Source organism: Epargyreus clarus, unplaced genomic scaffold (assembly GCF_041222505.1).
Source record: "Epargyreus clarus isolate Ecla_fem2 unplaced genomic scaffold, WU_Ecla_fem_2.2 ptg000013l, whole genome shotgun sequence".
Lineage (NCBI taxonomy): Eukaryota > Metazoa > Arthropoda > Insecta > Lepidoptera > Hesperiidae > Epargyreus > Epargyreus clarus.
In genome coordinates this window covers 1,537,524-1,609,612 of record NW_027332221.1, presented here as the reverse complement: position 1 = coordinate 1,609,612, position 72,089 = coordinate 1,537,524, and the positions used below count along the sequence as shown (strand labels likewise).

The 72,089-nt window shown below is 41.4% G+C and overlaps 2 protein-coding genes across 2 annotated transcripts; one reads left to right on the top strand and one right to left on the bottom strand.

The window, feature by feature from the left end:
- Positions 1–49,420: 49,420 nt before the first annotated feature.
- On the bottom strand, positions 49,421–53,194 carry LOC140746650 (uncharacterized). Its single transcript, XM_073078767.1, has 3 exons — positions 52,585–53,194; positions 51,719–51,862; positions 49,421–49,550 (listed from the first exon to the last, which is right to left on the bottom strand). The coding sequence occupies exons 1-2, from the start codon at positions 53,172–53,174 to the stop codon at positions 51,739–51,741; spliced, it is 714 nt and encodes a 237-aa protein (XP_072934868.1). The 5' UTR covers positions 53,175–53,194; the 3' UTR covers positions 49,421–49,550; positions 51,719–51,738.
- A 12,826-nt stretch (positions 53,195–66,020) lies between these two features.
- Positions 66,021–69,660, top strand: LOC140746649 (uncharacterized). Its single transcript, XM_073078766.1, has 2 exons — positions 66,021–69,274; positions 69,535–69,660. The coding sequence occupies exon 1, from the start codon at positions 66,374–66,376 to the stop codon at positions 68,630–68,632; it is 2,259 nt and encodes a 752-aa protein (XP_072934867.1). The 5' UTR covers positions 66,021–66,373; the 3' UTR covers positions 68,633–69,274; positions 69,535–69,660.
- The last annotated feature ends 2,429 nt before the right edge of the window (positions 69,661–72,089 follow it).

Here is a 72,089-nt window from a genome sequence, read left to right as displayed (position 1 = left end):
AAATAAAAGTTTTGAATGACAAAAATAATGAATTTTGGTTATAGTATTACTAAGGGAGCAACTGGCTGCGAGTGACGAGAAATCAACAGAACAGCAACTTACAAACATTAATTTGAGCGACCTAATATTTTTCTAAGTGTAAACATTACGTCCTGCGTTTTATTCAATATTTAGCAAATGTTTTTTTTAATACTGAGCAGCATTTTATTTTAAATGAAGTGTTTCGAATACAAAAAGCACTTTGAAAAATACTATAATAAGTAGAATATTGTGTGCTCATGTCATTGATCATGAATAAAGGTAAGGTCTGAATTCATACAGATTGGGCCCACCCGCTCGCTGGGCGCTGTCGCGCCCTGCTCGCTTCGTTTTATATTGTCTTATATGTTCCAACCTAACCTAACGAATTCAATTACAAAAACTACTTAATACTAACTTACTACAAAAACTACCTAATCTATCTTAATACTAAAGTTGCCTGTCTATATTTCCAGTCGCTCACTTAGTAATGTAGTCGCACAAGTTATTAAAACAGTATGTCATTATCAGTCGCTAAGTTTTTTTTATTTGATTGTTTTATAATTTCCCACTGTAAACAAAAACTTAGATTAATCGGATATGTGGAGTTTTTGAAACTGCACTGCGTCAAAACATTTATAATATCCAACGAATATTATAAAGGCGAAAGTTTGTGAGTATGGATGGATGTTTGTGCCTTATATTAATCTGATTTGAATGAAACTTTACAGTATTACAGTCTATAAGTACACCAGTATAACCTGGAGAATACAATTCATAAAGATATGGCTATACTATACTTAGTTGTCAGAGCTATATTGATGTACCTACCATACGATGATACGTAAATTTTATATGAATGGATTAATAGTAATTAATTAGATACATTTTCGGTACGCATATTGTAAATACATTAACTTTTTCTTTGACACTAAATAAATCGGACGGATAGTTTAAATTAAGGTGGTAGAACCCTATGTGGTTCGACTCCGGCGGCACCACCGCCACACCTGGTTCTGCCTCATAACAGCAGCGCTGTGTTCTGGTTCGAAAAGTGTGGTAAGGGATACATGGTTTTTCGAGGCGTTCCAGCTTAGTCCAGTTTAGTCCAGGGGTAACGGCGCATCTGTGGCCGACCTCAAGTAGGAATATGTAATCCTCTCTGGGTTTGATTGCAGATGTCCATGGACAGCTGCAGCCACTTACTACAGGTGGACTGCATGCTCGTCTGCTACTCATATATTATTAAAAAAAAACTTATATGAGACGTTCCAGTTTAGTCCTCAGGGGAGCGGCGCTTCTGTGGCCGACCTCTGTTAATTACAGATGTCCATGGGCGGCAGTAGCCACTTACCATCATATGGACTGTATGCTCGTCGGCTACTCCTATATTATAAAACCAAGAAAAACTTGAAACAAAACGCTTTTAAAATACACCGGTGAAACCTCGGTGAAACGCTGCCACGTTAGCATTTTCATATTTTTGATTGACATAATTATGTCATAATTCATATTCAACATGACGTTTTCTTTTTATTCTGCCATTATTTAAACAAAAATAATCCAAGTCATACAGCCATCAATGTTACACTAAATTTAAATTTGATAAAAAAGTGTTTTTTTTTTTGTGTACAAAACCTTATTTCAATCGTGTTGGTCCAATCTAGACATGACCTTAAGTAACTATGTTAAGTTTCAAATTTATAAGCCCTGTAGTTTTTTCAAAAAAGGTATGGAAAGCTTGCAAGATTTTCGAATTATAGAGGACTCGCTTCGCTCGCCCTAATTATTATCTCTCTGCTATTTTTTCATTAATCAATGTTATTAAAAAAATTAACAATAATTATTTTGTGCTACAAAGACAGCCGTCCATGTTTGTCCCTTTATTTCGGTGTACCCTGAAAATCAGCGCCTTGGTTACACTACCATGGCATAGGCTGAGGGTAGTCCGTTTTACGGTTTATTATGTCGCAGCGCGGTACCCTCCTTATTTTTTAATATTGTAAGAACTCGTTTTTTTTTATGTTTATGTTTTGTTTTGATTCTTGTTTTTTTAGTCATGTGTGTGCTGCTATGTATTCCGTGAATAAAAATTTATTATTATTATTAAATATAATTGAGAATTACAATGTAGGTGTTTAGAGACAACTGCAACATTGGAACATGTAATTAAATTAAAGATTTATTACCATACATATATATTATTATATGGATTTAATTACATTGCTGAATATTTATTCGTTCTGCATCATATGCATGAGATGTTGTGAAATCCATAGAGCTTAGTGAGATTTATTCTCAATAATAAAAAAATATATGTATAAAAATACAATATGAAAATATGATATTAATAAGAATTTTTTCTCTTAATTTTTCTTTATCCATTAAGACAAGCATAATATGAGAATTGCTATTGCACTTAAGTCTTCATAATGTCTATGTTAGTTACACTAAAACTAAAATTGTTATCATTTCATAATGAACACACATGGCAGACATCTTGCCTGGAACAAAGAAAACTATATTATATATATAAATTATTATTATAATTATTATATATAGAAGATTTATCTACTTTCCTTTAAGAAAAGAATTAAGATGGAGAAAAATGTGGGTAATAACTTTATAATTTATCACTGTCAGAGCTGTAACTAGAACCAGTTGTGTTAGTAATCATTACAGGCTAAGTAAGCCAGAACCCCATGGAAGTTATAAAATATTTGACTTATTAAAACTGAATTAATCATGGGAATGCTCAGCATAAATACTTTTGAGTAAAGATAAGCTTTTCTGGTCTAGTCATGAATGGGGTTTGAAATAATCATATACATAAATACTGTTATGAAAACTGATATCAACTTATACATACACATAACTGATAGTTACACACATTTTTAGGAAAAGATGTTAGATCGAAAGTCAGATTGGATTTCAAAAGGAAACGCATCATAAGCTTTCTAACCAACCATATAGATATGTAACTTTACAGAGGGCATGCATAAGCATGGTACAGCAAAAAGTATAAGTAACTTTTGCAAATCCGATACATACCTACAAAAACAGGAAGTCATATAAAACTAAAATGTTTCATTGATCTAAGAATGATCATGTCCCTCTTGAACATGCACACTTATATAAAGAAACAAAGTAGGTATAACACCCAATATTATACCGGCTATACCTACAACATAAAATATAAATTTATCTCACATGGGGCATATGTCATCCCAAGATCAAATCAAATACCCAATCATAATTTGTCAATAAATAATGGTATTAATTCCTTAATATTCAACATGGGATGGCTTCCTATTTTAATAATATTGGAATACATACAATGTACCTACTGGTACATATAAGTATAGTATTATATAAAAGTACATTATTATATAATGCACATCACATATGAAACATATTTATACATATATTGCTATATAGCAAAGGAAATAGTATTATTTGTGTCAATAAAATTGACCAAGTAATTCATTTGTACACATAATTATGACATACTATGGAGGGTAGAAAACATATTTTCGACCTTGTATGTATTTATTTTTTGCAAGGTGCAAAAGCTTGAATTTAATAATCATTAATACTGACCAAATTACAATATTACTATTATTATTATTGTTGGCCAATTTTAGTAATAATATATTTAGAGAAAAATATTGCATTATTATTGCACTGAATATTATTTCATCTAATTCAGAGGGAATCTCACTTAGTACTATGTGTTTCAGAACATTTCATCCATATTATACAGTAAGAATAAATATTCAGTTAGCAATCCTAATAATTATGTATATTTTATAATTATACCTAATTAAGAGAAAAATTTCTTATTAATATCATATTTTCATATTGTATTTTTATACATATATTTTTTTATTATTGAGAATAAATCTCACTAAGCTCTATGGATTTCACAACATCTCATGCATATGATGCAGAACGAATAAATATTCAGCAATGTAATTAAATCCATATAATAATATATATGTATGGTAATAAATCTTTAATTTAATTACATGTTCCAATGTTGCAGTTGTCTCTAAACACCTACATTGTAATTCTCAATTATATTTAATAATAATAATAAATTTTTATTCACGGAATACATAGCAGCACACACATGACTAAAAAAACAAGAATCAAAACAAAACATAAACATAAAAAAAAACGAGTTCTTACAATATTAAAAAATAAGGAGGGTACCGCGCTGCGACATAATAAACCGTAAAACGGACTACCCTCAGCCTATGCCATGGTAGTGTAACCAAGGCGCTGATTTTCAGGGTACACCGAAATAAAGGGACAAACATGGACGGCTGTCTTTGTAGCACAAAATAATTATTGTTAATTTTTTTAATAACATTGATTAATGAAAAAATAGCAGAGAGATAATAATTAGGGCGAGCGAAGCGAGTCCTCTATAATTCGAAAATCTTGCAAGCTTTCCATCCCTTTTTTGAAAAAACTACAGGGCTTATAAATTTGAAACTTAACATAGTTACTTAAGGTCATGTCTAGATTGGACCAACACGATTGAAATAAGGTTTTGTACACAAAAAAAAAACACTTTTTTATCAAATTTAAATTTAGTGTAACATTGATGGCTGTATGACTTGGATTATTTTTGTTTAAATAATGGCAGAATAAAAAGAAAACGTCATGTTGAATATGAATTATGACATAATTATGTCAATCAAAAATATGAAAATGCTAACGTGGCAGCGTTTCACCGAGGTTTCACCGGTGTATTTTAAAAGCGTTTTGTTTCAAGTTTTTCTTGGTTTTATAATATAGGAGTAGCCGACGAGCATACAGTCCATATGATGGTAAGTGGCTACTGCCGCCCATGGACATCTGTAATTAACAGAGGTCGGCCACAGAAGCGCCGCTCCCCTGAGGACTAAACTGGAACGTCTCATATAAGTTTTTTTTTAATAATATATGAGTAGCAGACGAGCATGCAGTCCACCTGTAGTAAGTGGCTGCAGCTGTCCATGGACATCTGCAATCAAACCCAGAGAGGATTACATATTCCTACTTGAGGTCGGCCACAGATGCGCCGTTACCCCTGGACTAAACTGGACTAAGCTGGAACGCCTCGAAAAACCATGTATCCCTTACCACACTTTTCGAACCAGAACACAGCGCTGCTGTTATGAGGCAGAACCAGGTGTGGCGGTGGTGCCGCCGGAGTCGAACCACATAGGGTTCTACCACCTTAATTTAAACTATCCGTCCGATTTATTTAGTGTCAAAGAAAAAGTTAATGTATTTACAATATGCGTACCGAAAATGTATCTAATTAATTACTATTAATCCATTCATATAAAATTTACGTATCATCGTATGGTAGGTACATCAATATAGCTCTGACAACTAAGTATAGTATAGCCATATCTTTATGAATTGTATTCTCCAGGTTATACTGGTGTACTTATAGACTGTAATACTGTAAAGTTTCATTCAAATCAGATTAATATAAGGCACAAACATCCATCCATACTCACAAACTTTCGCCTTTATAATATTCGTTGGATATTATAAATGTTTTGACGCAGTGCAGTTTCAAAAACTCCACATATCCGATTAATCTAAGTTTTTGTTTACAGTGGGAAATTATAAAACAATCAAATAAAAAAAACTTAGCGACTGATAATGACATACTGTTTTAATAACTTGTGCGACTACATTACTAAGTGAGCGACTGGAAATATAGACAGGCAACTTTAGTATTAAGATAGATTAGGTAGTTTTTGTAGTAAGTTAGTATTAAGTAGTTTTTGTAATTGAATTCGTTAGGTTAGGTTGGAACATATAAGACAATATAAAACGAAGCGAGCAGGGCGCGACAGCGCCCAGCGAGCGGGTGGGCCCAATCTGTATGAATTCAGACCTTACCTTTATTCATGATCAATGACATGAGCACACAATATTCTACTTATTATAGTATTTTTCAAAGTGCTTTTTGTATTCGAAACACTTCATTTAAAATAAAATGCTGCTCAGTATTAAAAAAAACATTTGCTAAATATTGAATAAAACGCAGGACGTAATGTTTACACTTAGAAAAATATTAGGTCGCTCAAATTAATGTTTGTAAGTTGCTGTTCTGTTGATTTCTCGTCACTCGCAGCCAGTTGCTCCCTTAGTAATACTATAACCAAAATTCATTATTTTTGTCATTCAAAACTTTTATTTGCAGTCACTCGCTTAAATACTACCCGTTTAGAATCCATCCGCAAATTTCATTTCCATTGTCAAAAAATACTTTGTTTGTGACAAAAAGCCCAGTGACAAATTTACAATTTAGCGACTATCACATTGTGTTTTACGGAAATTCGTTCCTGTTTTGTATAGAATTGGTTATGTTAGGTAGAAATATAAAAGAAAATACAAAACTAATTGAGCAGGCCACACACATAATTCATTAATTTAATTCATAAATTTAATAGTTAATTTAACAATTGATAAAAATGTTATTTAATAGAACAGCTTTACGGAATGTATCCCTCGGGGCTTTAGTAAATTAAAGAAGTCGTGGTGAATTCAACATTCACTGATAAATGACCCAAATCGACATGAAGATATAGGTGAAAAACTGAAAGTGAAAAATGCGAAAACTAGGAATTGAATTATTTAACAAACTATTATTCGGAAAGAAACAAATGAGGTATCGTTGGAATGGTCTGAACGAGAGGAATCCGTAGACACCAAAAGTTCATAAAGGTCATTCACCATCTTGTTGATTGGTAACAGACCCCAGATTAGATTATAATGTACTGCGTTTCAGACATCCACAATAGCTTATACCTATATATACTTAAAAAATATTTTTTTGCAAATCAGACGCAATAATTTTATAAGTATGGCGGAGTTTAAATTCAAGAGTAAATAAAAAGATACCAAGGATAAATCGCAAAAAAAAAAATTACAATCCCAAAAAATGGATCTAATATAAGTTATCCACCACAAGCATTTAAAGTGGTTCTGGTTCTGGATCAAAGGTAGCTTTGCTCTTCATAGGTCTTCTGACGAAAGATAGATTTAATAATTTATTGTTAATTAATAAGTGACCACATCATCTTTGATATAGGATCTTAAACTGAATATACCATTCACGATACGCGAGCCCTTATAAAGCTGCGCTTTTTGCTAGTTATAATAAAAGGTAAGCATCGACTATAATAATATTTATAAAAAGTTTATAGTTTAATTGCACTAATTATTTATTAAATTAAGCTAAACGAATTATTATTTTTCTTTAAAGGTACCGACATTTTAAGGAAGGAACTAATTCATAAGGAATATAAGTGAAAAAAATTCACAGCACAGGTCTGCACAGTGCAAAATAAGTACGTAACGAAGAGAAGGAAAGGCAGAGAGAAAACTTAACAATACATGAATAAAATTTTATTATTTCAGATCACCATGAAATAAAATTGAAAATTAGACGAGCTTACCTGTAAGCGAGTCTGATTATAATTTTATGAATGGTGATCTGAAATATAATTACCCACCCTCCCAAAATCAAAACCCATACTGCAACAATAAGAACAAAAGAGTCTCCTAGATATAGACAGCATGCATATTATCAAGGAGACTAAGTTGGAAATGATAGACTCTAAATTAAGTGAGGAATCGGGAACTGTCACTGTCATACGCAGTGTCAGTGGTCTTTAAACTTTTTTGTTTTTAAAAGGCTAAACAATCGCGATGCCGACGAGTGGGAAGAAGGATACTACATTGTAATTCTCAATTATATTTCAGATCACCATTCATAAAATTATAATCAGACTTCGCTTACAGGTAAGCTCGTCTAATTTTCAATTCTACCATATTACATACTTATAACTATCCCTAATACCTATTATAAAATATGTTTTATTTTCAATTAAAACTCTTATTCTACATAACTTATTCTAACGGATTGAAGACGTCGCTAACATAAACACTACATTTATATTATGTAACATATTAGTCTCCATCATCATTACAACAACTAATTGCAATCTCATACTTTATTTATTTTTGTATAAAATATAATTAAACGCTAATTTAGAAGCAACTGTACTAGCTACCTATTGTATAAGCACTTACCAATTTGCATGTTGTGACTACCTGTAAATGGAAATATGTGTACTAAGCTATATTATTTAAGAAAATAACATTGTCAGTCATGTATAACATATAGTTCTGTTGGTAGTCCTTAAAATAAATAAATAAATAACTCAAGACTGAATAGTCCAAAATATAAAAATAGAAAAAGTGTTTAAAAGTGTCATAACTTATTAATAATCAGCGACTATGTGATCTACCCACGAAAAAGTGTAATATGACTGTAATACATACATGTTTAGCGCTGCTTTGTTTTGATTTGAAGTTACTATTATACGTGGTATTATCATATTCCTGATCTATGGCCGACCTTATGTCTATGTATATGTTATACATGGTGAATTTTTAAAACTGGCCTTCAGGGCCAAATCCGAAACTATAAGGATTAGCGAAAAATGCTGAAAGGAGTTACGAGGCCGATTTTGATAAAAACTAAAACTGCATCATTACTTTTTTAAAATAACTTTTTCCCTAACCGGGAATCGAACGAGTTCATTTTGAAAAAAAAATACACCCTCTATATTATTCCACTATCTGATAGTGTTGCTTATAAGGATCAAATTCTGGGAAGTAATGTTATGTGACAAATTAAAGGAAAAGGAAAATTTTGAAGAAAATACATATTTTTTCATACATTGACATACTAATCCTTAAGGATTATACATATCAAATGATTTATGTATAATTCTTTAGAAACATACATAAGTCACACCATTGAAGAATTTGTTGGTTAATCAACTAATTATTCGATGTTATGACCATGACTTACGGCTTAGTATGAGAAAGTAATAGTTTGGCAAATAAGTTACCGCCGTTTTTAGGATTATTTTTTTAATAGAAATAGATAACTGATTAAATAGTAAATTTTTATTGTGTGTTGTTTACAACTTCGTTTAAACGTTAAATATGATTTTCTTTATCTCTTTGTTTAGTAATCACTCGGATTTGACTAGAAAGTCATTTTTGCAAATAGTCAACTTTACGTCTGTATTAAACGAAACTCCGCCCATAGCAAGTTAAATCTATTATAATGGTCCTTAAAATAACCTTAACTAAGTCGGACATAAAAATATAAATTTTTGGAGAACAAAACGTCCGCTTTCGAATGATTTGAAACATTGAGCCAAAAAAATTGTTAATACACGAATTGTTTAAATTGATGAATGGCGGGAACTTAACTGCCAAATTAGTATGAAAAAATATGTATTTTCTTAAAATTGAGGCTTTTCCTTTAGTTTGTCTTATATCATTACTTCCCAGATTTTGATCCTTATAAGCAACACTATCAGATAGTGGAATAATATAGAGGGTGTATTTTTTTTCAAAATGAACTCGTTCGATTCCCGGTTAGGGAAAAAGTTATTTTAAAAAAGTAATGATGCATTTATAGTTTTTATCAAAATCGGCCTCGTAACTCCTTTCAGCATTTTTCGCTAATCCTTATAGTTTCGGATTTGGCCCTGAAGGCCCGTTTTAAAAATTCACCCTGTATATAAACATTTTTAAATGTTTTTAATTTTAAAATGTCTTTGATGCCTGTCTGTCTATCATGCCTGTAGAATCTAATTTAGCTAGAAAAGATTACTTAGAATCCAGTCTCGTTTAAGACGGAATGTAATATCCTGCGTCAAAGTGAAGTCTAGTTATCTTTAACTTATCAGGTAAATCTAGTAAAGATACTTTGCGAAAGGGCTCTATAATCTCCGAAGTTGAATCGGTGGGGAAATATCAAATTCGTATTCTTTACAAGTACAGTTACAGCTCTTTTCACTTATAATTACACTACTAAGTGTGACGCTATTTAGAATTGGATTCTTACATATGTAATAATTACACTTATAAGTGTGACGTTAGAATTATAAGTAAAATACTTACATATTTAATTGTGTACTTTTAGGGCGATGCCGAGACGTTTTATTATATTAAAACACGAATTTACATGTTTACTTGTATCTATATATCATTCAGTAAGGTTAGTGCCCCTAATGTTTAAGTTTGAGCATGACTTGACAGCCCCCGTGACGAAGGGGTCAACATACCAGTCTGACCCTTAGTGAGTTCTAGGGTCGATTGCAAGGCCAGACAAATATCTAAGAGATTAATTAAGAGTGGATCTTTGTGTACTCGTCTTTGGGTGTCTATGGTACAGGAAAAAGCTTAGCGTGGACTTATGAGTGTTTTTTTAATATCACATTAAGTACAAATGTCTTAAGGTAAAAATAGTTAATAAGTCGAGTACTGAATATAATGAAATTAATATCCTAAAACAGAATAGTAGCGTAGGTAAAATGTATGATGATGTCTTTTTATCCGTCCTTTCATTACCTCGTTACTTGTGACACGAAATATTATACTGGTATGAATAACAAAAGGAGCGCCTTGAGTCTAGACGTCTGATAACATGATGATATTACAATAAGCTGGTAACAGAACACCATGAAGAGTGCTGTTTTGTTCCTACGTCTCGAAAAGGCTATGATATCAATGTTGTTAATATTGTTTGTGCTGCTAGACATAATGGGCGATGCGTGTAATAAGAATATGTATAAGTAATAACATTGTTTATCAGCGATTCGTATTCGTTAAGACTTCATGGGATTTTTATTATATAAGACGTTAATTGAAGATAATTTTAATTAGCTCTTTTCCAGCAGTAAGGCACTTTTCAAAATATGAGGCTCATTATCTAAGGAAAATTTGCCATGTGTAACATAACTTCTAAATTGAAGTTTACCAAAAAACCTTACCTTACCTGTACCTATAGTTATTATAAGTTTAGTAACCACTGCCGCATATGGACATCTTAATCAAATCCAAATAAAATTGGAAGTTCTACATAGGCATATTTGCCAGACTACTACACAAAGTGCTTTTCCACCAGAGCAATTCGTTAAAACTTTCATTTGCAGTGTTTTAGCTTCACTTACTAAGTTTAGCTGAGCTTTGATAGCTAAGTTATATATTTTATATGAAGGGATACGAGCTAAGGATTGGGGCTACGGACGCAAGCTTAATATCGCAATCAGTAAATCTATCTATCTATCTAATACCTTTAAACGAGCAATTCTTGTATATATATTATATCAACGATTTCGGAAACGGCTCTTACGATTTTCTTAAAATTTTGTATTTAGGGGGTTTCGGGGGCGATAAATTGATTTAGCTAGGTTTTATTTTCAGAAAATTTATTTTAAAACAAAACAAACATACGGCGGAATTGAGAAACGTCCTCCTTTCTTGAAGTCAGTTAAAAACACCGAGAAAAGCTCGGTCATCCAGGTACTACATCTCACTCGCTTAACTTAGTTTCGCACATATATTATGGAAGTGATAGTTACTGGGTCCGAGATCACATGTTTTTACCTATTACTTTTCAAAGTTATGTGCGTATAAAAATTAACTATTACTCGCTATAACAGAAAACGAAAAATATCGTGAACAATTCAGAGATCCACTAATTCGTACTTAGCCAGCGCAGTGGACTGTGCTTTAACCCTTTTTCACACCAAAAGAAGACCCGTGGTCAGCAGTGGGATAATAATGGCTTTCCGACGTAAATATTATATTAGTCTGCCTGCCTGGGGGTCGAAGGCGACCCCCTTTTCGTATTAGACTGGTACATAGTATTTACTTAGTCTGATGGTCTGTGACATGCCTCTGTCTCTTGAATCGTAATAGATAGACACTTGAAATTTATACAGAGTTTGTATCAATGTAACAACAAATGCAGTATGCAGTACTCGTAGTATTAGTAAGCAGTAGTAGCCTAGTGATTGAAATTCGGCTTCTCGAACGAGGAGTCCTAGGTTCAAATCCCAGGCACGCAGCTCTGATTTTTATGTGCGTATTAGAAATTAAATACCACTTGATAAACGGTTAACGAAAACATCGTGAGGAAACCAGCATGCCTGAGAAATCTTAAAAAAAGTTTTCAATGATATGTGAAGTCTACCAATTCTCACTTGGCCAGCGGGATGTACTGTGGCCTAATCCTTCTCATTCTGAGAAAAGTTGCCCAGCAGTGGGACAGTAATGGGATGAAAAATAAACATAGCTTGAAAATAGATAGACAGGCAGTAATAGATACATACTCACGTTCAAAACGTATTAATCAAGGTTTTGACTAAACTACTGAAGCTACAATCATGAAATTTGAAATATAGCTTCATTTTATAATGTAGATGCGTACTAAGAACGGATTTTTTGATATTCCACCGTTAAAGGGGTTAAATGGGGGTTGAAAGTTAGTATGAAAGTCCGTCAGTTTTAAAGCAAACTGGATGAAAATTGGTATTTAGATTTCTGATTTAAAGTAATAAAAATTTAATTTAAGGGTTTTTCCAAAATCAACCCAAAAGGGGGTTAACTAGGGGTTGATATCTTATTTTAATTTTGTCATTTTGAAAGCCAGTACTATGAAAGTTAGACATTGCTTTACTGGTTAGATATAATAGAACTTTAGTTCTACCGTTTTTCGAAAAACAATCCCTTTGTGAGCTAAATAAGGGTTGTAAGTTTGTATGGAATTCCCCCAGTTTCGATGTAAACTTTATGAAAATCGGTATTTGAATTTTCGATTAAAAATAATTAAATACCTATTTCACCATTTTTGGAAAATCAACCCTTAAGTTGGTAAAATAAAGGTTGACAGCTTATTTTAAAATTTTGCCAATTTGAAAGCCAGCACTATGAAAGTTAGCCAATGCTCTACTGGTTAGATGTAGTGGAACTTTAATTCTACTGTTTATGGAAAATCAACCCTTATGTGGGTTAAATAAGGGTTGTAAGTTTGTATGAAAGTAACCCAGTTTTGATCTAATCTCTATGAAAATCTGTATTTAGCTTTTTGGTTCAAAATATTTAAACATGTATTTCATTGTTTTTGGAAAATCAACCCTTAAGTTGGTAAAATAGGGGTTGACAGCTTATTTTAAAATTTGCCAATTTGAAAGCCAGCACTACGAAAGTTAGTCATTGCCTTACTGATTAGATATAGTAGAAATTTAATTCTATGGTTTTTAGAAAATCAACCCTTATATGGGTTAAATAAGGGTTGTAAGTTTGTCTGAAAGTTCCCCAGTTTTGATGTAAACTCTATGAAAATCGGTATTTGGGTTTTCGACAGAAAATAATTAAACACCTTTTTCACCATTTTCCGAAAATCAACCCTTAAATTGGTAAAATAGGGGGTTGACAGCTTATTTTAAAATTTGCCAATTTGAAAGCCAGCACTACGAAAGTTAGTCATTGCCTTACTGATTAGATATAGTGGAACTTTAATTCTACCGTTTTTGGAAAATCAACCCTTATTTGGGTTAAATAAGGGTTGTAAGTTTGTATGAAAGTCCCCCAGTTTTAATGTAAACTGTACGAAAATCGGTATTTGGGTTTTCGATAGAAAATAATTAATCACCTTTTTCATTGTTTTTGGAAAATCATCCCTTAAGGTCGTAAAATGGGGGGTGGAATTTTATTTCAAACTCCGTTAAGTCGGAAGCAAGGACTATAAAAATTGGCATTTGGCTTTCCTGTTGGAAATAATAGAATTTTTTTAACACAATTTATGGAAAATCTACCCTTAAAAGGGTAAAATAGGGGTTGAAACTTCGTTTAGAAGTCCGCAGATTTTTAAGCAAAGTCTATGAAAATTGGTATTTTGCTTTCTGGTTGTAAATAATATATCACTTATTTTTCCATTTTCTGAAAATCAACCTTTAAGGTCATTAAATAGGGGCTTGAACTTTATTTTATAATTCGTTAATTTGATAGCAACCACTATGAAAAATTATCACTGGACTCAATGAAGCATCTGAGTCACTGTTTTTTTTCAGATCAACCCTTAAGACGGCTATAAAAGGGTGTATTCATTATGCCTTTCTGTTTACACATCTGTTTCAGCATTTTTAGTAACTAAACAATTAACCCCCATTAGAGTACTATAAGTAAAGAAAGTTTCTTTAAAAACCGTTTATTGATACTTCCTTTGGCGTGTCTGAAAAAAAAAACAGAGCGCAGAGAAGTTTAGTGTAACATATATTTTTAACATGGGATTGTATTGTGCGTGCTGAAGTGCAGAACAGCGGTTTTATGGGTTCCGTACCTAAAGGATAAAAACGGAACCCTATTACTAAGACTTCGCTGTCTGTCAGTCTGTCTGTGTATCATCTCTGGACCCGTAATAGATAGAAATTTGAAATTCTTACAGAGGATGCATAACGGGGGCCGCTGTAACAACAAATACTAAAAACAAAAAAAAGTTGAAAACAAAAAGGGGTCCCCATACAACAAACTGTAATTCGATATTTTTCCAACTAACTTTTGAACCGTTAGAGGTAGACAGTTCAAATTTTCACAATGTGTGTACTTTAATGGTTGCTGCAATATTAAATACTAGAAATTAAAAAAAAAAGAAAATTTTGGTTGTACGGAACCCTCCAGGTGCGGGTTTGACTTGCACTTGGCCAATTATTAGTAACGCGCAGACCCGCGGGCCACAAGGGAAAGTCGCGGGCCACACACCACCCGTGGGTGTCGGGTTGCCGACCGCTGGTGTTGAATGTTAGCTTTCAGAAATTTGCTGATAAAGTATTTATTGATGCATGTTCATAGGAATGTTTTTGAAATTCTACTAAGGAGGTAAGAGAAGTGTTATATGTATGTATACGGGAATCTTTTAGGTTCGAAGTTAGAAACGTGAAATTTTAGATAACGTCTATTCAGACAAATACACGACAACGTGGACGGGTGCAAATTTCATATATAATAATGCGTAAGTTTATTCAAACTGGCCTACATTTTGGTGTATTGATTAGGTACATCGCAACTACTTTGGACACACTGCGTGCCAACATTTTGTCCTGCCGTGGGGTATGGTTGTGGTTATGCATGGATTAGTGATGGTGATGTGGTAGACACATAGGCCTTGGAATAAAATTTTGGGCTAGAACAGGGCTACAGGATCCCCTGCCTGTCGTACGAGACTAAAGGGGGACTTCTGGAGTTGCGGGTGGCAAGAATGGGAGCTCTAACCGCCCAGCCAGAGACCCTGGAAAGAGCCACTGTATGTAAAGCCCCATATAACATGGACGGTTCCTATGGAATAGTGTAAATAATAATAATTGTATCCTGCATGAAACTTATATTTTAAAGAAAGTTTCATTACAGTCCACTAATTAGAGTTTTAGTGTATTTTTCTGAAGAAAGCTTGACCAATTTAGGTACACAGTGACGAAAAAGAAAAGCTTTTATTAATTAAATATTAATGCTACTTTATCGTTAAAATTGTTAAAGGTACAAATTTACGATTACAGTTATTTGTATGTACGAGTATAATCATCTGTGATACCGAACATAAGCAAGTACACCTGTTCAGACAGCGGGCCGCAGACAGGGGTTCCGGAAATCAATGCCATACGTAGTTATGATTTGTTGTGGCTTACGCCAATTCGTGATTTATTTAGAAAGTCTAGGGTTGTCGCATCTTTAGCCTTTTTATAAGCTTTTGATTTACTTTGTTACTTTATAGGCATGTGAGGTAAAATCTTTTAAGTGAATATTAAACTGTATTTGTAAAATATCTCATAACAAGTTAAGATTAAAACTACTTCGCAACAATCCGCTACATATATGTATGATGGTATATATTTTAAACCATGCAGTATGTACCACCCTCCCTCCCTAAACGGATGCGTGCAGATGCAAAATATTAAAATATACACCACCATACATACCACCACCTTAATAGCATGGATATCCGCAAAGTAACGCCTGATACAATAATAATAAGTTTAAGATCGGCTATAAAATAGCTTTAAAACGGAAAACAACAGAGTTTAATGTTGCTGTTATAACATTGGTATTTGGAATGAAGGTGTAGGATTTGGAAGGTTGTAGACCTATTAGATATGGTTTGACCAGGAAGTTACTATCGCCACACCTATGTAGCATGAAGTAGTTATTCTTAGTTGTTAGGAGTGACAAAGCATTTGTTGATTGACTACAAGTACCCCTGTTCTAAATGGAGTGTACAGATGTCCATTGGCTGCAGCCCATTGATTTAACATCAGGTGGACATACTCGTTTCTTACTTAAATAAAAAAAATGTAATAAAAATCTGATTACCAGAAATAATATGGACGTAAATATCTATAATCTTTAGCAGATTTATAAATATCTTTATCAAATTAGGAACCAAAGATCGAAAATTTTAAATTTCTAGTATGCATAATTATCAAATGACGTTTGGTAAGTAAAATACTGAGATTGATTATCGACAAAGGGCGTAACATACAGACCTACACTTCCCGTCGGCAACGAATAGACATACAACTGTGTATATCATTGTCTAGCCCTTCAACTCAATGGAGGGATTATGACGTCATCAATAACATTATAATTTAGTACTTTGTTGCTCGGCGGTACCTTATGTACATATGAAGATCAATGTCTTAGGGTGGCTTGTACCCCTTTAAAGTTTGCGTTAAAGTTAACTATAACAATAACTTTTACGCTAACTATGAATATAACAATCCTTTTTTATTTTAATTATTGAAGTAACAGACGAGCATGCAGTCCACCTGATGGTAAGTGGTTACTGCCGCCCATGGTCATCTGTAATCAACCCCAGATAGTATTAGATATTTCTACCTGAGGTCGACCCCACATGCGCCGCTACCCCAGAGAACTAAGCTTGAACGCCTCGTAGGAGTATGTCTTTCTTACCACACCCTTTTTTTTTTTGTTTACGAGGGGGAAACCTTCAAAAGGTACCCAGTGGCGTAGGAGCGACACGGGGTTATGTGGGATTCTTACCGCACTAAAACCCCCCCGGTGGCCGTCCTCGGCGTTGCCAAGAGGACTCCGGGATCTCCTACGGAACGCAACCGGAGTCCTCTGAACGCGTTGCCCCTTCGGGCTCCTCCTAGGTGAGCGTCAGGTCTCACCACACCGTCTGGTGTTTACGACGGTATGCGACCACTCATACCGCCGTCCTTCCCGGAGTTGCTTCCCGGAGCTCCCAATCTTGCCGCCCGCAACCCCGGAAGCCCCCTTTTAGTCGCCTCTTACGACAGGCAGGGGATACCGTAGCCCTATTCTAGTCCCGGGACTACAGGGACACCGCGCCAGGGGGCGCTATCTGCGCCTTCGGCGCCTCCTTCTCCGCGCGGGATCAGCGCGCTCCCTTGCCCGTTTGGCGTCCTCCTTGGCGACCATAACGCGCTCGCAGAATGAAACCACGCTATCCCACGCCTCGCCAGAACGGACCATTGCCGCGACGACAGCCTCCGGGGAGAGGTCTGGTCCTATCCGTTGCACCAGGATCCGCCGCTCGGACTGCCACGCTGGACAGTGCTCGAGCGTGTGCTGCGCGGACTCCTGGGCATGCCCGCAGTGGTGACACTACGCTGTCGCTTCCCTGCCTATTCTATGCAGATACTCACCGAAGCAGCCATGTCCGGTGAGTACCTGTGTCAGCCGATAAGTGACGCATTTCCTTCTTTTAAGCCATGCTCGAAAGTTGGGCAGTACTGCACAGACTACGCGTTGGCGTGCGCCCCGTGGCTCCTGCAGCCGTTCACGCCAGCGTCTTAGGGCGCGCCAGCTGGATCTCGTCCGAAGCATTTTGACCGTCTCAGGATCAGCCCTCCGGCGGAGACCGCGGATCTTAAAGAAGATCTCTGCGGTCATATCCGCCAGAATGTCCAGGGGTGGAAACCGCCCCAGGACTGTATCCGCCTCGTACGATATGGTACGGTACCCTCGCGCGACTCTGATCGCGATCAAACGCTGCGCGGCATTCAGTTTGGCCGCGCGGCGCCGGCAGCCCGACAGTCTATCAGACCATACGGGCGCACCGTAGAGCGCGACAGAGCGCTTGACACCTGCGTAGAGGCGACGGACTTCCTCCTTCGGCCCCCCGAGATTTGGCAGCAGTCTGTGCAAAGCACCCGCTACTTTATGAATCCGGGGAACGAGACGGCCAAAATGCTCGTCGAAATTCCAACGACTGTCCAACACCAGCCCGAGATACTTCAAGTATCTGCCCACTTCAATGACTGCGTCACCTACCCGCACTGACATGCAGGGTGGTCTCACGCTCGGCCTTCGGCCGTGGAACCACGGCGCCTCGGTCTTGTTCGACGCTATGCGAAGACCTAAGGCGTTTATTTCAGCGACAACGCGTGCCACTCCCTGTTCGGCTAACCTCGCCGTCCCTTCGTAAGACCCTCCCTCCGCCAGGACCAAGGTGTCGTCTGCGTAGCAAACGATGGTGACCCCTGCAGGAAGCGCTGTCCGCAGCACTTTATCGTATGCGAGGTTCCAAAGGAGTGGCCCTAAGACTGACCCCTGTGGAACCCCGCACATGACGCCCCTCTCATGGAATCTCCCGTATCGGCCCGGATAGATGATGTTTCTGTCCGACAGATAGGCCGACAAGACATTCCGCAGATAAGGAGGCACCCGATGAGGTAAGAGAGCCTCCCTTATCGCGTTCCAGGGCAGAGAGTTAAAGGCATTAACTATGTCCAGACTTATTGCCAAGACTACTCTGCCTCTGGAAAAGGCCCGCTCCGTGAGCGCCCGGACGCGGAGAATAGCGTCCATTGTCGAGCGCCCAACGCGAACACATATCGAGGCCATATCCACCTGGAGTCGCGCAGCTTGTCGCTCGAGGTCTGCATCTTCGACGGCGGTTCCACACCAGTCCACGACATGGGCAGCGGCGACGAGCATGTCTCTGTCGAGCCGCTTCAGAGCCCAACGTCGTGGAAAGCCTACGCCCTGACGGCCAGTGTGAACCGGGAGCCTCAGCGTCACGTCGAACAGGATGTAGCGGTGGTCGGACAATGTTACCATTTCCTCCGCCACTCTCCAGCCAGTTCCCAAACGCTCGGCAGAGGCAGTCGCCCATAAAAGGTCCACGATCGACTCCCCCTGCCAGCGCACACATGTGCTGACCGAGCCCCGGTTCAACAAGCGCAGGTCTAGTTCCGCCGCCCATTGGAGCACAGCCTCACCTCTAGCATTATCTCTGCCATTCCCCCAAGCCCTGGAGTGGGCGTTAAAATCACCTAGGATGAAAACGGGTCGCGGAAGGCAACCACGGACGCAGCTCGCCACTCGTCCCAGGTACGACTCGTACTCTGCCAGGGTACAGTTGGGAGAGATATAGCATCCCAACACGGACAGGGGACCCCACTCCACTGCAACCAAGCCCCGCTCTGCGTGGACTTTAGAGCATGGAGGGTCTCCTTCGCCGCCTGCCCAGTATATCGCGACAGAGCGCAAGTCGTCCCCGAACCATCGAGGATGATCAGGAACTGTATAGGGCTCCGCCACCACTGCCAAAGAAACCGAACACTCTGCAACGCATTGCCGGAACAAGTCCTGCGCCGCGCGGCAGTGATTTAGGTTCCCCTGCAGTATTTTAAGTGACGGAGACCTATACATTATGTGTCCATCACTTCCTCTGGCGGGCAATGGGACGAAGCGCTGTTATGCGCAGGCCCATTTACCCGTGTCGAGCTGGCAACCGTGGCCGCCTGTTCGATTCCACCATTGCCTCGTGTTTTCCTTTTTGGAGGCTTACAATTCCTGCTGCCGAGACGATGGTCAGCCGGACGACCCAGGTCTGCACACAGGGCACACCTCGGCGCCGGTGCCCCACATTGGCTCGCCTTGTGATTAGGCTCACCACATGCATAGCACAGGGCGCTCCTGTCTGTTGCGCTGGTGCATTGATGCCTGGCGTGTCCTGTCTCCAAGCAACGGAAACATTGCAGCTGCCTAGCAGGCAGCACCTCCACTCTGGCCGAGACCCAGTCCACGAGAACCCGCTTCGAAGAAGCCAGTTTGCGGACAGCCGTGAGCGGACAGCGCACCCATGCTGTCCCCAACGCAGAAGCCCTCCTGCGAATTTCGCCTACTTTAATGTCGCTTGCGACACAACCGCACATTACAGCGATGGCGCTAGCGACATCTTGTTGGGTGACGGAGTCGTCAAGATCCATCACCGTGGCCTCCCCTAGTTTGCTGGGTCTTGCCACTATGGCGCCCATTTCAGCCACTGCCTCCTGCAACTTCCTCGCAAGGGCATCGGCTTTTTCTGCACAACCCTCCCCAGCCACTTCAAGCAACAATCCACCGTTTAAGGCCCTCTTCTGCCTGACACCGGCAATGCCCAAGTCAGGCAAGTTTATCTGGCTCTTTGCCGTCAACTTCACCTGTGCATAGGTGGTGTTTGAGCCTTCGGGGACCGTCACCCTCACCGCTGCTGATTTTGGCAGCCTCGGAAGTCTTTCCCTCTTGGCTTTCTTTTTTATCCCAGATCGGGCTGGTTCAGGCGCTTTAGCAGGCAACGCTGCAGGTCGCCTTTGGGGAGCACTTTTTCCACGCCCGCGGCTCGGTGATTGCCTCCGAGTCGGCTCCATTTGAGGGGGACGGCGCATCTTCGCTCTGGCCTTACGCCCTACGACCTTAGACCAAGTCGCCTCAGGGTCACCTACCAACTCGGGCGAGGTCGATGCGACCGGGAGTCCCACCGGCGCTGTGGCCGTTGGATGATGTACAGGAGCAGCGCGCGAGGGCTTCTGCCCCAGGAGAGGTCTGACTGCTCTTCCCGGGAATAGCTCATCCCGGAAGGACGCTAGCTTTCTGTCTATGACAGACCCGATTTTGTGCATTAGAGCGTCCTCCTCGTTTCCTGTCCGATTTGTCTGAGATCGGGTCTGTGGTCCTCCTAGTCCGTTCCTTCGACGCAGCTCCTCAAGTTCCGCCGTAAGGGTCTCGACTTTCTCATTCAGGCCGGTGAGTTGAGAGCGCAATGTCTCGTTCTCCTTCTCTAGGTGTGCAGTGGCCGCCCGCTGCACTACCTCGGTCGCTGCCGCCTGAATCTGGCGCACGGCTAGGCGAATGGCCCGCACCATATCTGCCTTATTGCGCGACCTTCTCGATTGTCTCTAGGTTCTCGATTATGCGAGAACCTAAGTCATCAGTGAGCTGCTCATTCATCTCCCGGCGCAGCTCTTCGGCACTCGGGAGAGAAGCTTTTGCCCTGGTCTTGGCTACTGGAGTCAGGGGATCCAGGAAGCCGTCATCCTTGTTAGCTTGAGGCTTGACGGTCTTTTTCTTGGGCCGCTCGCCTTCACTATTATACGCCGGCAGAGCCCTTTTACGGGCGCTGACCGACGTGGCTGTGGACTGCACTGACACACCCGACATCAGGGAACAGTCCGACAGGACAGAACAGAACCGACAGGTCGTCTGCATCAGACGAGACGGTTGGCGTGGGGGGAGCTATTGCCCCACCCCTGCTCTGCCGTGTCTTCCTTCTCGTCGCTTCTACAGCGGGGATTTTTTCCTTCTCGCTAAGCAATTCGGAGTCCAGTATGGGTAAGCAAATATCCTGTTTACGGAGGTCAGCAGATTGTCGACCTACGAGGCAGTTGTTGCCCCCCCCAGAGTACGAGGGGCAGCCCTCCGCCGTGGCAGAGGGGTGGGATTCTCCCTTTCGGGTACCCACCTGGGGACTACTTTTGCAACTAGCCTTCTCCATTTTTTGCATCTTTTTTAAGGGGTGAGCTCCCCTGAGCCGCTCTTAGTCTGATCCTTCACCCTTCGCCTTCCGGTATGAGTAACTCTGCCGTATAGCCTCGGGGATCATTAGGACACTCAAGCCCCCCCACCACGACAAGGTGGCAGCCCGTTCGGGGGGGTTCTTACCACACCCTGCAAACCAGAACACAGCAGCGTGTTAAACACTGCTGTTATGAGGCAGAAATAGGTGTGGCGGTGGTGCCGCCGGATTCGAACCGTAAAGGGTTCTACCACCTTTACTCCACACCTAATCCTGTGTTACACGTAGTTATTTGCTACTAAGGTCATACCATTTGAGGATTAGCTTTACATATATGTAGATGTAGATTAAACTTATTTTGGAAATCTTTTTTATAACGAAACTTCTTGTAAAGTGAACGTAGATTATTGACGTTCAAATACAAAGTATTTTTAATTTTCAATGAACTCCTGCACGATTTTTACCTAATTTATTTGAGAACCGCCTGCCGAATTTACTTTTGAATACACCCATTATAGATATACCCATTAGATATCCGATTACAATCCTTCTAATTAGCGTTTTTAATCCGGATTAAAAAATCTTAAAAAAAACAAGTAGATTATTTTACAAACAACTGCTTTTAGAAATACCCTTGCTAATTAAAACACTGTATTTTTAAGATAAAATAAACAAGGCAATAAACAAGATGTTTGTGTTTGTTTCTTTTGAATAACTTAAATCCTTACAGAAAACTTCTTAGATTTGTCTAGTCTAGCATTAATAATTAAAACTAACGTTGAATTGAACTTATATTTTTCTCTAAATCTTGAACAATTTTCTTTAGACACGGTAAGTCATCGGATTATTATCACTTGAGAGAAGTCGTTAGACTTTGTCTGTGGATTCTTTGGAAATGTCTAACACTATTAACGATAAGATGTCGTGTATAGTCTGCGCCAAACTGCTAGTCTGCTCTGAAGCTGTTGCGAGTAGATGTACAATTTGCTAGGGCGGCGCGACTCATTTCTATATTCAGAGCAGACTAGCAGATTCGCGTGCACTTCGTTCCCATTTATGAACTAGATAACTGCATGTCTGTTTACTATTCTTAAAAAGATGTATATATTCTTTGGCAATAAAAATTAAGTCGTTAAATTGCGAAAATGTTGACATTCGTCCATATGCTGAATGTGCTTGTGGACGCCGGCTGACTTACATACGAGGCGACAATGATAGTCCCCAGGAGTAAAGTGCATCTGTGATCGATTTCAGGTAGATCCTGTTCTGTATGAGCTGCATCATTAATGTCTATGGGCGACAGTGGTCGTGGACAGTAAATACGTTACCTGCTTCAATTTAAAAAAAAAGTCCAGCGTTAAAAGAGAAATTTACATTACAATGTTCATGTTTTTCGAGCGAGATTACATTTTACATCATTCTCTTATTAAGAGGGTCGACGTAACGGTGTCTAGTGTGAGCAGACTAAACAACGCTCTCCGTACGTGTGTGGGGGGCTTAAGCACTAGGTTAAGGTTGTGCAAACATCACTTCGAATAAGATCCGAGTAATTGCAGTTATTAATTCCGCACACCGTAACATTCGTACAGTTTCACGATAAGCCCTAAAAGGCTCGGGGCCCTAATTGATTCGGACAGCGGAGTTGCAACCGAGATTATTTGGTATGATCAGGCACGTTCGATTTTAATACTTGTGTATGTAGGGGTGGCGTTCAATTGAATTATAACCCATACAGCCAGTGACTATATAAATGGGCACTTGTTATTATAATAACACAACATCAATAAATATAGCACATAATTAATTAAAATAATACTACAATTAAATAATTTGAATATATTGCTAACACAACATAATAAAATATTTAAGTACATATTTGAAATGCTCTACAAATATTTGTGCAACTCTTAACTTGCACAAATGTTTATAAAAATCCGTCTATCTCTCTTTTTACCCGACTGCCAAGGAAGGGTTATGTCTTTCGCGCGTATCTTGTATGTTTGTCTTTCTTTATTTGATCCGATCTAACAAACGGCTGGATGAATTTCAACAGTTAAGGTGTCATTATATTTTTTTCAATGACCCGAGTGTCCTTAGATAGGTGTTAGTAAAAAAAAATCAAAATGGCGGATTTTTGGCGCGAAATAGTAACACATTTAAAAAAAAAAGTTAACCGAACCTATCGAGTAGGGTATCAAATGAAAGGAAATTAAACGGAGATTATAAAAACATATTTGTATATATATAAAACAGCAAGGTGACTGACTGACTGACTAACTAAATGACTTTTTCATTTTTCAGAAATCAACGTACAGCTTAAACCAAGGACTTTACAGTTCTGAAATTTTGCACATAGGTTCTCTGTATAGCGTGAATAAGTACTAAGAAAGGCCTTTTGGAAATTCTACCCTTAAGAGGATATAATAGGGGAAAAAAGTTTTTTTGAAATCCTTTAATTTTGAAACAACTAGTATAAAATTTTGTATTTGGCTTTCTGAATAGGAACAAGGACGCACTTATTTATCCCCCTCCGAAAAATCAACCCCGTAGAGGGTAAAATAAGGGTTAAAAGTTCATTTGAACAATCGTCAATTTTGAAGCAAACACTATGAAATTTTGTATCAGGCTTGTTGGATAAAAATAATGAAATTCTACCTCTAAAGAGGTAAAATAACGACCGAAACTTTGAATTACTTAAGTTATATATTTTATAGACCGTAAATGGTGGATGTTTTCGCGAAATAGTAACACGTTTTAAAAAAAGTTAACCAAACCTATCGAGTAGGGTGTCAAAATAAAGGAATTTAAGAGGAGATTACACATATATTAAATAATATATCTTATATGTAAAATTCTCGTGTTAGTTACCGTACTCCTCCAAAACGGCTTCACCGTTTTTCACCAAATTTTATATACATATTCAGTAGGTCTGAGAATCGGCCACTATCAATATTTTTAACCCCTAAGTGATAAGAGTTGTTCACCCTTAACATTTTTTTTATTTATATGGCAATAAAACGTTTGCCGGGTCAGCTAGTACATATTTACTCGTATATACACATCAAGATGACTGTCTGACTAAATGAGTGAGTTGCTGTGCCAGAGATCAACGCAAAGGGAAACCGCTGAACTTAAGCGTGCTGGACTTTTATAAATAGGTTCTTTATATAGCGTAAATGAGCACTACGAGGATAAAATAGGATAATATTGTTTGAACGTCTTTTGTTTTTGAAGCAGACACTTACTATGAAACTTTGTATTTGGCTTTCTGGATAAAAATAATGAAATGCCTATTTACTGCTTTTGGAAATTCTATTTCAGCCTTTTTGGTGCAGTCGGGTTTTTGATTTTTTAAATTAATTACTTGTTAAAGATTGTAAAGTAGATAAAGTTAGCCTTGTCACTGGAAGCAATATTTTCCAGACTTTAATATATTCCAGTGAGCGGTAGAAGGGTAGTATAAGACGTAAGTTAATATGCAATTTGCTTTGTATCCCTTGAGAGTTTAGCGATAGAAATATTCTATACAATAGTCACAATATTAAAGTATTTATATAAGTATAGTATAGTACAATACAATATTAAAGTAGATATTGCTTAATGGTTTAAAATTTGACCTCCCAGCTAGGTGGTCCAAATTTTGAGGTCACTGATTATTATAACTTGTGTCTTTGTCAAGCTCATCGTAAACTTATTATAACCGCCCTACTGCCAGGCACGAGTGTCCTCTCAGAGTGAGAACTATTCCGTACCTACTTGGCTAGCATTTTGGATTATGACATTTATGTTTTGAGAGGAATTCCGTGTTAGATGGTAATGATCAAATATCTTTTATTCAAATCTGTTGTTGTTTTGGTTTTGGTGTGAAAATAAATAGTCCTAATAACAACTAATTAATTATATTATTTTTCCTTTTCCTGTATTGCTACAGCTCTTTAAAGGTTGCTACAGTAACTTTGTTATGACAACGGAAAAGGAAAGAGTATTCCAGAGTTTTTCCTTGAAAAAAGAAAGAAAATTCTGTTACAGGAAATTTTGTACAAAAATAAACGTTTTAAAGTATGAGTAAATTATGAAATCGATTTAAAGTTTGTTTTTATATGATGATGATGATGATGATGATGATAATGAAAGTAACTACTAGTTTTTAATTATATAGGAGTAGCAGAGGAGCACGCATTCGGTCTGATGGCAAATGGCTACTGCCGCCAATGGACATCTGTAATCAACCCCAGATCAGAATAGACTCCTACCTGATGTCGGCCACAGATACCGCTACCTCTGAGGACTAAGCTGGAATGCCTCGTGAAGTACACATTTGTGCTTATCCCTGCTGGTATTAGCCAGACATAGTTGTGGTGTTCCTACTAGTTTAACGCAATTACATTACATACACATTATAAGATATCCATGTTCTAGCGGCCGTCTCACCCCCAAGAAGGGGCGGTCCGCCCCGGGCCCCCGGTTCTGGGGGGCCTCCAAACAATTGCTAAAAAAGGTAGTCAGGACCAAACAATCTATGAAATGTGTATCACTCAGCGAAAAAATAGGTCACCGTATCACAGGCAAATAGTTCTATGATACATTTGTCATTTTGTAAAATGAAATAAACTTTTTACACATTGTTGTCATTGTCAAAACGAAGGGCTAATTATGAGTGCTTGGAGAGATTGTTTCGCTTTCAAAGCCTATTTCTGCGTAATAATAGCAGTGTTAATCGCTATTTTGTTCTTATTGACGGGTGTGGTAAGGGAGACTTTTCAAAGGCGTTTGAACTTAGTGTTCAGGAGTAACAATATACTTATGGCTTACCTTTTGGGGGCCTCCATTTAACTTTCCGCCTCGGGCCCCCGACCATCTTAGTCCGCCACTGTATCCATGAGAGTAGTAGACTCATCCAGGTAAACTCTATGCTCGTTTGCTACATAAAAGTATTTAAAAAAATTGAGACGTACCTATGTGGTTAAACTGTATTGGTTCTACCTTTCAACTCTATTTTTGTGTTTTAAATTGATGAACTTGAACCCGCTACAAGCCGAGAGTGCTGGCACAATACCACGAATTACATTACAAGATTTATTTAGAAGTACATTTAAACACGCCATTTTGCTTATCACAAAGCTGTCTGCCTCATAAATACAAGGGTCCTCACAGAATAGATTCGCTACACTCGCGGATAATACTCGAAGTTATTAACTTGTCAAAACGAAGGGCTAATTATGAGCGCATGGAGTGATTGTTTCGCTATTTCAAAACCTATTTCTGCGTTATTATAGCAGTGTTAAACAATGCTGTGTTCTCACTGACGGGTGTAGTAAAGGAGACATACTTTTCTCAGGCGTTTTAACTTAGTCTTCAGGAGTAACAATATGCTTATGGCTGACATCAAATAGGAATCTAATCATAACTAGAGTTGGTTACAGATGTCCATGAGAGGCAATTTTTACTTACTAGGGGGGCTATATTCTCGTTTCCAACTTCTTTATCACAAGGAGAAAGTTAGCGAGGCGGTGGTACCTGCTCGGTTGAACTATATTAGTTCTTTCAATGTAACAGTTATCTTTTAAAAATCTGATAAACTTACCTAATATCACGCGCCGCATTAATTTAGAAGTACGTTTGAACACGCCATTTTGTTTATCACAAAGCTGTCTGCCTCATAAATGAAGGGGTCCTCACAAAACAGATTCGCTAGACTCGCGGATAATACTCCAAGTTATTAAGTTGTCAAAATGAAGAGCTAATTAAGAGTGCATGAACAGATTAGTTCGCTACCCTCGAAGGGCGCCCGGAAGGGTTGAGGTGTAAAGACTTTTGGTTCGTTATTTGCCAGTCAATTTTGAGTCCGTTTACAAGGATTAAAATTGTTTACTAGGATTTTTTTAAACAATATTTTTGGTTTTTTAATTGTGCTTCAATACATTTGGGATGTTTTTTTATAAATTTTAATTTTACTCCTATATTTTAATAAAATAGCAATAACATATGCATGTGGGAGAATGCTTCTTTTTATATATAAATATTCCGTTTTTAAAATCACATGATATTAATTTCGAACTACCGCTCCGTATTAACAATTGGGTACTTGACAGTTATAACAATAAAATATGAAATATGTTGGATATGATAGCTTATAAGTAAACATAAATTATGCAGTATTTCGTTTATTTTTTAATACGTTCTAAGTATTTTAATTTTTAAAAAGAAATTTTCGATTTTTTATCTGTGGAATTTAAATCCCAAAACGGCGACAGTGCTGCCTCAAATGTCATGTGACGTCACTACATCGAAACCAAACAAGACAAATAATTATTAAATCGTTTGCGAGTTGGTTGAATTTATGTTGTGAACCGAAATGAAGCCATACTATATTAAAGCTGATAGCGTGAACCTGCTTAAAGAAGATCCATATATGCAGTGCAATAAATCAAAATGGATACAAAAACTTCCGTGAGATAACCTATGGAAATATCAAATAAACAACGTAAGTAAAACATTCTTTATATTTACATTTAATCATATCGGACAATTAAAACATTTCTTAACTGACTTCAGACAGAAGAAAGGTTGTCTTCAAGTGATTATTAAGATTTTTTTAAATATACTTATATTCTTATGTGAACTGTTTTAAGGTTATTAATTGGTTATATTTATATTTACAGATCTTCCCGACAATCGTATAGTGACGACGTTATAGAGTATGTGCAGTTTAAGAGGAAGGCAAGTTTGTGTTTCATGAAAAGTAAAAGTTGTCCTGAACACAAGGTACATCAATGAAAATGAAAATGTGATGACTGTCCTGCCTAGAAGAAGTGAGGAGCCAAAAGTTTCGAAAGTGGGCACCAGTCTGAAATACATAAAGTAAAGTACACAGGAAATAGTATTTCTTTACTTGCGTAACCTACCCAACAAGATGAAGGAAGAAAAGTGACCATACAGTTCCTATTATTGCATTGCAATTTAATTCTGAAAATGACAGTGATAAAAATATATATCCATTTGTTACGGAAAATAATTTATTAATGAAGAAAAGCAGACACGCAAGCAGCACAAAAATTTAGCTTAGGTGATCTGTAGTCATTATTGTAACTGTAACATATGATAAATATATACAAAAGTTCTACTGTGTGTACTCACTAATAGATTTATATGGAATAAACCAAATAAACAAAGAAATCGGTTAATAAAATACTAATATTAGCAAATCATGTATTTTTAATTATACAGTCCTGTAACTTAATCAGTGCACATGCACCATCAATAACACAGTCATGAAATATTTTAATTGTGTCCTATTAATTACAGAATGGGCCCTTAAAATAGAATTCTCATAGACGTCTTATAATTCTATTCTTATCATAGACATCTATATAATATATTAAATATATGAATACTTCCACTTGCTGTTTTGTTTTGATTACGTCCCGTTCCAATGATTTGGAATTGACGAATCACTCGAGAGTTACTAAATTTATTCCTTTTTTTCAATAATATTTTTCTTACATAGATAGTATAAAATGTCATTGCTTGCAAACAGAGGATTTAAACATATAAGAATCTGCAAGTTCTTTAACGTTTATGAGATTTGGGTTCAGGAACTTGTATAAGCAAATTTGTTAGGATATTTAGCGATCGTACTTGTACACATCGTCACTGCACACGTCTTATAACTTGTCATTTATTTAAATTTTAGTTATAATAGCTAAATAACTCTCAATTTTCTTCTAAGCGTTGTTTGTTTACAGTGTAATGACGTTCCGCCACAAAATGACACTTGACCGCCTGATTTAACGCGACGTTCCGTTCACCGTAAAGAAAGTTCGATTTTTATTAATGAATAGCCCTTTTTTCGAAAAAGTGATCAATGAAAGGCATATATAATACGTATACCAATTTATTAAAACACTTTCCCAAAAAGTGTCAAGTAGCCAATTGGCTACCTGTATCATGGTATAAAAAAGGGGCGCGCAACTGTCAACAGATCAGAAGTTGTCCAATAGTGGGCACGGCACGGTGGTGCTCTGAACTGTTTGGTGTTTTGCTTGGGTGTTATTGTTACTATGGTGGCATTAACGTTTATTCATTTAATTATTTTAACTATATTTTTATAAATATTGGTTAAATTAGTTGAATCGAAATACCATTGTAGATCTACCTACCGGCGCGCCCACATCAGAATCGGGATAGGATACGCCCTTTTATTACGTAATAGTTTTAAAGTAACGGTAACAGAAGATAATCAACCGCGTGTGTAGGAAGTGTTCAACTGAAGAATTTATCGTGGCTGTACTCCTGACGACAGTTTGGGACGCGCAATGGAGGCGATATTGACGAGGCCTTCGACATTGGAGGAGCTGTGTGTGAAACACACGATGAACCGGTTGCGTGAGTAACGTGTACGGTTTGTCTAAATGTTGTAATAATTGTATGTGCATTATTTTAGCTACCGCAAGCGTGTGAAGTAGCTTGGGTATGAAAATTGAGAAGGTGGAAGGTAGTCTGCATCATCCATGTTAACCGTCTACGTAATTAAGACTCATTGGCGCCGAGACTCATTGGCGAACGATTGGCGCTCCGGTATGATCAAACCAATGGTTTTTATATTTTCGATTGTTAAACTTGCTATTTTTTTTGCTTTTTGGAAGTTATTAAAGATTATAAGAATCACTAATATGAAAATATTTGGTTATGCGCGAAAAATTTATCAATCACACTCGTAGGTACCGACATATTTTTAGAAATGTTTTGGGTTTTTAAAATCTTCGAGTAATTTCAACTATGCTTTTCACAGTTTCGTTGCTTATATCAACTCTTTAAGAGTCGATGCTTGCTTATGCTAAATAAGTAAATGAATAACGATCATATTGTTTTAAATTATTGCGCTGCAAAAAATATTTTACGATTGTGAATACAAGTTCTGATATCTACCCTTTTGTATGTACCTATTCGTTGTAATGCATTTAACATTCTTAATAAACTTCCAGTCTTAAAATAAAACTAGTCACAATGAAGATTTGAAGTAAAAGGTTTGATAAATCAGGTAGCATACTTTTTGCCATCGCAATTCCATGGCCCGTGAATTTCGTAAGTTTCATTTCTAGTTTCACCTGGAACACCGTGATAGTGAGATATGTATTGTGCTCATTGAAAGGTGTACTCTCAACCAGCGCTTGTCATTTTTAGTAGGATGCTATCTAATAATATTTACCTAGCGCTTGTTCCCAGAATCTGTAACCAAAATGAAAGCTGCTTATTGGGGGTTTTGTAACACCACTTGACTTGTGATGGCCGTAGACGTGGACCAAAATTGAATGAAAATGTAACATTTAGATTCTGGTGGTGAGTCAGTAAGTTGTTTATCGGTAAGCAACTTTGTGCTCTTACAAATTTGTGTATTTAAAGTTATTGATAAGGGTTACAATTTGCGAAGGATACATTAAGGTAAAGCTGAAGAAAAGGAGTATGGTAACGTTCGCATCACCCCAAATGGTGTATTGGACTAGGCAAAAAAAAAGGTGAATTAACGTAAGTGATAACTTATTAATAAACATTTACTTCTTCTGTGTTTTTCACATTGTTTTGTAACATAATGTGTAACTATTACTTGCTATTCACTTTAAAAATTGCAGAAGTAAAGAGAATCGAAGCTTAGCTGACTTTAGAAAAAAAAAAAACAGTTACTATAATGGTGCAAAGCTGTTAGCATTTTGATCGGTCAAATGTGTTTAAAGGTTTAATTTAATAAAGACAATTCATCAGCCTCGCTCGGAGTCGATCAAGTATTTTTAATAATAACTTAAAGTTTGAACTTAAATTGTTATTGGATCTTCTTTCTTATTTTGTGTCATAGTAAATAATACCTTTCGAGATGACGTACATCACGATCCTAGACTTTACGTGTGAAAATATATTATGTTGGTACCTTTAGTGAATACTTTAACAGTGGTAAGTCAACTATACCATCATGTAACCTAGCTAACAATCTAAACGTTTTAATTATTCACTGACATAAGGAGTTTATTGTTATTTTATTTAGTTTTGTAACTGTGCAGATGACGACATTACGTGTAGATATACGGCTGTGGATATAACAAATTCGGAATATTCACGCACGCAATGTTTATATTATACGAAACAATTCGGCGTGTTTTTCTCCTATTCATAATTTTGTCGTCGTTACACTCGAGCAGATAAAGGTTATAAAGGTGGTAGAAACTTTTATGGTCCGGCAATACCAATACCATACAGCAGTGTTAGCCTCTGCTGTGTTGAAGATATTGATGGGCCTCCGTAGCCACTTACCATCAGGTGGACTGCATGCTTGTCTGCTACTTCTAAAATTTGTTTTAAAGTTTTTGTGTGTGAGCGAATATTATGTATAAATCAATCCGGGACGAAATAACGGTATTTGTAGGTATACTTATTATTGTTGCAAATGGTTAATTACAATAACTTTTGGAAGTTATTCACAATTTCTGGTGATAACAGATACTGTAACGTATGTGTTATATTAAATTGAAATAGGTAATTCTATTATTATCAGATATTGTATTGGAACTCGCGGTTCATACCAGAAAATATTCGTTATTATTTTGTGTTCATACTGTTTCGACCGCTGTTTGTTATTCTACGAATTAAAATGTATATCTTTGCAGATTTATAAGTCAAAGTCAGGTTCGGACGAGCAATTATATACCTACTGCAAGTTCTGATAGAATTCGAATAATCGAATACTGCAAAAAAAAAAACAAGAGAGACAAGAGTACATACACTACTGTCAAATTGGACTCTGCAATGTGTGATCATTATTGTGTGGTAAAGACTTTGTTTGCAGCAATGCCTATCGCACAAACGAAGGTAATTGTAATAATCAAGGTAAAAGTAAAATGATAAAAGGTAAATAATATAATGAAGGTAGGATGACTCCAATAACTTTTTACGTTTAATGACCTGGTTTTCGTTGTAATGTAACTGTGGACTTCAGAGTGTTATTTCGTTGGCATTTGACGTCATCACATGAACGGTACGAACTATAGCTCATGTTATGGTAAGGCAATAGTCTTTTAATTATTTTATTTAGAATAACGACCACGGAGTACTTGCTGCTCTGATATTTTCTTTACTGTATGTAAAGTTGACATTAAAACTGTTTTGAACGTGACAATTCACTTTATTATTATTTTCACACATTTGTGTTGTAGACATCAGGTTTTTCGGTTTGAAATTAACTTTTACTTTTTTTTATTTTTATGCTTGTTACAGCTTATTTGTTTACAGTTCTAAATAAGAAAAGCACTCGTACATGGTTTCGAGCAGGTCTCGAATAGTTTCGTATAAAATTCTGTCATAGTCAAATGAGTTGACTTAAAAGGCATTAATGATTTTCAAGAAATCCTGTCTGAGATAGTCAGGCACATTTACAACAAATTGTGAGTACGGCGTTTCATCATAAGATACCACATTGGCGGAGTCGAAGACGGAATACGAAGACTATTGCCACTATGTAGCGGTGATAGCTTAGTGGTTGAAACTCTGCCTCTCGATCGAGGGGTACGAGATTCAAATCACAGGCACGCACCTCTGACTTTAATTATCACCTGCTTATAGAGGTAAAGGAAGACATCGTGAAGAACTACACATCGGGGATCTTACAGGAAATATATTCTCAAGGGTATCTGGAGTCTACCCAGTGTACGCTTAGACGACGCAGAAGACTATGGCATAGATTTAAGCGAGCCAAACGATAAGATCTGTAGATTTTACTCTCAAACCATGCAACAAAACGCGGAGCTCTCCCGTTATTTCGTATATAATTATTGACTATACATATAATGAAATATGTTTTCAAACTACGAGAACACGTGCTATGAAAAGTAAACTATTTAAACATGTCAGATGACTGTGAACCCTGTGAAGCAATGACAGTATCGACGGACAAATATCTGGTAAAAACTTTGTGTTTCTCTTGAGTACCTGCGAACTTTGGAACGGTAAGTTCTATGTTATGGGGATTGTCTTGCATATCGATGATTGTCTGGCCAACAGTCACGTTTATGTTTGATAATAACCCGAGTGCCATGGGATTTGGCAATTATTTTCAGGACATAATCAATTAAGTGCGCTATGTGCCCTAACGAATGTTTTTGATGTCATGTGACTTGACATCAGCCATGTGATTTGGCAATTCTTTTCAGGAAATAATCAATTATGTACGTACGTTATGTGACTTAACGAATGTTTTTGATGTCATGTGACTTGACATCAGCCATGTGAATTGGCAATTCTTTTCAGGAAATAATCAATTATGTACGTACGTTATGTGACTTAACGAATGTTTTTGATGTCATGTGACTTGACATCAGCCATGTGATTTGGCAATTCTTTTCAGGAAATAATCAATTATGTACGTACGTTATGTGACTTAATGAATGTTTTTGATGTCATGTGACTTGACATCAGCCATGTGATTTGGCAATTCTTTTCAGGAAATAATCAATTATGTACGTACGTTATGTGACTTAACGAATGTTTTTGATGTCATGTGACTTGACATCAGCCATGTGATTTGGAAATTCTTTTCAGGAAATAATCAATTATGCACGTACGCTATGTGACTTAATGAATGTTTTTAATGTCATGTGACTTGACATCAGCCATGTGATTTGGCTGTTCTTTTCAGATAATAATCAATTATGTACGCAATGTGGCTTAGTGAATTTTTGATGTCATGTGACTTGACATCAGCCATATGATTTGGCAGTTCGGTTCATGTGACTTGACCATTTATTTACAGTATTAGACACCGGTTATGGGGTTAACCAATTAAAGTTACGTGTTTTGCAATTTGTGTACCATGAGATTTGGCTTCTGTGGTTAAAATTAAGACTGTATTATCCGCGAATCTAAAGTAGTTTATCCACTTCTTTAATATTATTGAATTGATTTTTTTAAACTTTTGTTGGCGAGCCGTAACGGCTGCTCGTCAGAATGGCCGTGTGGGAGAATGCTTCTTTTTATATATAAATATTCCGTTTTTAAAATCACATGATATTAATTTCGAACTACCGCTCCGTATTAACAATTGGCTACCTGTATCATGGTATAAAAAGGGGGCGCGCAACTGTCAACAGATCAGAAGTTGTCCAATAGTGGGCACGGCACGGTGGTGCTCTGAACTGTTTGGTGTTTTGCTTGGGTGTTATTGTTACTATGGTGGCATTAACGCTTATTCATTTAATTATTTTAACTATATTTTTATAAATATTGGTTAAATTAGTTGAATCGAAATACCATTGTAGATCTACCTACCGGCGCGCCCACATGCATATGTACCCATAGGTACATTTCTTAGGAGAGGGGTACCACCGCCACATCTATTTCTAGCGTGACATTTTTTCGTTTTGGTGAAAGGGTTGATGCCGGCTGCCTTAGATATTAGGCGAACACCTCAGTCCACGGGATTGGCGACGCATCTATAAATTATTGATAAAAGAACCCCTGTCCTATATGGAGTCGGTTACAGATTCATTCATTCATTCATGAGTGGCAGTGACCACTTACAGTTAGGTGGTCTCCAAGCTCGTTTGATACCGCAATCTTATAAAAGAAAATGCGCAGAAAGATATAGGTACTCCGTATAGACCACAAAACAAGTTTAGTATAAAATTAAATTATAATGATGATAATATATAATTCCTATATTCGATATTCTCTTATTTTTATCAGTTAGTTATTTTTAAACAGTCAGATGTTTAATTATAAATTTTTCGTTCACTTACGATTCATATCACAAAACTTTTAATTCATTTTCTTAAACGTCCACATTTTTTCCTATTAACAAGTATATTTATCTTGCGACAAGTCGCAAAATAAGCAGACATGGTATCATTTCTGAGATAAATTTTCACAGCGGGCCGCCGTGAGCAAATAAGTTATCATTATAGAATACAGGAACAGTAAATTGTATAATTGTAAAAAAAGCGTGGAGTGCTCTACTTATCAATTTTCGAAAAGCACCCCACACTTTTTCCACAATTATACAATTTACTGTTCCTTAATTGATTCCTAGATTGAAAATTATTTTCTACTTTTTAGTTGATTTTATCATAAAAGCGTGTTTTTTAGTTTTTTGAACTATATTTATTTTATTAATTTTTAGTATTTGTTGTTATAGCGACCATCATTATGCATGGTCTGTAAAAAAATCAAGTGTCTATCTATTACGGTTTAAGAGATAAAGCCCTGTGACTCACGAACAGACAGCGGAGGGCTTCGTTTTATCCTTTGAGTACGGAATCCTAAAAATCATTCTACAAGATGGCATTATAGATATGTTTCAGTACATTTGAGTTGTAGGGAAATAACATTATTATTTTCCAAAGCTAAAAATCAATCTAGTAGGGTAAGGTGGTGTAAGAGTGCGCATTTTAAGTTTGGGGCTCCATAAAAAGTAAAATATCATATTTAAAAAATCAACATTATTTATTTATAATCTCTACATATTTGGTAACAATTTTTAAATCAACAAAATAGATTAATATAATTGACTAAATCAGGAACTGAAAAAATGTAAAAAATTAAAATTGCGCACTCTTATACACCCGGGTGTACAAGAGTGCGCGTTGGGTCGTACAAGAGTGCGCGCATTACTTCTTAGAGCACTCGTCGCAAATATAGAGTCCTTTGCCTAAATAGGAAGTGCAGTTTTCGTGCCACCATTGTTGGCACACCGAACAACCAATCCAGTCTTCCGTGATGGGCTCTTTATATATTTTTTGACACCCACCGCATCTCCATATTTTCTTTTTTGGGGTAGTCTTTGGAATGTTGAACTCTTTAGACCGAGTATTCTTTGTATCCAGTTTTAGCTTTGGTTTTGTTTGAAGTGCCATTTGTTTTTCAATTTCTAATTTGTAGGGTGAGCTGCTTATGATTTCCGATTTCTTACGTTTTCTGTTAATAGTAGTCTGTCTATCGGACGCCTTGGGAATTGGAGAAATATTCTCCACTGCTTTTAAAATACTGGATTTCTCAGTAGTGTCTATAGGTCTGTTAACTTCAACTAAATGACTCGTAGATGGTTGTGGCTTATGTTCTGAAATCACAGCTGCAGTAGTTGGCAATTCTTTGTCCGTTACAGAACTTGCTAAAAAATCGGCTTCCGTAAAAACATCGGGATCGTAAGGCTCAATGCCAGTAACTTTGAAACTTTGTGCTGCACATGATAATGTGGCAGCTTTTAAGTACGCTGGCGTAAAGATTCCTACCATTTGGAACACCGTTATTGCTCTGCCGGGATGGTTACGCAACCATTTTTCGCATTCATTGGCATAGTACTTTTTAAGGATAGTATGAAAGCCACAGTCAAGGGGCTGCAGTTTATGACTTGCATGTGGCGGCAAAGTTAAAGCAATAATATGATTTTCGCGGTAGTAATTTATGGCACTGATAGTGCAATGGGACACATGATTATCTAGTATAAGGAGAACTGGATCTTCCTTTGATGGTTTCGTGTGATCCTTGAAATGTGTCAACCAATCTAGAAAAAGATCTGTATTAATAAAACTTGAATCTGACACCATTCCGATAGAGCCCATAGGGGCACCATCTAAAAGTTCCGCTTTCATTCTTTTCCTACCAAATATGAAGGCGGGTGGTACAAAAATGCCCGTCGGACTCATAGCATTTACAGTAGTCATATTAACTCCCCTTTCTGCACTTGATATTTTATTTACCGACCTTTTGCCTTTGGTGCTTAAAACTTTAGGGGGTTTATTGGGCACTGTGGTAATTCCCGTCTCATCCATATTAAATATTCTGTGTGGTGGAAAGTTATATTGGTCTTTCAGTGCTGTTAAATTAACATAAAATCTGTCCACTTGTGCCTGGTTGAACCCCATAGCTCTGGCCACACTAGTAGCAGTTGGTTGCCTTAACGATATGTCAGGATGTCTCTTCAGAAAACATCTTAACCATTCTTTTCCAGCCAATTTAGATTCCGCATTAAACCTGTTAGGTATATTGTACACTTTAGCATACTCAAAAGCTAGCCCACGTAAACCCTTTGCTGTTAAACCACATTCTTGATAACATGTACTTTATGTTATCAAGAATGTTCAAATGTTTCTTGAATTCTTTTTCAACCTCGCATGAAAATGTTGTTTCATACCGGCCTAATTTAGTTGGAGGGTCAGAATATTTCAATCTCTTCCTCAACGTAGACTCCGCCATCCCAAAATGTTCAGCGACAGAACGCTTCGACTGTCCTTTTTCTATTAATTTTCGAGCTTCATCAAGAACCTCTGACGAAACATTTTGCCGCTGAGTGGTTCGTTTTCTTCGAGACATTCTGTAAAGAGACGAAAAAAAAAACAAGTTTTTAAGTTAAGTTTGTACAATTTTATTTGAATTTAAGAAATACGACTTCGTTTTACACACTATAATATCGAAAAATAAATGTCGTGTAAGAGTACGCGCGCATTCTTATACGCATACACCGTGCGCACTCTTATACACTTCACACTTCCTAAACATATTTAACTACTGACGCCATCTATTGACATTTGTGCGAAGTTTTTCGAACGAATGGATTAGCCAAGTAGGTACATTATTCAGATAATAAATGAATAATCTTGTTAAACTAGTAGTTTACGAAACGAAATCTGTGCAAAACGCAAGAAAATTACATCAAAACGAGTAAAAAACAATTGACTTACGTGGTGTCTCCGTTTTATATCCAATTTCGATTTTTTTTCGGCAGCGTAACACTTGTCACTAATGAACCAAAACACAACTGAAGTTAGCCGCAGACCTCGCACAGAACCGATGTGACGTGCAATGCGCACTCTTATCAACCGCGCACTCTTACACCACCTTACCCTAACTTTGCCTGAACGCTTCATAAGGCGCTTTCTCTCGCCTCGAAAATCGTTAATCCTGAGGTTATTGATAAGGACAATGGTACAAAATTATTAAAATCGTGTATTGTCATCGGTTTTTGATAATTCTTCAAAATTTTGAATTAAACTGAAAGTTCAAAGTGGATAGAAATCGGGCTCAAAGATTCCGTTACTGTTACGTACATACATACATACATACAAACGTACAACCCAAGCTAATAAAAGCGTGTTAATATAACACGTTGCTGTGGGTCACAGATTTTTTGGGTATAAAACTGCAACACAAGAGGTGGTCTAAATTAGTTATTCGATTTACCTAAGATCGATTTTTATTAATAAATCGTTCCTATGATAGTCTCTCGTTATATTTGTAGCTAATATCCATTCGATTTGAATCGATTACAAAAGTGATATTTTCCCGTATTTTTATTGCGTAGAATATAATATATTTTTGAAATTATCTTTGAGCGTTGTAATATTAATATTTGTGGTTAAACCTCAGGCGGCCGTTAATCCGGCGGCTCCAAAATATCACTAACTTGTGTTTTAAAACAAAGAAAGTAGTTTGAAGGTTGATATACCGCTCTCGTGTCAAAAAGGAGTTTAGTGTGAAGCAATTATTTCGTATCAATTTTTATTATTGTATCAACCCTATCAAATGTCCGTTCCGTCACGCACACATGCAAATTGTATTCGAGTGTTGAGTCTGTAAGGCTTTGTGTCTGTCGTGCTTCATGTGGATCTCTCAGTAAATATTCGGCAGTGCGGTTGAGTTAATAAGCTCTTATATGTAATGTAATTTAATGTAATGCAACGTAATGTAATGTAATGTCGTCATCCACAACGCATTAATGTGCCACTGTCGGGAACTGGTTTCCTCTCAGAATGAGAAAGATTAGGCAATAGTCCACCGCGCTAGCCAAGTGCGTATTGGTAGACTTCATATACCTTTGAGATTTTTTTTATAAATCTCTCAGGTATGCAGGTTTCCTCACGATGTTTTCCTTTACCGTTTTAGCAAGTGATAATTAGTTTTTAATACGCACATAATTTCGAAAAATCAGAGGTGCGTGGGATTTGAACCTCGGACCCCTCGATCGAGAGGCCGAGTTACTTAATCACTAGGCTATCACTGCCTATGGCTATCACTGCCTACCAATACATACATACGTAACGTATATTATTAGATACATGCCAAGTAAATTAAAGATCACATAACAATCTCGTGAGACGTGGTGCGCTGTCGTGATCAAAGGATCTGTTTGATAGCTTTGATTTACAAATGCAGTGGCCCCTACAGCATTATTGAAGAGTATTAGGTATCAGGTTTAAATTAAGGTTGGAGTACGTGTATTACTGTGGAATGCATTTTACTGCGGTTCATAACTATTCTCTCATAGATAATTGCCAATAGAATGATTGTAACATTTGAAATATCGAGCACCCCACGCTTTTTACTCTGAATTGAATTATTATTTGAATAACTTAAATTTTATTATAATTTGATTTCGAGGCGATTCATTATGATCGATTATTCAAATTTCTACTACTGTAATATTAAACTCTTTGTCATTAAAATTATTTTCTAGTTTTTAGTTCGATTAGCAATAAAAGCGTGTTTTTTAGTTTTTTTTAGACTATTATTTATTTAAATGTCTGTCATAATATATTTTAACCTTTTTTAAAATATAGGAGTAGCAGACGAGCAAAAGTACAAAGTGGTCCTAGGCCCAAGGATATCTGTAATCCGGTGTCCGGGAAAGACAGCGGTTTGTGTGGTCGCATATCGCTGTAATCACCAGGGGATGTGAGAGGAGCGTATATTGCTCCTCCCAGGGCAGAGCCCGATAGAAGGGCATCGCGTTAGGAGGACCTCGGTTGTGTTCCGTTGAAGAACCCGGAGTTCTCCACCAAACGCTGAGAACGGCCACCGGGGGGGTTTTAGTGCGGTAAAAATCCTACATAAACCGGCGTCACTCCCATGGCGTCGGGTACTTTTGAAGGTTTCCCCCTCGTCAAAAAAAAAAAAGGCAGAAATAGGTGTGGCGGTGGTGCTACCGGAACCGAACCACAGATGGTTCAACCACCTCATTAAAATCGGTAGGCCATGATTATAAACTGTATTAATTATAATTTGGGCTTGAATACATCGCTGATACAACATCTAGGGTTTACAGGCTTTGTACTCGTATTAATAGGGGACATGTGAGGACCGTCACAGGCCATCACAATGATGCTTTGTTTGCCTTGATTGAACTCTGGGTGGTTGCAAATTAATTTGCATTGTAGTAATAATCAATGAAAAGTAATCAAACAGACTGCTAATGTGAAGCGTACATTTTTTGGTACTAAATTTATCAGTAATTTAAATATATTTAAATTCAGTAAGGAGTGATAGCATAATAGTGAAAACGCGGCGTCTGTACCAAGGTTCAATTCCCAGACCTCTGATTTTTTAAAGTCATGTGCATGTTATAAATTAATTATCACTTGGCACAAGTATTTCTCATTATTGAGAGGCTGAGTTTCAGCCACTACACTACCACCGCTCACTATCAGTATTAAAACATACTCGCGAAATACTAATATACTACGCAGTGGCTACTCCGTGTTCCAGGGGTTTTCATGTAGGTAAAAATCTGTTGACGACGATTTATTAGCAGTCTATCTAGTTACTTGATCTATGATCAAGCTGATCTCCTAAAATGATCATCACGGACGCTGCGCTTTAATAAAAAGCTTCATTGTCTGGTGATTGAAAGCTCGTTACGTTATCAATGCCCGTAGATAGATAATAATAGCGTTAATAGGAATATACAAACACTAGCAGAACCCGCGGCTTCGCCCGCGTAAAAAATATGATATGACATACAAATAACTGTAATCGTAAATTTGTACCTTTACCAATTTTAACGATAAAGTAGCATTAATATTTAATTAATAAAACGTTTTTTTTTTCGTCACTGTGTACCTAAATTGGTCAAGCTTTCTTCAGAAACATACACTAAAACTCTAATTAGTGGACTATAATGAAACATTCTTTAAAATATAAGTTTCATGTAGGATGCAATAATTATTATTTACACTATTCCATAGGAACCGTCCATGTTATATGGGGCCTTACATACAGTGGTTCTTTCCAGGGTTCTGGCTGGGCGGTTAGAGCTCCCATTCTTGCCGCCCGCAACTCCAGAAGTCCCCCTTTAGTCTCGTACGACAGGCAGGGGATACTGTAGCCCTGTTCTAGCCCAAAATTTTAATCCAAGGTCTATGTGTCTACCACATCACCATCACTAATCCATGCATAACCACAACCATACCCCACGGCAGGACAAAATGTTGGCACGCAGGGTGTCCAAAGTAGTTGCGATGTACCTAATCAGTATACCAAAATGTAGGCCAATTCGAATAAACTTACGCATTATTATATATGAAATTTGCACCCGTCCACGTTGTCGTGTATTTGTCTGAATAGACGTTATTTAAAATTTCACGTTTCTAACTTCGAACCTAAAAGATTCCCGTATACATACATATAACACTTCTCTTACCTCCTTAGTAGAATTTCAAAAACATTCCTATGAACATGCATCAATAAATACTTTATCAGCAAATTTCTGAAAGCTAACATTCAACACCAGCGGTCGGCAACCCGACACCCACGGGTGGTGTGTGGCCCGCGACTTTCCCTTGTGGCCCGCGGGTCTGCGCGTTACTAATAATTGGCCAAGTGCAAGTCAAACCCGCACCTGGAGGGTTCCGTACAACCAAAATTTTCTTTTTTTTTTAATTTCTAGTATTTAATATTGCAGCAGCCATTAAAGTACACACATTGTGAAAATTTGAACTGTTTACCTCTAACGGTTCAAAAGCTAGTTGGAAAAATATAGCAGTTTGTTGTATGGGGACCCCTTTTTGTTTTCAACTTTTTTATTTTTGGTATTTGTTGTTATAGCGGCCACCGTTATGCATCCTCTGTAAGAATTTCAAATGTCTATCTATTACGGTTCCAGAGATAGAGCCCTGTGACACACGGACAGACGGACAGACAGCGAAGTCTTAGTAATAGGGTTCCGTTTTTATCCTTTAGGTACGGAACCCTAAAAAAACCCTGCACTTCAGCACGCGCAATACATTCCCATGTTAAAAATATATGTCACGACGGCCCGTGGAATTTCGCCCTACTCTAAACTTCTCTGCACTCTGTTATTTTTCCAGACACTCCAAAGGAAGTAACTTCAATAACGGTTTTTAAAGAAACTTTCTTTACTTATAGTACCCTAATGGGGTTGATTTATTTATTTTTATTTATTTATTTATTTATTGCACCTCTATAAAAATAAAAAGATACAATAGGGCAAACTTAATGCCTGATGGCATTCTCTGCCAGTCAACCCTGGGTGGAAGGAGAGAATGGCGGCAGGTGTTAATTATATATACATAAAATAAATTATATTATATTATATATATACATAGATATATATAGTTCAGATATATATCAAAATATATACAAATACATACATATTATATAAACTAAACAATACAGATGATTACGATATTGCAGCGGTGTTTAGAAAATGCTCTCGGACAAGTTTTTTAAACATTGTTTTACTTGGTGCTTTCCTAATATGCACGGGCAGAGCGTTCCAAAGCAGTACTGCCTGAACAGAGAAAGAAAAATGAAAAAAACCACTCGTATGCGGTGGAATATCTGCCCTTAAGTTACGAGACGACCGAAGCATTTTGTCATGGGTTAAGAACCTGTACTGGAAGTAATCCTTGAGGTAAGGAGGAGTATTATTATCATTCAAGATAGAGTAAAGCTGAAAAAGGATTCTAGAGTTACGCCTCTGACGAATAGTAAGCCACTTAAGTTGGTTGCGAAACTGAGATATATGATCATATTTACGAAGGCCAAATATGAATCTGATAGAATTGTTGAGAAGGCGCTCTAGTTTATTCAGAAGTGCTTCGGTTAGATCTGGGTAGCACACGTCTGCATAATCAATGATAGGAAGAATGAGGGAGTTGACCAGCATAAGTTTGGTCTTAACCGGGAGGAAATGCTTGAGACGGTAAAGAGATCGCATAGTGACGTTAACCTTCCGGGATACTTCAGTGATATGCGGTTTCCAGCTTAAGCAGCTATCGATATGAAGGCCAAGGTTCTTCACGGATTCAGAAAACGGAATATGTGTACCGTTATAAACTATATGTGGTACTGAATCACGATCTACCTTGGCCAACAGTCTCGAACTACCAATAATTATAGCTTGGCATTTGGCGGGGTTGACTGACACTCCATAGCGCAAAGACCAGTTTAGGAGAGCATTTAAATCATTATTTATCTTAACGATTGCGCTATGTAGATCATCCACGTCAGCTTGAGCATAAAGTTGTAAATCATCAGCGTACAGATGATACGAACAATTGAAAACATGTGTTATGGAGTCAATAAATAAAGAAAATAATAATGGAGAGAGAATACCGCCTTGCGGGACGCCAGAATCTAAATCAGCCCAATCCGAGGAAGTGTTTCCAATTCGAACGGACTGCTGGCGCCCGCGAAGATATGAAGAGAACCAATCCAAGGCGGTACGAGAAATGTGTAAGTGGTTAAGGATGGCAAGGAGAATATCGTGGTCGACTGTGTTAAAAGCGTTTGAAAAGTCTACAAGCACCATCACCGTGAGCTGTCTATCGTCCATCCCGTGTCGGATATCATCACATACTCTAATTAATGCGGTGGTGGTACTGTGACCGGAACGGAACCCAGACTGATAAACATTCAGCAGGTTATGTTTCGATACATGAACAGAGAGTTGCTTATGCACACAGGCTTCCAGAATTTTAGAAAGGAAAGGAAGTATAGATATTGGACGATAGTGATTAGGAAGCATTGGATGGGATATTTTGGGAAGTGGGCGTACAAAAGCTTTCTTCCAGATAGAGGGGTACTGTCCGGAGGAAAGGGAAAAGTTAATAATGTGAGTAATGGCGGGAAGAAAGCTGTCAATGACATTGACTAGCATAACTCTACTCACTTCATCACATCCTACCGCCTTAGATTGGATACTGAGTAAAATATTTTTTACCTCATCCTGATTAACGGGAGAGAGCTCGAAGGTAGGAGCTAGAGAAAATTGCATTGATGCAATGGAAGCTATGGTATGCGAACGGATTGTATTGTTTAAAGAAAACGTGGATATAAAATGACGATTCAAGTCATTCGGAGAGTGAGAAGAACAACAATCCGTCGCAGATGGTTTACCCACACCTAAAGATCTAAGGAACTTCCACATATCAGCGGCTGACGAGATGGAGATGTTTGAATGGATATATCGGCGTTTAGCTATTCGTACCATCTGATTGCATCGATTACGAACAGCTTTAAATGCAGCCCAATTGACTTCAGTCCGCTCCTTCTTATATTTCCGAAAAGCCCGATCCCGTGTGGCCATCGCCATACGAACATCACTGGTGAACCAGGGAGCAGGTGGACGCCTCAACTTCACTTTATGCATCGGAGCATGAGCGTCATACAGTGAAATAATAGTTCTGTTAAGGAAAATAATTTTGTCATCCACTGTAGGCGCATCCGTTAAAGGTTTAAAATTAATAAGCGCGGCATCCCTCTTAAGATTTACCACATCCATGCTTGCAAAATTTCGCAGATATATACAAGAGGGCGTTTGTTTGGGTGGCTTCAATTTATAGCTAGCAAAGACAAGATCATGTCGTGAAAAACCGGGTGCAGAAAGTTGACCAAACGTCTCAACGCACTCAGAAGAGGCAGTAATGATAAGGTCTATCCAAGAGTCATCGGTGGTGATGTTATGATGTGTGGCAGATAAACCAAGAAGTGTGAAATTAACCGACTCAATCATGGATCTAAGTTTTAAAGAACGAGGAGTGCATTTTAACATGTCTGTATTGAAATCACCCATTATTATGCAGTGCGTGTACTCAGATCCCAAGGTCTCAAAAACTGACTCAAGGGCGTCAGAAAATTCAACGGAAGGAGGACAGTATACTACACCCAGAACGCCCCTGGTGCCCATGATATCTATCTCAACGAACAAATACTCAGGGGAAGCTGTGTATCGTGATGGAGATGCCACAATAATTTTGTACTTTAAGGAATTCCGTAGGTAGATTGTTGATTGTTGAGTTGCTAAAGATGCTGAAACAGATGTGTAAACAGAAAGGCATAATGCATACACCCTTTTATAGCCGTTTTAAGGGTTGATCTAAAAAAAACAGTGACTCAGATACTTCATTGAGTCCAATGATAATTTTTCATAGTGGTTGCTTCCAAATTAACGGATTATAAGATAAAGTTCCAACCCCTATTTAACGACCTTAAGGGTTGATTTTCAAAAAATGGTAAAATAAGTGATATTTTTTTTTTTTTTTTTTGCATATTATTATTGTTACATTAAATTTAAGTAAAAAAAAGAGAAAAAAAAAAATTAAATTTGAGTGCTGCAAATCAACATCTGGATCAACTGGTAGCATTATCTGTATCAAGTGTAAACACAATTACCACATTCAATGCCTATATCCTTCCGAGAAGAAAAACATAACAAGTGAGTTTAAAAGGTCATGGTACTGTCCAGAATGCTCATCAAAACAACTAAGGCATTTGAACAATGATAATACACCTATACGAAGCTGTTCTTCATCTCAGTACCATGACTCTGATAACGTCATGACACAACACGGGGCCTCTAGTACAGCTTCTCCTCCTGATATCACAGCTCAAGATTGCCCCCTTTCCGCAGAAACATTAAGAAACATTGTTGCTTCTGAGGTTGCTAAGATAAAGAACGACATTATTTTCTATGTCCAGAAACTACTGACACAAGAACTAAAGCCTATTAAAGACGAAATATCTAATATAAAATCGTCTATTAACTTCTTCAATGAACAATTCAACAGTCTTACAGAGAGAATAGATAATGTTGAAAAAGATATAATGTCATATAAAACAACGTCGTCTGATATAGGCAGCCTCAAGTCAACATTAGCAAAATTAGAAAAAAACAACAATAGTAGTGACCAATGGTCCAGGCGTTCTAATATAGAGATATACGGAATACCAGAACGGAAAAATGAGAACCTGTTCGACATTTTAAAAAATATATCAGACCGAGCTCAGTACAAGATTGATCCAGCAATTGATATTGACTTTATTACCCGAGTAGCGCCCAAAAAGTCGGATTCTAAGAAAATTAAGCTGATTGTTATTCGATTTCTAGCGCGGTACAAAAAGGATGATTTTCTGTCACGAACCCGTAAATTAAAATTAAAAGCCGTTGACATCGGCTATGCAGGGTGCAATAATCCTATCTATTTCAATGAACACCTGACCAGCTTCAATAAGTCTCTGTTACACCAAACCAAAGCAAAAGCTAAGGAAAAGCAATTCGCATATGTATGGGTAAAGAACTGCGTAATTTTTGCTCGTCGCAATGATACGAGCCCGGTGATATCGATCTCTGACGAACAGGATTTAAACAAGCTCACATAAATGCAGTGATCAATTTTGTTAACCAAATCGCTATTTGTGTTCTATATTGTTTTATTTTATCAACAATAATGCTTGGGGCAACATATTTATTGTATATCATTTGCTTTCGTTTAAATTATAAACCTCACATATCATCGACATACTCTAGAGTTGATCTTATCATTGTAACCATCGGTACATGTTCATATTTATGTAGCGAATGTATATTTGTTAATAATGGCAGCTTCTGACAAATTACATGTGTATTATCAAAATGTACGTGGCTTACGCACCAAGACCAGCGTTTTTTACCAAAACCTTTTGCTATTTAACTACGACGTTATATGTCTAACTGAGACTTGGCTTTTACCAGGAATCTATGACTCTGAATTATTTGACGGTCGATACAATGTGTACAGGTGTGATCGCAAATATGACGATCGCGGTGACTGCTTCGGCGGCGGTGTCTTAGTCGCTATACGTCGGACTGTATCTGTTCACAGTTCGGTATCAATCCCTTTCAGAAATCATTCCGCAGAAGCTATTGAAGTCGTCATATCATGTAAAATGTCGCATCATCTACATATTCTATGTGGATATTTCCCGCATAACCGACATCATATTGAATCACTTAATCAATTTTTTGATTTTGTCACAGACGAGTTCCTTAACAATTCTGAAACAGATTATTAAATTATCGGCGATTTTAACATTACAAACGCAACGTGGGCGCAAGACCAAGTAGGTATGGTCCTGACAAACCACTCTAATAATGACCACTTAATAAATGCACTTAATGACTTCTTATGTGTAACTAGCTTTAAACAATACAATAATACACCTAACACCCACGGTAGGTATTTAGATCTCATAATTAGCAATAATCTATGCACTGCAACCCGGTGTGCATTATCTCTGGTTAAAGAGGATTTACATCATCCAGCTCTGGAATGTTGTGTACAAGTTGCCCATAGTCGTAGTATGAAATCTAAGTCCCGAGTCGCCCGTTTGTTTCACGCCGCTGATTATAACGAAATAAATTTAAAATTATCAGAAACTGACTGGTCAAATGTCCTTGGCTCTATTAATAATAATAATATTAATATTGATTCTTGTGTCAATCAATTTTATCGTATTGTTAATTACTTAATCAATAAATACATCCCTACAAAGAGGATTATTAATTCGGATCGCTATCCATTGTGGTATTCTAAAGCTTTAATTAAGATTGTCAAAAAAAAATTAAAATTTCATAAAAAATGGAAAATATATGGTAGGTACAGAGATTACGACACATTCCAATTGCTGCGAGAGCGCGAGAAGCGGATCCAGCAGACTTGCTATAAGAATTTTATTGCTAACGCCGAATCTAACATTGTCTGAGTGTCAGGCCCCAGTGGTGAGCTGGGCGTCCTGGCTTTTAATATAAACTCGCCAAATATGGTTTGAACTGTTCATTCTTATAAGGGAACGACCGGCGTGTGCACATCGAGTGGGTTCGCGGACGAGTGGTCTGGACGCGAGGAAGGGGTGCGGGTCCCCCGCCAGCCGCGGACGGTCGCCTGTACTGCGCGAAGTGCGTTACGCAGTAACATACTCCCCGGGTTGAAGGGATGGCTTCAAGAAGATGAAGAAACAGGAAGAGGGCATATATTGTTGTATGCCCGTGTAATGGTGCCCTTCTTCGTCAGGATCTCTGCAACTCTAACACGGCCGTCAGATCCGGGCTTGATGGCGACGACTCTACCCAGCAGCCACAGGAGAGGTGGAAGATTGCCGTCTCTTACTAAGACCATGGCGCCTATCTTGAGATCATGTCCAGTCGTCTGCCATTTGGTTTTCTGCTGTAGAAGAGAAATGAATTCATTTGAGAATCGCTGCCAAAAATGCTGCCGCAGCTTCTCGATGCGATCGAAGCGTGGTAGCCGCTGTATGTTGACATCAGCCACTAAAGGACGTGGGACGGTCATAAGTGGTCGTCCGAGGAGGAAATGTGCAGGGGAAAGATATGAAAGATCAGAAGGATCTGTGGATAAAGGCGTTAAGGGTCTGGAATTTAAAATAGCTTCTATCTGAATCAGGCAAGTCGACAGCTCTTCATAAGTTAAATGAGTGAGGCTCAAGACTTTGTATAATAAATGCTTTATGGATTTGACAGCTGCCTCCCAAATGCCACCAAAATGTGGGGTATAAGCTGGTATAAATTTAAATTCTATGCCTTCATTACATAAATCAGAAGCTATACTATCTGATGATGCTAATAATAAGCGGGAAAGCTCATTGAAAGCTCCCACGAATGTTGTGCCGTTGTCGGAGTACACCCGCTGTGGTTTACCGCGACGACTGATAAACCTGTTGAAGGCAGCGAGGAACGCCTCCTTAGTGAGGTCGGACACCAACTCCAAATGGACGGCTCTGACTGCAAGACACACAAAAACACAAATATAAGATTTTATTAGCTTACAACCTCTACCCCCACGATCGGCTATCAGCACTGGCCCGGCGTAATCAAGACCTGTGTTCAAAAAAGGAAACTCTAAATGAGTTCTATCATTGGGTAAGTTGCCCATAATAACCTGGACAGGCTGAGCTTTGAAACAAGTGCAACGAACACAGTTACGCACTATCTGCTTAGCTAGGTTTTTGCCTGCTAGAGGCCAGTAAGTAAGCCTAATGTTCGCCAAAGCAATTGAGGTCCTGCATGGAAAAGTGTTTTGTGTTCTTTTTCAAATATGATTTTTGTTAAATGATGTTTGCTACACAATAAAATAGGGTGCTTAACGTCATAGGTATAATTCGAGTTTTCAAGACGTCCACCGACGCGAATTAAGTTCTCATAATTAATGAAAGGTGAAAGACTAACCAATCGATTCTTTTTATGTAAAGTTTGATTAGCTTTAAGACATTGATATTCCTCAGGGAACATTTCCTGCTGAGAAATCTGTAATATAAGATTCTGTGATGATTTTAATTCTGAATGTGTTAAGTAAGATGTATATTTTTTATTATGTTTTTTACAATTATTTATAAATCTATGTCTATTTATTTCTGCTGGTACATCTTCATCCCAGTTGCATTTAAGAATCCAAAGCTGTTGCAACATGAGCTTGGCTTGGACTATACATGGGCCAACAAGACCAAGGGGGTCATAGACCTGGCTTACTAAAGATAAAATATTACGTTTTGTAATTTTAGATATGGGTTTTATTTGCATTGAAAAGAATAAATGATCTACGTTACAGTCCCAGTATAAACCAAGCGTTTTACATGGAGAGGTGTCGTTTAAATTTAATGTTTTATTTTTTATGTCTACATCACTATTACTTATTAAATTTAATATTTTTTGATTGTTGGATTGCCATTTACGAAGATTGAAATTTGCGGACTTCAAAGTATTACGTACGCCATGACATAATGCTACGACTGACTCTATAGAATCGCCTCCACACAAATAATCGTCAACGTAAAAATCACGCTTAATGGACTCACTAACCTTAGGGTCTGAACAATGATCTGCAAGCGATACTAAACATTTTGTGGCTAAATATGGGGCAGATGCAGTACCATACGTAACTGTATTAAGTCTATATGTTTTTAAAGGATCTGAGGGATCAAACCTGAAGACTATTTGCTGCAGTGAGCGTTGAGAAGGCTCCACCAAAATTGCACGATACATTTTTTCAATGTCACCGGTTACAACATACCTATGTTGTCTGAATCGTAAAAGTATTGTTAATAAATCCTCTTGTACGGTAGGGCCTACCATCTGAATGTCATTGAAGGACTTGCCCGAGGTGCTTAAGGCTGATGCATCGTATACTACACGCAGTTTTGTGCTCGAGCTGGACTCACGTATTACCCCGTGATGAGGCAAATAATAATTAAATTTAAAATGATCTGATTTTGTGATTACTGTCATATGATTAAGTTCAATGTATTCACGCATAAATTGTAAATATTTATTTTTAAATGAAGTGTCGCGCTCAAATCTGCGTTCTAAAGAAAGAAATCGACGCTTAGCCATTGCATATGACTCACCTAAGTATTCGGGCGAGTCTTTCAATGGAATGGTGACAATGAATCGACCGCTGTTATCACGGCGTGTTGTCTCTTGGAAAAGCTTTTCACAGGCTTGCTCTTCTGAAGAAAAACATTTACCAGAAGACACGGAATCGAGTTCCCAAAAACGACTTAATTGATCAGATTCTTCATTGGTTAAAAAATGACAAACTGTAGGTTGTTTAACAGGAAGAGACTGGTATACACAGCCCGAAATAAGCCAACCTAATTTTGAATTCTGTAATCTAGGATTATTTTTGCCTAAATTAATTGTATCGGAACCTAAGACGTCCCAGAATACTTCAGCTCCTACAAGTATGTCAATAGCTGAAGGTATGTTAAATGTAGGGTCTGCTAGCTGAAGACCTGACGGAATAGATAAATGTTTCATATCTATGTAAGAGCCAGGCAGCGATTGTGTAATTTTTTGTAAGACAAAACAGTTTACGCTCGCCCGATAGCCTCCACAATAAGACTGCAAAATAAGGCTACAGGTCTCTGAGGTATTAGAAACATAACCGTTAATACCTGAGACAGTGGAGCTCGTGCTACGTTTTACCAGACCAAGCTTCCCACAGAGTTCCTGGGTGACAAAGTTGGAAGTGCTGCCGTTGTCCAACAGAAGTCTGGCAGTATGAAGTTGTCCGGCAACGTCGGCCACCTTTACCAATGCTGTGGATAGCAATACATGGCCTTGATTATTATTTGAATAAGAAGATGTAATGTCAGATGACAATGCTATATTGTTCCCTGTTTGATCTGAATATGACTCCTTATGTAAGAGGGAATTATGCTTAATGGAACAATATTTGCAATGCGATAACTTGCAATGCTTATTTATGTGACCTGGGCGCAGGCAGTTCATACAAACATTACTTTCTGACGCTTTTTTAATACGTGTATCAATATCAAGGTTTCTGAATGATTGACAACTAAATAAATAATGATCTTGAGAACACATAGGACATTTTATATTATTAGGTTTAGGTTTTGTAATATAGTTTTTATTATTATAATTTTTTGATTTATTTTCGTATGTGTTAGCGTTAGGATTGTAAATATGTTTATTATTTTTATTGTCATTTAGTGTGTCTTATAAGTCTGCTCTGTTGGTTAAAAAACGTAAATATTGTTCTAGGTTAGGATATGAAGTAAGATTATTTTTATACTCTTCCCATTGACGGTTAGTAACTGTATCTAATTTTTTAGACATGATGTAAATAATTAAGGTATCCCAGTGTTCTATGGGCTGGCCAAGAGTGCCAAGGGCCCTTAAATTTTTATTTGTTACATCTATCATATTACGTAATGAGGCACTGGATTCTTTATGGATGAATTCAAAATTAAATAAGGCCTGTACGTGATTATTTATAAGAAGTCTTTGATTATCGTACCTTTCTGACAACAATTGCCAAGCAATGGCATAATTACTGGCCTGGAACTCGATGCTTTTTATAACTAGGGATGCGCTGTCGGTTAAAGCCGCGCGAAGATAGTGAAACTTATTGATGTCTTGTATACTTTCATTATTATGAATAAGGGAAATATACGTATCTCTAAATTCAAGCCAGTGCTGATAGTCGCCGTTAAAATGTGGCAGGTCGATCTTTGGCAGACGCACGAAGTCATGCTTGCAGGCAGAGCCGTGGTTAGCGCCGCCGTCGACGGACGAGGCGGACACCGACGAGGGAGCGCGCCCGGGTGCGAGAAGCGCCCGCGCACGGGACACTTGCGCGAAGTATTGCTGCTCAAATTGCTCCCTATCTTTATACATTTCCTCTGCATCCTCCGACAACAGCTCCAACTCCGTCTGCAATGCGTCAAAATCACGATACATTGTTTCCATTACGCTAAGTCGGCATTCTAATTCTGCTAGCTGGAAATTATCTAAATCTGACGCAGGCAATAATTTTATAAAATTTGTGAATTGGGTCAACTTAGCTTTGAAGCTTCCACGTTTCTTTATGAGCTCTTTAAAAGGCATAATGAATGATGGGAAATTAATTAAATGCTTAACCCGTAAGTAAATAATATGCAGGCAAACCCGTAGGTAAAATGCGTATAGCTTTAAGTGCGATTAACTATGAGTTGTGCTAAGCAACAGCAAATATATGAAATGAGTGAATAGATAAGATAGAAAATAGGCTATTTATGAAGAGATCAATATGCCTGATCCGTATAGCACTACTGTAAATTCCTGGAATGAAGCACAAGAAGACAGGAAAATAAGGAAAAAAGGAACGGACTCACTCAATTATTAAAGACCCCCGGGTTCAACGTCCTCTAAGTGACCGCTGAATGTTCTCGACGATCGAAGGCGGGCGATGTTAAATCCACGGGCGGTCGTGCACGGCGAAGCGGACGTTCCCTGGCCACTGGTGACGGCTTCGAAGGACCACTGTCTGAGTGTCAGGCCCCAGTGGTGAGCTGGGCGTCCTGGCTTTTAATATAAACTCGCCAAATATGGTTTGAACTGTTTATTCTTATAAGGGAACGACCGGCGTGTGCACATCGCGTGGGTTCGCGGACGAGTGGTCTGGACGCGAGGAAGGGGTGCGGGTCCCCCGCCAGCCGCGGACGGTCGCCTGTACTGCGCGAAGTGCGTTACGCAGTAACAAACATAAAGAGAGACTGTCGATCATTCTGGTCATTTGTAAAAAGTAAAAAGAGAAGCTCCGACTTACCAGATGTTATGTTTTTAGATGATAGTGCATCTAAAAACGCAGAGGACATCTGCAATTTATTTAATAAATGTTTCCATTCAGTATTTGTAAGTAATGCGGACCTCGCACTATCGTCTTCCGACAACTCTATAAAGCTTTCAGATAACTCTGCATGCACACTAATAAGCTCCATTAATATCTCTATTGATATGGTAGAAAAATATTTAAAAAAATAGACCCAAGGAAAGGATCTGGACCTGACGGTCTTCCCTCAGTTTTTCTTCAAAAATGCGCTTAAAGCTTAGCAAAACCATTGACCATCCTATTTAACCTATCCCTTAAGTCTGGTATTATGCCTACAATTTGGAAAGAATCCTACATCGTCCCAATATTTAAAAGCGGTGATAAGCATTGTGAGGTCCAGGGTGCCGAAATAAAAGATTTTTCTTGCTTCAATATGTGGACTGTATTTATTTTCTTTCTTACAAATTTTTCTTTCTTACAAGTGTGTTTCTTCATCGGAGGCGTCGGAGGGAATGAATATTACACATTTTTTTTTTTTTTTGGCGCCCAGATGTAGGTGGAAAAAGGGCTGACCCTCTACGGAGAGGGAGGAGTAAAAAATGCATCCAAGCACTTACAGGCCGCGACGGCCGGTGCCTGCGTCGTGTGGGGCTGAATGAAAGGTCCTCCTGAAGGGAGGACCATCCCACTAAAAACTCCTTTAAAGGCATTCGTCCGAGGGGACCGTACAGCCGACATCGGATAGCGACCTCTCGTTGTGGAACGAGAGGCGCTAGCGGCGCTCCCTAGAGAGCGACCGCTGGATAGATGACACTGAAGGTGTCAACGTATCATGAATAAGACTAGAATCGTCGGGAAGACGATTCTCTATGGAGAGTTGAACGCCCCTGTGGGCGGCCAGAAGATTCTCCACATCCGTGGAGAGTTTGTTAGGAGCGTCGGTTAAGATATTTCTTGGCCGACGGCAGTTGTGACGGGTAGGAAGAGGGGCAGCATAGTCCGCTGCACCCTTGATAAGTGGGTTGGAATGATTTTCTGAGCGGTCGAAGAACGCTTCAGAGAATTGTTTAAGGACTTGTTGTATTGGAGCGAGTTCCAGGTCGCGGTGGAGGTCGGCGTTCCTGACATACCAGGGGGCATTAAGTGCCCGACGACAAAAAAGATTTTGTATGACCTGGAGTTTATCTAGGATGGTGGGATTCGCGTGAGCGAAGACTGGAGAGGCGTATGTTAACACCGGTCGAATGCAAACCTTATACAGCGTTCGCTTATTCCTGGCTGACAACTTGCTGTGTCTGCCAATCATGGCGTTGAGGCGGCTCATGTAAGAGCGGGCGGTATGGGTGACCTTAGAGACGTGGGGTCTAAAGGTGAGGCCCGGGTCAAGGGTAACTCCTAGGTATTTTACTGTGGGCCTCCATGGAATGGGGGCCCCAAGTAATTTGACGGAGGGCAGGTTGTTTAAGCGCCTGCGTTTGTGGTCGAAGCGCATTGCGGAGCTTTTCTCCGCATTGACTTCGATGCGCCATTTCCTAAACCAATCTCCTAACTCGTTGACCGAGCGTTGGAGTTTGGCGAGGACAGATGACTCCTTTTGCCCTTGGATGTAAAGAGCGGTGTCATCGGCGAAGAGTGATAGCTGCACCCCATTTTTGGGGATAGGAATATCGTTGGAGTACGATATGAATAATGTGGGAGCGAGCACTGAGCCTTGAGGGACTCCGGCTGTTATGGGGCGTGGTGACGAGAGGATACCTTCGTGCCTGTAGCGGAAGGTTCTGTCCTGAAGGTAGGAAGCCACGATGCGGACTAGGCGATCAGGAAGACCAGATTGGTATAGCTTGTATACCAGTCCTCCATGCCAGACTTTGTCAAAAGCCTTGGCGACGTCGAAGAAGACTGCTAGTGTCTTGTTACGTCTTGGATAAAACCCGCTTGTGATGTACTCGACAATGCGGTGGACTTGTTAGGGGCACGAGTGCTGGTGGCGAAAGCCAAATTGGTGAGGAATGATGAGTGGGGGAGCATCTATTGGGAAGAGGTGCCCTCTTATGTGAACGAGGATCACCCGTTCGAAAACCTTGCCCATTGCATTGAGGAGGCTAATGGGGCGGTGGTTGGAGGGAATATGTTTCGGTTTCCCAGGCTTGGGAATACCGATAACTGTTGCTGTCTTCCAGGCTGTTGGAAAGAAGCTGAGATCGAGGCAGGCATTGAAGATAATGACCAGAAGGGTCAGTACCTGCTCGGGGAAGTGTTTAAGCGCCAGGTTGGAGATACCATCCGAACCTGGGGCTTTACGAGGTTTCAAACCGCGGATGACGGTCCGGACCTCGTCTGTAGTGATTTTAATGGGAGCAGAGGTGACAGGGAGAGAGATCTTTTTAAGGACCTCCTCCTCCACCTTGTTAATGTGGACAGGGTCGCACGGTTGAGTGCTGGGGGAGCACTGCGCAGCGATGCTATCTGCGAAGCATTCGGCCTTCTCGGTGTCCTCGAAGGCTATGCTGCCGTCGGGACGCGTGAGAGGGGGAGTGCTAGAAAAGGCTTCGGTACGAAATCGTCTAGTGATTTTGTAGAATGCCTCATGAGAAGGTTGGATATCCTCCATGAGAGAGTTCCAGTTGGAGTCCCTCAGTTCGGCTAGCCGGGATCTGACTTTCCTTTGGAGGGCGTTAGCGCGCCTCCTAAGGACAGGGGTGGGATACTTGGCGGCCCATCTGAGGGCTGCGTTCTTAGTTTGGATTAGCTTCCTGACCTCGCGAGGTAGTTTGCGGTTCTGGACCTCTACCACCTTCGCGTTGTCATGAAGCGAAGTCTGAACTAGCTGGGTGAGTGAGTTGACCGAACTGTCTATTTTGTCCGTGCTAACAAGGTAGCCTGGGGGAATAGGTGAATTGGGGGCCTCTATGGCCGAGGTGAGAGATTTCTCGTACCCTTCCCAGTTAGTGAAGGTTTTCGAGGAAGTATGGGGAGTTGGATCATAGGGACCTAACTGGAGAGAGACTGGACGATGGTCTGAGCCCAGATCGTCCAATGTTTCGATCGCTCTTGTATTGAGCGCGACGCCTTTGAGTAGGGCGAAATCCAGCACGTCGGGTTCTTGGTCTTCCCGATCGGGGTAGTGGGTTGGCGCTATTGGAGAGAAGATATCAAAGTCCAGTGCGCGGGAAATGGTTAGGAGTTTCTTACCGTTGGTATTAGTCAGACGACTGTTCCAAACGGTATGTTTACAATTGAAATCTCCAAATAGTACGACAGAGTCTCCGAGCGAGAGGAGGGCCTCCAAGTCGCTTTGGAGAGGGGCTTTATGGGCGGGGAGATAAATTGAGGCTATGATCAGGGACGGGTGTCCTGTCATGCCTAATTTGCATACGGTGGCTTCCATATTGGTGAGCTTGGGTGTTTCCAGAGGGGTGCAATGGAAGGATCTCTTGTAGTAGATGGCAGTGCCTCCGCCACGACGGTCGTCGGCTCTGTCATTGCGTACAAGCGCGTAAGAGGGGAGACTTACGCCTTTAAGGGAGGGCTTGAGGAAGGTTTCCTGAACAAGCAACAGGTCGATATCCCTGTTGCGGACGAACTCTTTGAGTTCGGGAATGCAAGGCTTTAGACCTCGTGCATTGAAGGAGATAAGCGAGACGCCTTTAGGTTTTTGACGACCGGGACGAAGGGGTTGAGTATGAACGTTACTCATTGGATAGATTTGAACAACGCTAAGTGTTCGGAGTAGATAGCGATGCGTTCCGCCTGGCTGGCGTTACGCATCTTCTGGGAGACGAGTTTGATCTCGTCGAGGTCCACGCCCTTAACGCAGTCGACAAAGAACATGATATGTTCCCTTACCGATGCATCTTGGGTGGGACGGGGAGTGGGAGTGGCCTTAGGGGCCGGGGTTGGTGGGGCGGTCGCGGGTGCGACTTTCCTCCAACTCATGGGAGCGGTTGGGGTTTTGGAGGCCCCTAACCGCGGGAAATTGGTCGAATTGACCGGAGGTGGGCCTACTTTGGAGGGCTGCTTTTTGGCAACCTTCTTTTGAGCGGGACGGGGGGCTTTCGGGCAACCACGGTAGTTAGCCGGGTGACCGGAAGTGGTGCACAACACGCAGGCAGGAGGGGACTCGTCTTCACGAGTTCTCTTGCACTCCCGTGTGGCGTGGGGTTCGAGGCACTTGACGCACCTTGGGGGGGCAGTGCAGTTCGCCGCTGCATGGCCGTAAAGCTGGCAGCGGTGGCACTGGGCAGGGTAACCACGCTTGTTAGGTGGTTCCACCTTGATTTGAGAAAGGCCACAGATTGTGAGCTCCTTCTCTTTGAAGATGTCCTTGGAGGACGGGGTCTTGGACAGTATGGCCAGGGCTAGTGGGTATTTTATCCCGTTGCGGTTGTACAGCTTGTGTACACCTTCCACGGGGAAACCTTGGTTGACGAGATCCGTTTGGATGTCGTCGGTGGGAGGTTCATAGGGGAGACCCCTAAGGACCGCTTTGATTTTGCGGTCCTCTTCCAGTGCGTACGTGTGGTACGGGAGTTGTAAATGAGTTAGGAGCCTAATGAGGCTCCTGAAGTCCTCGGTGGTGGGGCATGATACGCGAATAGAATCGCGAAGGTTATGTGCCTTAGTGTAGTGGATTTTTCGTTCCACTAGGGTTTTGGAGAAGTCGGACCATTTCGACTTATCCCTGAAGAAAATGTGTGGAGGCGGTTTGCACTTGGCAAGTGCCGGTTCGCAGCGCGTGGCTGGCTTGGGGGGCTTAGCCGCGGGAGTTGAGCTCTGGGGCTCGGTGGAGGCTTTTGGCACGGGGGCCAGAGTGGAGGCTTTTGGCACGGGGGCCACAGCGGGGGCCGCTGGGGCTGGGGTGGCTTCAATAGAGGCCTCGGAAGAAGTCTCACTTGTCGCCTTAGCGACGCGTTTGACTGGACGTTTCTTTGTCTTCTTCGACTTGACAGGGGTGAAACCCTGGTCGTCGTCGGAGGAGGCGGCGGAAATGAGGGTGCTCTCCGACGATTCGACGGAGGAGGCGGGGCGTTTTAGCGAGATGGCGTCATAGTCCATCTCGTGTCTCGGGGTGGCATCAGGGGATGCGGGTGAATCGGTAACGGACAGGGGATCCGTTACGGACTTTAAGGGCTCGCAAAGGGAGCGGAGTTCGACAGCGTCGAAGGGGATATGGAGCTTCTTGGTCAGTAGAGAGGACAGAGCCTCGAAAAACCTATCAGTTACCATGTAGGCCATGGTAACCAGGGATGCCTCCCTGCCGAGGCAGGGAGCTAACGGGGAGGGGGAGGGAAATGCAATTACCCCTAAGGGAAAGTAACTGCTACCGTCACCCTTGGGATAGCCCAAGTGCAGTGGGATCGGGTCTGCCGGTTTCTCTCAGGCCGAGAGGTCTGAGAAGCGCACCGGGTCAACGCTAGCTGGTTTCGTTGGCACCGTTAGGTATCCACCAACTCAAACGCGTCGGGACGTGAGGTTTGTTTATTCCCAATAAATTGGCAATAAACAAAGCACGGACCGCTACTGATAAAATCGAGTAGGCGAGAACCGGCCGAAAGGCCAGACAAAAATCTGGGTTAGGAAACACTTAGAGCGCGAGCAGGCGGGGCTGCTCGGTCTGGCGTTCAAACGCAGAGTGACAATTACCGGTCGTGAGTTTTCATCTTCCAGGGGCCAGCTGGTGGCCCTGAAGGTGTCCTATAAGGCTACGCCTTCTTCAGGAGAATTGCTCCCGCTGCCCGTAAATGCAGGCAGGTCGTTGGGTTGGTAGCCAGAGGGGTTTTTTTTTTTTTTTTTATTAATAAATATGTAAATAAATCATTTTATATATATGTTGTAATTTTTCTCTTTTTTTTTTTTTTTTTTTTTTTCCCCTCTGGCATACCTGTGATTGTGGTTCTTTTTGTAGAGCCGTGGTTGTACAGGCCCGTAAGCCCGTTACTGGAGTCTGGTTCAGGTTTGTGGTCAAATCCGGTGAGGGGCGGCACTCTTGAGTGCCGCGGTCTTCATTAAAGCTTCTCATGAAGCCCCGACGTCCGCCGGCGGGTCCCGCGCGAGGAGATCGCGCGGGAACGCCCTGCGGTCCGGTGGACGAGCGTGGAGCGGCGCCAGATCCCGCAGGTGCGGGAATCGCGCCGCGTCGACACGCTCGAACATCTTCGTGGCGAGGCGGCCGATGAAGTCGTCCAGGCTCTCGACTCGTAAGTCCCTCTGGATGACTGCGTTCCTGACGTACCACGGCGCGCCGGCTACCTGGCGCAGCGCCCGCGATTGAATAACACGCAGGCGTTTGCGCTGCGGTTCGCTCACGAGCGCGTACCAGGCCGGCGCCGCGTACGTCAGGCGGGGTCTTATATATTGTTTGTAGATGGTGGTCTTCACACCCAGAGGGAGGCTCGAGGAGAGCACTGGACGGAGGAGGAAGCTGGCCGCCCTCGCACTGGCGATGACGGAGTCCACGTGGGGCTTCATGGATAGCTTCCAGTCCAGGGTCACGCCCAGGTACTTTGCCCGGGCGGACCACTGGACGTCCAGTCCGTTGAACTTCAGAGTGGGGTCGTTTGGCGAAAAGCCGCCAATCCTGACCGCTTGGGTCTTCCCCACATTCACCGACAGTCTCCACTTAGAGAGCCAATCAGGGAGGGCATCTAGGGCACGTTGCATCTTCGATGCGGCGTGTTTAGAGTTCAATGATGTCGTCACATACGCCGCGTCGTCCGCGTAGAGGGCGAGTAGAGCCCCCCCTTCCGCCGGAATGTCGTCGGTGTATGTGGAGTAGCAGGCAGGTGAGAGGCAGCTTCCCTGCGGGACTCCAGCTGCCACGGGGTGCTCGCTCGATGGCGTCCCGTTGACCACCACTCTGAAGCTTCTGTTCTTCAAGAAGTTGGAGATCACCTTGACGATACGCCTGGGCGCCGACGACTGCGAGATCTTGTAGAGCAAGCCGTCGTGCCAAACACGGTCGAACGCCATTTCCATGTCAAGGAATACTGCACACGCTCTCTCCTTCTTATTCAAGGCAGCGGTGATGTGGTGCAGTACCCTTGACAACTGAAGTGTCGTAGAGTGTTCCGGCCGAAATCCGAATTGCTCCGGTCGGGGTGTCAGGTAGGGTGTCATGTGTTGCAGCAGGAGCTTCTCGAACACCTTCGACACACATGAAAGCAGCGTTATTGGCCTATAGCTCTCAGGCTTCAGGGTGCTTTTCCCCTGCTTGGGCAACATGATGATGTGCCCAATTTTCCATGAGTGCGGGAATGTCCCCGTGCGCAGGATGCCGTTATACAGGCGTGTAACGGCCACCACCGTCTTCCTCGGAAGTTGGCGGAGCACCGTATTGGTGATGCCATCTGCGCCGGGAGCCTTTCTGGCTTGAGTCCTTTCGATCGCACGCTGGACCATGCTCGGGGAGAAGACAACGGGATCTTCATCTGGAGCTATAGGCTGTGCGAGGTAATCTTGGAGGTGTTGCTCGACTGCTGCAATATGCTCCGTCGCTTGTGACGGGTTCGGCCGGAACTGGCGTTCTAAGTGCTCGGCGAAGATCTCTGCACGATCTTCCGCCCGGTATCGGGGCGTACCGTCCGCATGCAACAAGGGACGGACCGGGGCCGGGGAGCGCGACAGCTGGCGGCAAAGTTTATGGAGAGAGGGCCAGTCATCATGGGCCTCCCCTAACCGGGTCTCCCATCTCTCGGTGGCATGCGCTTCCAACTCGACCTTGAGCTTTTCAGTAGCTCGGTTGAGGAGAGTCTTCTGCGTCGGGCATCTCGTCTTCTGCCAGCTCTTCTGAAGGCGCCTTTTGTGTGCTAAGAGTTGGCGGATGTGGGGCGGCAGTGGTGGTAATACCCCACGCGCTGGTAGCTCTGTTGTAGATGCTTCCAAGGCGCCCCGAATGCTGGCGGTGAGGTCGACCGCGAGTTGGTCGACATCTCCTCCCGTGCAGATGGGTCGAGTTGGTGTGGTGATCTCCAGTTGCTCCTTGAAGTGAGTCCAATCCGTTTTACGACGTGGCTTCGGTGGCGAGACTCTGAGTGGTGTCTTCGCCAGGACCAGCAGGACGGGAACATGGTCGGACCCCATGCCGTCTAGCAGCGACTCAGGTGCGAGCTGTACCCCTATTCCTCGGAGTACAGCTATGTCGATGACGTCCGGCGCGTGAGTCTGGTTGTCGGGGTAATGAGTGGGGCACTCAGGGCCCCTCACCTCATACCCGTGGCGCTCGGCGTCATCGAAGAGGCGTCGTCCGTTGGGACATGCTTTGCGGCTGTTCCACCCCGGATGTTTCGCGTTCCAATCGCCGGCGGCTATGGTCGAGTGCGGCGCGTCCAGCAGTGTGTGGACGTCGGCCAGCTCTAACCTGCCGCCTGGCGGCCGGTATACACTAAGGATCCGGAGCGGGGTGTCGCCAAAGCAGACCTCGATCCCGAGGGCCTGTATGCTGCTCAGCTGTTGTACAGGAAGGGGCTGGTGTATGACCCTCCTACGGACGAGCACCGTGAGCCCTCTGTAAGGGCTACCTGAGTCGTTAATCTCGTCCTGGCGGTATACGTTGTATCCTGGAATCTTGAAAAGGTCCGACGAGGACAGGAGAGTCTCGCAGACCAAAGCCACGTCGATGTCCTGTTCCCGCAGGAGGAGTCGGAAGAGCGCGGCCTTCTTCTTTAGGCCGCGGGCGTTCCAAAATAGGATACGCAGGGGCTTGCTATCCATAGTGAGCGGACATATTCGCTATTCCGCTACGGATAGCTGGCCCCGTATCGTGGCCCTCACCCATGGCTGTGATGACCTGCTGCAGCATCTTTGTGAGGTCCTGCAGTACCCTCAGTTGTTTGCTGCAGGCCTCTTCGCTTGCCCCCTGGCTCCGCTGCGATCTGTGAGCAGGAGCGGGGGTAGGAGCGGGTGTCTTCGATCTCGGCTGCCTCCTGGCAGCAGGTGCAGGTGCGGGTGGGGCGGCCGAGGGGGCGGCCTTTGCCTTCTTCCCCCTCTTCCTCCGACTCTTCAATTGAGCCCCGCGATTCGTTGGCCCGTTTGCGGCGGCCATGAGGGAGCCCTCGTGCTGCTCCTCCACGGTCCGCGGCTGTACGGGAGCCACCGAAGGTTGCGTCCGTCTCGTCTCCGCCGGTTTGGCAGAGAGGGCAACCGTGCCAGCGCGCTTGTTGCGCGCTTCCCGCCGAAACACCGGGCACGATGTGTGATTGGCGGGGTGCGGTCCACCACAGTTCGCGCAGGTCGCGGGCTCCTCCTGAGGCCTGGGGCACTCGTGGGCCGCGTGCTGCTCGCCGCAGCGCACGCATGCCAGATGTCGATGGCAGTTATGCGAACTGTGGCGGAACTGCTGGCACCGGTGTCACTGGGGCGGTCCCTTCTTCCCGCGCCAGGCCTCCACCTCGATGCCGGGCATGCACAGCAGCTCTCTGACTGCGTAGATGCCCGGCAGGAGGTCCTCTGTCCTCTTAAGTATGGCGAGGAAGATGCAACCGGGCCGTCCTCCACGGGCCCGGATGGCGCGCACGTATTCTGGGACGTACCCCAGTTCGCGGAGCTCGTCCTGGATCTCCTGCGGGTCTGTGTCGGCTGGCAGCCCCCTGATGGCTACCCTCACGCTCTGCTCCGCAGGCAGGGAGTAGGTGAACCAGCTGATTCTCTCCCTTGCTTCCAGGTCGGTGAGGTAGGACTGCAGGAGCCGGTACTCACCTATCTCCTTCGGGGAGAATCGTACTCCCTGCCCGAAGGGGCGCGCATTTGGTGCTCGACCCAACTTCTCCTTCAGCACCTTGAAATGATGGTGCCAGTTGGGGAGCTTCTCCACGATGAGCGGAGGGAAGCGTGTCTTAGACGGCGGCTCTTGCTGGCCGGCAGAGGGGGCTGCAGTAGACGGCGATCCTGCTGCTGCTCCCTGGGCTGCGCTGGTGCTTGGTCGCGGCGACGGGGCGCGCGGCTGCGGCGGCGCGGCTCGTAGCGCGCTTGTGGTCGCAGTCGCAGACGCGGTCGCAGCCGGCTGGGCGGCGGGCTGGGCGGCGGGTTGGGCGGTGGGCTGCGTAGCGCCCGACGCTCTCTGTGGGTCGGGGCGCTTTGCAGGGGCCGCGGGCCTTTGGGTGGCCTGCGGGATGTTCGAAGGGCGTCGGGCGTCAGGGGCGCGTGGCGCTGCTGGGGTCTCCCTGGCTACTGGTGGCGGGCGCAGAGCACCCGCGGTCACCGCAGCGAAGGAGCTGGGAAGCGGCTTCGGTGTGTCGCTAGGTGTGAGACTCGGTTCCGGGTCCGGGCGAGGGCCTGGGTCGGAGAAAATCCGAAGTACCCGGCCTCTCAGCCGCGGATCCCGGATAGTGGGGCGCTTGATGACCCTGGAGGCGGCTGTGGCGTCCTCTTCAGGGCTTCTCTGGCGCCGCTTCTGGGCCCGGTGGCGCGGTAGCTGTCCCAGAAATCCTGGACAGCAGCTACCTCCGGTCCGGGGGCCTTCTTCGCGCGGGAGGCTTCTATTATGAAGTCAAGGAGGGTATCCTTGACTTCATCTGGGGTGATGTCCTCCCGGAGGAGCTGCGACCTAACCAGCTCGTCATACTTCTGCCTGGTGCCGGGAGAAAACTCCGACAGCCAGGCCGGGGTATGTGGCGGTGGGCGCTCAACTCCGGGAGACGGTGTTGTCACGGCCGCTTGCGCCGGTCTTACCGGCGTGATGCGGGGCGGCGGGAACGCCGGGCGCGACGGGCGCGCGACGGCTGCCCGGACAGGTGAGGGCGTCGGCGCCGGCGTCGTCGTCCCTTGGCGACTAGTTTCAGGCCCGCGGGGCCCGACTGGGCGCGGCGGGGCGGGAGTCACGGGGCGCGAGGGTCCCGGCAGCCGCGACGCGGATGGGGGAGTACGCTGCACACCAGTGAGCGACTCCGCCGATCCGTGCGTGGGCGGCGCAGGGACCCCCGACGTCGGGGTGGTGTCTCCACTGCTACGAGCGCGGCTGGCGGCGCGCGCGGTCTCGCTCCTGCGCATGCCGGAGCGACCGCGGGCGCGCGATGAGTCGCGCTGCGGCAGGGGTGGCGCGGCTGAGCCGCGGGCTTCTTCTTCTTGGGGCATCTCCCCTCGCTGTGCAGGCGCCGCCCCCCCTAAGGGTTGCGGCGCGGGTGCGGTTGCGGCAGATGCTCCCCTCAGGCGATGGTGTTGCCGGCTCTTTCTCTCCCAGATATCACAAAATATGTGGGTAGAGGAAGATATCGTTTCGGTGCACACGGACGAGAATTGCTTGGGCGCGAGATGCAGCGATCCAGTGACAATTACATACAAAAAAGGCGAGCTTAAGTACTTATTTTGGGTACCGCAACAGGCGCAGGCTCAGTTAGCAACCGCGTCCTATTGCCGTTCCTCTCTAACATCGCCTGTCTTACTCTTACAATTCTATGCTTACACTCTATTGCTATCCTACTCTTACATCTATTCTTATCATTTAAGTAGGACGTATCTATTACAATAAAATGTCTTATTTACATACGAGTTACATTAATCAATATTCTTTCTATTATCATTATACATTAAAAACTATGCTTATGGGCCGCTGTCGTCCGTAATAAATATAGCTTATGTTACTCGTGGATAATGTAGCTTTCGAGTGGTGAAAGAATTTTTAAAATCGGTCCAGTAGTTTTTGAGCCTATTCATTACAACCAAACAAAGTTTTCCTCTTTATAGTGTAGATTACATAACCCATGCATTGAAGTTACAAAATTAATTTAAATTTTTTGTTACAACAAATAAAAAAATCGAACTTCTTTGAAACGCAAGTAAATAATATTAATGATATACTGACAGGAATATTTCATAATAAGCAATTCTTTTATTTTTTGATTTAATTAATCGTATTAACTGCACCGAGGCAGTTAATTAATACGATGTAACATTACTCATTTACCGTTACTAAGATCAATACAATGATGGCCGATTCTTTTATTTTAAAATTTAATTAACATTATTAATGTTCACGGAGGCAGGTAATTAATACGATGTAACATTACTCACTCACTACGCTTACTAAAATCAATACAATAATAAAGTGTAGCATCTGCAAACGCGTCACTTACGCATCCCTACTAGCACACGTGCGTGTCTCAACGCACACATGCACACCTCGCGCCTATAAATAAACGCGCCGGCGCAGGTCCCGGCAGTCTGCTTTGCGCTTCCATCGCATCCGCAACGGAACGGTGGTTGAACAAACAGACTACTCGGCTTGTACTGCGTCGGTTGTGTCCGTACGGTGCATCGCTACCGCGAACGCCTATTCTGACTCACCGGTCGTAGAACTCGCGTCTTTCTATTATATTATTGTTTATTGTTATTAATATTTCATCTTTGAATAAACATCAACTTTATATTTTGGCCATTTGTTTCCATTTACTAGCCCATAGAAAACATTGGTTACAAAACTGGCGCCCAACGTGGGGCCCGGAAGAGAGCAAGCCCGAAGCAAAACATACATAAGAAAATTAAAGAAGAAAAGAATAAAGACACCATGAACTTATCAAATGACCAATTTGAAAAACTGTTATCAGTTATTGGCGGGCAACGACGTGGGTCATTCGCTTCGTGCACAGCGTATTTTAATGGTACTCGGAATTCTGACGTCGTCGAGACTTTCCTCGCTGCAGCAACGACGTTTAAATTAGTGGAACACATAGACGATGAAGATGCTCTCAGAAGTATTCCTCTAATTTTGAAGGAAGAAGCAGCTGTTTGGTGGAATGGTATTAAGGAACAAGTGACAAACTGGACTGATTTCCAAGCACGGATACGCCATGCATTTGCACCAAGAAGACCAGCTTACCAAATTTATCAAGACATTGTCGGCGTTAACCAGAAGGAAGAGGAGTTAACAGAGGTATTCATCGCAAAAAAACGAGCCCTCTTTGCACAGTTACCGGAACCAAGTCACTCGGAATCCCAGCAGATTGACATGATTTACGGTCAAATAAATCTGAATATCCGAGAAAGGATTTCCAGGGATTCAGTGCAGAATTTCGATGCATTACTCAACACTGCTCGTAGCATTGAGCAGTTATTAGAAGAGAAACAACCCCAAATGACGCAATCCGAGACTCAAGGAAGGACTAAGACTGTGGGAAAGAAGCAAAGGTGTGCCTATTGTAGGTTCCCGGGACACTCTATAGAGTCATGCCGAAAGAAGCAGAAGGCAGAAGAAAATTCTGTACCCGGACCTTCGGTTAGTACTAGGTACACTGCAAGTGGCACTCAGGCCCCTTCACCATCCCAACCTAAGTTCTCTTGCTACGGATGCGGCACGTTGGGCGTTGTAAGATCGAAATGTCCAACGTGCTCCAAGACTAAGAGCCTCCCCACTGCTACACAAGGAAAGCAAGATATTAGTTTTTGCGCGGTCAATACAAAGACCGATGCTAGGCCTAGACCCGTAATCGGTATCGGCGTGGGTAAGATTGTTGGAACGGCCTACATTGACTCGTGTGCAAAGACAAGTGTCGCTTCATACGAGTTATTCCAATGTTTGAAGAAGCTTGGTTTTTCTTTTACCCAACAGGAGGTAGGTGTTACATTGGCGGATGGTGCCAGTACGCGCCGTACAGTGCTGAGTGTGCAAGTACCGGTCAGCCTCTGTTCCCGCGTGATACCTACCACTTTCATCATATTCCCTGAATCGCGAGAGTCACGCACACTTCTCGGAGTAGGATTTATCCAAGACGCAGGAATGGTACTGAACATCCCGCAAATGAATTGGTACTTCGTTGACGAGCCTGAAGTGTTGTACGACTTGCTTGAAGAAGATGCAAATGAAATTTCTAGTGCACATGTAGAAACGACGCCCTTTTCGAGCCCCACACGTCGAAGAGTGTTAGAAGAAATTCAGCCATTTGAATTTATCTCTCCGCTCCCTGCTTCTTCTCCGGATCAGGTGATAATACATGGAGACAATACGAGGGAAGCCGCTTTACCACAGCCCAGTGCATGTGCAGCAATGGATCTAAGAATGCCAGGCTGTTCGCGAGAGGACCTAGAGCCAGCACTACCGGAGAGGGGAGCCAGCGATACTGTTCCCTATCGTCTTATACCGCTCGAGCCTTCACCGAAACGACCTAAAACCTTATTTGATGGATATTCACCCAGTTTCATGGACTATATGTACCAAGATGCCCAGATAATCTTCCAGGAATCAGAAGTGACTTTATCTCCGCACTCAAAGAAGCTCTTTCCAAGTGAGGGCAGTGATGACGTTGACATATGTTCTATATCCGTAAGTGACATTATATCTGAAACGTTAAATGAATCGCAGAGAGACCAATTAATTAAAATTTTATGGGACAACCAGGAAGCTTTTGGAGAAAGTCAAGAGCCGACAGATTTGGCGGAACATTGTATTGACACCGGCGACCATAATCCTATTTCAGTGCCACCATACCGTCTCTCGCCACCTCGGTTAAAGTTACTGAAAGAGGAAATAATGAAGATGTTAAAAGAAAACGTCATAGAACCATGCAACTCACCTTGGTCTGCCCCTGTCGTCATGGTACCAAAGAAGGACGGATCAGTACGTGTCTGCGTCGATTACCGCAGACTTAACGCAATAACTGTTCCAGATATATATCCTATTCCCCGAATAGATGATTTATTGCATGCAGCTAAACCAACTCCGTTTATGTCTACACTAGATTTGCGAGCTGGTTACTGGCAAGTTAAAATAAAAAAACGAAGATCAGAACAAGACGGCGTTTATAACACCATTTGGAGTTTATCGATTTAAACGCATGCCATTTGGTCTCCGTAATGCGCCCTCGACCTTCCAGCGACTGATTGACAGAGTGAAAGTTAGCCTGGAAGACATAAAAATGCTAGCTTACTTGGATGATATATTAATATTCTCCACTTCCTTTGAAGAACATTTGAAAGATCTCGCGAGGGTCTTAACTAAATTGAAAGAGTGCAATCTACACGTTAATTACAGTAAGTGCAGATTCTGCTGTCCAACGATTAAGTATTTGGGTCACCTAATTACCCCTGATGGTTTGAAGCTTGACCCTGAAAAGATAACAGCCATACTTGATTATCCAGCCCCGACTAATCTCAAGCACCTGATGAAATTCTTGCAAACGTGTTCTTGGTATAGGCGTTTCATACCCAACTTTGCAAGACTCAGCGAGCCACTCAGCCGACTTACAAAGAAGAAAGCAACCTGGAACTGGACCACAGAACAAGAAGAATCCTTCAAGGAGTTGAAAACGCGTCTCACTACCGCTCCAGTACTTCGGCAGGCCGACGAGACTAAGCCGTATATTATTAAAACGGACGCTAGCAACTATGCACTTGGAGCTGTTTTAGTCCAGGGGGAGCGTGAAGACGAGCATCCTGTGGAATATGCCAGCAGATTATTGAACCCGGCTGAAAGGTAAGGTAAGGTAAGGTTTGTGTGGTAAGGGAGACAGACTTTTCCGAGGCGTTCCAGCTTAGTCCTCAGGGGTAGCGGCGCATCTGTGGCCGACCTCAGGTAGGAATATCTAATCCTATCTGGGGTTGATTACCGATGTCCATGGGCGGCAGTAGCCACTTACCATCAGGTGGACTGCATGCTCTTCTGCTACTCTTATATTATAAAAAAAAAAAAAAAAAAAAAAAAAAAAAAAAAAAAAAAAAAAAAAAAAAAAAAAGGAATTACTCCACCACCGAGAGAGAAGCTCTTGCTGTGGTTTGGGCCATCTCGAAGTTCCGCGGATACATAGAGGGTCTACCAGTCATAGTGGTGACAGATCATCAGGCTTTGAAGTGGTTAATGGCCTTACGGTCCCCAACTGGCCGATTAGCGAGATGGGCTCTACAGATACAGGCTTACGACATTACTATTAAGTATTCTCCGGGTAGAACGAACGTGGTTGCCGATACTCTTTCTAGACCCATATGTGATGAGAAAACTGTCAATAATTGTGGAATTTGCAGTGTCGTTATAGATATGCCGAAGCGTCCCTCTTCTGAGATAAGAGCAGAGCAGCTAAAAGATCAGCAAATACTCAGCATCGTAACGGCGTTAGAGAACGTAGAAAAAACTGAAAATGCTGTTTATTGGAGTGGTAAAGGTTATATCATGAGTAACGGGCTGCTCTACCGATACAATCCCACTGGAGACGCTGAAGAAGCTCAACTTGTAGTTCCACAACATGAATGGGCCAATGTACTGCACGTGTACCATGATGACCCATTAGCTGGACATTACGGTGCTGACAAAACTTACCAGCGGATCTCTAAGCGATATTATTGGAAGGGAATGAGGAAATATATCGATGCCTACGTTAAAAGGTGCATACCCTGTCAACGTTACAAGCCCTCGAACCTGAAACCAGCTGGATTACTGCAAACAACTCCGGTTAACCAGCGATTTGAAACGCTTGCCTTCGATTTGTTTGGACCATTACCAAGTACATCCAGTGGTAGAACTTGGATCTTTATAATTGAAGATATTGCTACTAGTTGGATTGAACTGTTTGCTATGGAAACGGCTACCGCTGAGAACTGTGCTAAAATTTTAATAAATGAAGTCTTCCTGCGCTATGGTATTCCTCGAAGACTCATTAGTGACAATGGACCACAATTCGTGAGTGCTGTGATGCAGCAGCTTACCTATTGTCTCAATATTAAGCACATGTTTACGCCAGTGCAGGGTGGTCCCTGCAGCAAACCCAGTAGAAAGGAAAAATAGGGATATGAAAACTCAACTCGCCATTCTAGTAGAAGATGACCATGCCAGTTGGGATGAAAAATTGCCTAGTATACGATTCGCGATGAATACCGTGAACAGCATTACTACAGGCTACACTCCAGCATATTTGACGTTCGGACGAGAACTTCGGACACCGGATGATAATGCTCATGATTTACGACAAATCGCATTGTCCGAGAACTTTGTATCAGAAATAACGCCTAAAATCCTGTTGCTTGCGAATACCATTAAAAGAGCACGTGAAATCAGAGAGGATAAGGAAGAACGCAGAAAGGAAATAGGAGACAAGTCTAGACGAAGGGACCCTGGCTACAAACCTGGAGACCTTGTCTTGACGAACACCCATGCAGTAAGCAAGTCTGCTCAAGGATTAAGCGCCAAATTATGTCCTCGACGCGATGGACCTTACTCCATCCTTAAACAACATGGTGCCTCTTCTTATGTCCTTACAGATCCTGCCAACCCCGGTGAAGCGATTGGTGTATATCACACATCTGCCTTGACCCCATATCAAGGACGCGCACACCCGCTGCCTTTACCAGTACGCCCTTTGAAGAAGAGAGGACGACCAGCCAAGCCAAAACTTGCCCACGCTGTCATGCAACCAAAACGAGGACGGGGACGACCCAGGAAAACTGCAACCTAGATGACTTCTCTGACTGTCTACTCGTCGGGACGCCTTCGTATCCAGAGGGGGAGGATGTAGCATCTGCAAACGCGTCACTTACGCATCCCTACTAGCACACGCCGTGTCTCAACGCACACATGCACACCTCGCGCCTATAAATAAACGCGCCGGCGCAGGTCCCGGCAGTCTGCTTTGCGCTTCCATCGCATCCGCAACGGAACGGTGGTTGAACAAACAGACTACTCGGCTTGTACTGCGTCGGTTGTGTCCGTACGGTGCATCGCTACCGCGAACGCCTATTCTGACTCACCGGTCGTAGAACTCGCGTCTTTCTATTATATTATTGTTTATTGTTATTAATATTTCATCTTTGAATAAACATCAACTTTATATTTTGGCCATTTGTTTCCATTTACTAGCCCATAGAAAACATTGGTTACAAAAGGATTATTTTATTTTAAAATTTAATTAACCGTATTAATGTTCACGGAGGCAGGTAATTAATACGATGTAACATTACTCATTCACTACCGTTACTGAATCAATACAATCATGATCCGTTATGCAAAATAATTGTTCCGTAAACTTGTATCACGTAAGTGTAAAATGACCCAGTTGTGTGGGATCATGTTAATTCGACACACACGGTGGTAAGCCCATCGGTGGGCACGTGGTACATTATAGGTTAACTGACTTTTAAGAACGGTTTTAAATCGCGTCGGGTGGGTTTGTTTGGGTGGAATTTTGTTTGCACTATATTCCAGACTATCTACCGCGACTACCCGGCAATCTTTTTACCGCCTCAAAATCTATTTATCAAATATATTTCATGTAAAATATAGCCTATGTTACTCGTGGATAATG

What these genes read in the sequence shown, in the direction of transcription:
- LOC140746650 (XM_073078767.1), bottom strand. Translation starts at nt 53,174, where the DNA reads ATGCCTTTTAAAGAGCTCATAAAGAAACGTGGAAGCTTCAAAGCTAAG. An exon ending in TGGCAATTGTTGTCAGAAAG is followed by an intron (nt 51,863 to 52,584) that starts GTACGATAATCA and finishes TGCTATCCACAG; the next exon opens with CATTGGTAAAGGTGGCCGAC.
- LOC140746649 (XM_073078766.1), top strand. Translation starts at nt 66,374, where the DNA reads ATGAACTTATCAAATGACCAATTTGAAAAACTGTTATCAGTTATTGGC.